Source organism: Mesoplodon bidens, assembly GCF_964165515.1.
Source record: "Mesoplodon bidens genome assembly, chromosome: 20".
In the NCBI taxonomy this organism is placed as follows: domain Eukaryota; kingdom Metazoa; phylum Chordata; class Mammalia; order Artiodactyla; family Ziphiidae; genus Mesoplodon; species Mesoplodon bidens.
The window spans coordinates 23,841,672-23,902,619 of record NC_138181.1 but is presented as its reverse complement, the minus strand read 5'-3'; the positions used below and the strand labels follow the sequence as shown (position 1 = coordinate 23,902,619).

General features: G+C 39.7%; 1 protein-coding gene and 1 pseudogene across 2 annotated transcripts; one reads left to right on the top strand and one right to left on the bottom strand.

The window, feature by feature from the left end:
* Positions 1 to 9,018: 9,018 nt before the first annotated feature.
* Positions 9,019 to 17,395, top strand: FGF20 (fibroblast growth factor 20; the record flags this gene model as incomplete). The annotated part of the gene is made up of 3 exons (XM_081220830.1): positions 9,019 to 9,324; positions 14,949 to 15,052; positions 17,150 to 17,395. The coding sequence occupies exons 1-3, from the start codon at positions 9,039 to 9,041 to the stop codon at positions 17,393 to 17,395; spliced, it is 636 nt and encodes a 211-aa protein (XP_081076956.1). The 5' UTR covers positions 9,019 to 9,038.
* Positions 17,396 to 19,055: 1,660 nt separating this feature from the next.
* On the bottom strand, positions 19,056 to 28,411 carry LOC308608197 (ubiquitin-conjugating enzyme E2 R2-like; annotated as a pseudogene). The gene is made up of 2 exons: positions 27,844 to 28,411; positions 19,056 to 19,202 (listed from the first exon to the last, which is right to left on the bottom strand). The product of its transcript is annotated as a ubiquitin-conjugating enzyme E2 R2-like (transcript).
* Between the last annotated feature and the right edge of the window lie 32,537 nt (positions 28,412 to 60,948).

Genomic DNA, 60,948 nt, shown 5'->3' with positions numbered 1-60,948 from the left:
GGAACAGATGTATATGTATGACTGATTCACTTTGTTATAAAGCAGAAACTAAAAAAAAAAAAATCATCTCAAAAAAAAGATTACTCACATTTTCACAACTTTCCCTGGATTTCTTTTCTTTGCCAAGGACCTCCTCATAATGGTGCTGTTTTTCTGTTTTCATTTTTGGAGGTGAGACTCACATGAGGAATTTACCAACAGCATGACTAGAAGTTGGAGAAGTGAAATCTGGCACAATTCCTTCCTCTCTATCAAGGTCCCTTTTGGCCTTATCGAGTGTCTGGCAGCAAATGTGCCTACATTGTCCCCTAGTGGCTGACCCCATGAGAGACCCACAGCCCCTGTACCCCTGTGGCCAACTGCCCTTTCTCTCAGAGCTTGGCTTTTATGCCCAGGGTGATTTTTCAAGATGAAAGATATTTGTACTAGTGTGCATGTGTTTACTAATAGTTAAATTAGGGAATTCCCTGGCGGTCCAGTGGTTAGAACTCTGCTTCCACTGCAGGGGGCACTGGTTCGATCCCTGGTGGGGGAAATAAGATCCTGCATGCTGCACAGAGAGGCCAAAAAAACCAAACAAACAGGTCAAATTAAATTTTACATATTTGAATAAACATTCTATGACTTAGAACCATTCTTAGGGGAAATAAAAAGATGAATTGAAACATCAAAGCAAGTACTTCAGGTTTCTGAAAAAGTTCTACCATGTCTATCAATCAACCAACAGATATTTATCAAGTATAAAAAGTATGCCAGGGCTTCCCTGGTGGCACAGTGGTTGAGAGTCCACCTGCCGATGCAGGGGACACGGGTTCGTGCCCTGGTCCGGGAGGATCCCACATGCCGCGGAGCGGCTGGGCCCGTAAGCCATGGCCGCTGAGCCTGCGTGTCCAGAGCCTGTGCTCCACAACGGGAGAGGCCACAACAGTGAGAGGCCTGCGTACCGCAAAAAAAAAAAAAAAAAAAAAAGCATGCCAGGCACTGTTGTAGGCACTTGTCATACACTCATGAACAAAACAGACAAAGATCCCTGCCGGCATGGAGCATAATGTTCTAGTATGAGGACAGCACTAATGATCGTATTTCCCCTCAGGATAACATTCAAACCAGGCTATTTGTAAACTTGATGTGTTTCAATAACGGTACTATTATGAACGGTGTTCTTAACATCCAATCACGTGGCTGGTGTCTGTCTTATCTCTCTAACCTGCCTTCAGGGCAAGCTGCAGGCGACCGCAACATGTCACTCACACAGCTGGTACCAGTTCCAGTCACACCTCGCCATACAAATGCGTTAGTCTGCTCCGTATACTATTTTCTCACTCCAGGGTGACTGTTGTGGAGAGATAGGTATGTCTTCCTAAACTGTGTGCCAAAGTGTAAGCAGTGCCTTACCAGTCTTTCCTCTGGTCCGGGGGTGAAGACGCATCCCTCTCCCTTCAGCACCACTTGGCGAAAGGCCTCCTGAGCAGGTGTTGCCTGGGGCCAAGCTCCGGTTTGCATCAACAGGCCTAGTTATCTCAGGCCTCTAATTATGGGAGAAAAATGGGTAAAGAAGGCTTTAGTTACTCTTATCACATTACGGTGCTTAAAAGACACAAAATTTCAAGGTAATTTAATAAATTACTTTTTCATTGTCTAACTTTTAAAGGAAATATAATTCATCCTTATTATTGATGTTGTGAAAGATTAAACACTTGTATCACCATTCTTGTAATGGTGTCTTTTATTTCTAACTAATTCTAAGGATAGACAATGAACAAATTCATTAAGTGTTTAAATCTATTGACTCCCTAAATTTTATAAATAGATTTTTTTATATTTGGAAGAGTGTCATTAAAAAAATCATATGGCAATTCTATGCCCTCCAAAAATGCAATTTATTTTAATATTGATGATTTAATTTTTAGTTATTGTAATAAAATATGCTTTTAGTGTTTCTGTGGCATTATGTTTCAGTAGGATGAAGCACGTTTAACTTAAATACTCTTTCTTTACTTTGAAAATGGAGAAATGAAAAACAAAGAGGTTTAGTGGCATCTGTGGATACATTCATAGTAAGGAGGCAATAAAGCAATGAAAAAATACCAACCGTAACTTTTTGCAAATCCACTATTCAGTTGCTGATTCTGGGAGTAACCAAATAAAATATTGTGTGTGAGCAATGACATCAGTTTGAACCACAGTTTTTTAAAAGGTATATACTTCAGTTTCTCTAGAGAATCAGCTTTTATTACTATTTGGGTATTGGCAGCATTATTTGGTGAGAACAGCATTGGAAATGGATGTGAAATATTTTAATTAAAATTATGATTTTTCTATCAACTAGGTGACATTTCTCTGAGAGCCATCTTCCTCATTTGTAAAATGAAGATGTTTGGTTGAGGTAACTTGGAAAATTTCTTCCAAGTGATGAAAAATATAAAGTATTCTCACATTATAATTTTATGATACATTCAGATGATGGTAGAAGACCTTATGAAAGACAAATAAATGATGTATAGTCAGCCAGATGCTGTGGCTACTTCCAAAAGAACTTGTTTTAGAAGTATATTTCTTTCAGACCCATCTCAAAGTACTGTTAGTTAAAACTTTCATTGCAGGAAGCATTTTTCTGTGCTTCAAATAAGGCCACTATTAGATTCAATGATGTGTAAATCCCATAAGCCATCTTTCTTTTCTTGCAACTTAGAGCAGAGCATGGAATTTTAAGTTGCCCCAAACAAAGGGTAAATAGATACTGATTATCGTCATTCAAATAATCACTTAGATGTTGTAGAACTAACGGATTTTCATATGCATTTATCCATATAATTCCTATAACATCAGTAGTCCTGCAAGTTACATACAACATTCTTTTTTTTTGTTGTTGTTGCGCTACACGGGCCTCTCACTGTTGTGACCTCCCCCGCTGCAGAGCACAGGCTCCGGACGCGCAGGCTCAGCGGCCATGGCTCACGGGCCCAGCCGCTCCGCGGGCATGTGGGATCTTCCCGGACCGGGGCACGAACCCGTGTCCCCTGCATCGGCAGGAGGACTCTCAACCACTGCACCACCAGGGGAGCCCACATACAACATTCTTTAACCTAATTTTATAGAGGAAAAAACTGAGTTCCAGGGAGGTAATGTAATTTTCCCAGGGTCTCATAACTATCGAGTGGAAATATCTTGCCTGTATCTAGTGAGGTGGATAGGAAAGAAAAAAAGTACGAGGCAAAAATTAAACTATGGGGCTTCCCTGGTGGTGCAGTGGTTGAGAGTCCTCCTGCCGATGCAGGGGACACGGGTTCGTGCCCCGGTCCGGGAAGATCCCACATGCCCGCGGAGCGGCTGGGCCCGTGAGCCATGGCCGCTGAGCCTGCGCGTCCGGAGCCTATGCTCAGCAACGGGAGAGGCCACAACAGTGAGAGGCCCGCGTACCGCAAAAAAAAAAAAAAAATTAAACTATGTTGTTTATTACTCCTGTTGCTCTCTGTGGGTAAGGTGAGAAGTGGGGCTGGATTACAGTAGCTGACGTTCCTGGAACTAAGGAGAAAACAACAAAGATGTTCCATTTGTGTTAACTTTTCATTCTGCCTGAATTTGGTCCCCCAAATTATGTGACTTCATGGTCAATTAATGTTCCTTTTTTCACGTGTGTTTTATACTATCCACAGAAAATATCCAACCTGTTCTGGTCAAGGTTTGAGATTTTGTGCAGACTGAGGCCCTTCTATGCAAATAGTTCAAATTCAGGAATTCTGATTTACCTCAATTACTTTACATAATAGCTGTTGAATTTAGATATTCTCTCCTATAACTGAAGTGCTTCTAATATTTAAGTTGTGAACTTTTAAAATTTACCCTAAAAACTTAAATTTTGATGTAATTTCATTCTTAAAGAAAACTTACAAGAATACTACAAAGAACTCCACATAGCCTATACTCACTTTCTTCAGTTAACATTTCACTCCCCTGTTTTATCATCTATTCCTCCTTTTTCTGTATATAGTCATATATACATTTTTCCTGAACCATTTGAGAATAATTTTGCAGACATCATGTCTCTTTATCCATAAAGTTTTATTTTGTATTTCCTAATACTTTTCTTTATATATTCACAGTAAAATTGTCAAAATTAGGAAACTTATCATAGATACAATACTATTAATTAATTCACAATCCATATTAAAATTTCCCCATTGTTTCAATAAAGTCTCTGTTTGTTTGTTTGTTTTTCTGGTTCAGGCTCCATATCAGGATCATCATCACATTTAGGTTTCATGTCTCTTTAGTTTCCTTTAATCTGGAAAAGTTCCTCAACCTTTCTTTGTCTTTCCTGATTTTGACATTTTAGAGGCATATAGGCCAGTTGTTTTGTAGACCGTCTCTTATTTGGGGTTTAGCTGGTGTCTCTTCATGACCAGATTCAGGATGCATTTTTGACAGTGACATCAAATAAGTGACATCATATCCTTCCTAGAGTGTCAAGAGGTATATGGTGTTGGTTTGTCCCATTATTGTTGTTTACTTTCATTATGTGGTTAAGATAGTATTTACTAGATTAATCCACTATGAAGTTATTATTTTCTTTTTGTGATCAAGAAACAATTTGTGAGGGGATATTTGAGACTATGTAAATAGCCTCTTCATCAAACTTATAATACACTAGTCTAACCCTACACACTGAGAAAAATAATCTTTGTAACTTAAATTCAGTATCTATGTATATTTTTTTCTTTAGATCTTGATTATACAGTAAAAGAACTGTATTTGAAAGTTATTTAGTTTTAAAAAAAATATTATCATTCCCTTCTGTGTGGTTATGTTATTCACTTGAATTTAGTTAGGTTCATTTGTTCCTGGTTTTATTCCACCCCCCTCCCCCCATTCTTATTTATTTGACTTAAAAATATCTAGAACATTAACATTTCTCTAAAAGTCCAAACTCTATAAAAAGTTCTCAAAGACATGTCATTTCCCATCTCTTCTACTCCATTCACGTCCAACTCAGGTAAACAATTAACAGCATAACCAATTTCATGTGTTTCTGATTTATCCATTCCGTGTTTATTTTTGGGGAAAAAAGCATATATAAAAGTTTCTTATTTTCTTTCTTTCTTACAGAAAAGATAGCATCCTATGTATAAAGCATGCTAAAACTTTGCTCTTTTCAACTAATAGTATTTTCTGGAAATACTCCATGCTAATTTATAGAGATCTAACTCATTCTTTTTTTCCAGCTATGTAATGCTCCATTGTGTGAGTATACATAATTTATTCATTCGGTTTCCCATGTGTGGAAATTTATGTTGCTGCCAATAATTTGTAATTACAAATAATAGATAATGTTGGGCAAATGTACTTTTATTTTATTGAATGTATAAGTCATGACTTTTAAATCAGTTTTTTTTCTTTTTCTCACGTTTTACACATGTAGAAGTAACCAAAGGCATTAACTCCTTTTTCATGTGCAAAAACAAAGATTCATAACACTATGCTTGCTGAAAATCTATATAGGAATTATATAGCCTGGAAAACTGTAGCTACATTTTGTGGAAGTAGAAATTGTACCACATATTTGTATAACAGCAAGGCAAGTGTGGTCTCTAGGAAGTATAGGTAAAGTTGATTAGATTGCAATGTATACTTAAAAGCTGAATAATGCACTCTTGTAAAACACTCTTCAAAATTATTTAACTTCCCATGATATCATCACAGCATGTGCAAAAAAAATCTTTAGTGTTATCTTTTCCTGTCACATGACTAGTGCAAACAAAAGAAATCCTTATCTTTTTGTTTCTATTCTGGCCCTTTATAAAATGGCATTAAGCACCATTCAAAACTTACATAGTAAAGGTTTGTTTTGAGGAAAAAAGATTTATTTTGTATTTCAAACAAATTATACTTGCTAAATTATAAAGTAAAATTTTTCCCACCAACTGAAGGTTTCTAGCATTTTACATGTATAGAAAGCTTTAAAGTTTTAAAACCACTTTCCTAGATATTTTTACATTGAAGTCTCATAGCAACCCTTGGCATAGAGAACTAGGCAAGAGTTATATTGTACTTAATTTACAAAAGAGGAAACAGAGGCATTTAGAGAGTTTGAGAAAATTTCCCTGGGATGTAAGACTCTGGACTAAACGTTGAACTAGAATCCAGGACATTTTTTTTTCTTTATAAAGTGGATTGTGCCTATTTCATAGCATTATTGTGGTGATCAAGTAAGGCAATGGACTTGAAAATGTTAAAGTTGTACACAGATAGTAGTTTTATTATTAAAATTTTGGGGCTTTGGTGACCTTAGGTAAAATTTCTCTGTATTTTACTATTTTGTATATATATGTATAAACACACACACATATATATATATATATACATATATATGTAACTCAAGAGACTTAGACTGAGAGATATGAATCACACAGCAGGACTTAAACTGTTCCTGTGGGGAAATATTTTATAGACTGAACTCGTGCCTCTAGGAGCAAGTGACGATGCTATATAACCATTGCGGAATAATGAACAGCATTATATATTGTACAGAAGTTAGACCTTGAAATAAAGCTCATTAAAAGGTACTTGATCTTAGTTTTAAACCTTTAAGCATCTTCTGTAAAAGTAATCAGTGTATGTACTGGCTACTTTAGTTTTCCCGCTATGAGATTCACACAACTTTGATCTAACTTTCTTTGATTTAACACTGCAATTAAGAAGATTTGGTTCAAAGTAAAAGCTCATTGGTTGATGTTTTCACTGATGTGATAATGTTTACACAGATGTGCTTTGAAATCTTGATTATGGTGGATTTGGGGGTCCTACCACAAGACAGATTGCTGTTATTTGAAAGGTGAAATAATATGACACTTACCTGGTACAACCTTTAAAACAGACTTAGCTGAGTACATTTCTAAAGTGATTTATCTGTTTATTATTTTTAGCCAGTGTTTTTGTTTTATTTCATATCTATCAACAGTAAATCACTTGCTTTAAGGACTCTTTTATAACTTGGTTGCACAAGGGTCAGTACTTAGGACCGTAGTGATGAAAAGGTGTAACTTTACCTACTTTAAAGCACCTGCCAATTAATTAGCAAAAGTCCCTTCAGAGCAAATAAAATAAAGCAGTCCCATCCATCTGCACTCCCAAGTTTAGGCCTTTGCTAAACAGACCATGAAACAGGACTGAAAAAGTAATCTTTAGTGATTCCCTAAAACTTTTTGCCCAGGGGAAGCACAAAAATCTGCCAAATGATTCTCAACTCTTCTGCCACTGAAAAATTTAACTAGTGGTACAAAACCAAAGTTTTAAGTTTTAAATGGTTGTGTATGCAGCTCCTTCACCTCAATGACATTTGATTTCACAAATATGCACGGGCAGTCCCACGTTTTACTAGCGACTTTTTGTGTCTCAAAAACACATCAAGAATCAACACTGTTCTCCATTTAGTTGGTTTTATAATTCAAATATGAACAATCCCCAAAATCTAGTCTTAAAGAAAACGCAACTAAGAACAGGGAAGTGCTCTTAGACTGGATAATGGTCCCAGAGCCCACTCATCATTTATGACACTATTACAGATATTCATTTTCTATTCGTGGCAAATATAAGAATGTAACCCATCTCTTTTCAGCCTACTTGGATTTACTCTTAATCCCTAGATTCATAATTATATTACGTTACTATATTAAGTTGATTAGGCATGGACATATATACACTACCAAACGTAAAATAGCTAGCTAGTGGGAAGCAGCCGCATAGCACATGGAGATCAGCTCAGTGCTTTGTGACCACCTAGAGGGGTGGGATAGGGAGGGTGGGAGGGAGGGAGATGCAAGAGGGAAGAGATATGGGAACATAAGTATATGTATAACTGATTCACTTTGTTATAAAGCAGAAACTAACATACCATTATAAAAGAATTATATTCCAATAAAGATGTAAAAAAAAGTTGATTAAAAGTTCACAAACTTAGCACACAACTTTAAATTTCCATATAGATATAAGGCAATCTTGGTTGTATCTTGTGCTGAGTAAAGATAAACATTAAAGAGAACCTGGGAAGGGGGAGGGGGTGTCCCCATCTAAATGATAAAAGAAAAGAGTAATGCTTGTACATTTTATTAGTGTTTTAAAATTAGTGAGTTAACCTGTCAAAGCTTTGATTTTCCTTTCATGTGTGTCTGGGCAGGTCTAAGCCTCAGGTAACGCCCTTTTTCCTTCTCCCTCTCTTACCTTTCTTTGCACCTGTCCACTGTAGGCTCCCAGCAGCTCCCAAGGAGTCCAATTACCCTCTTCTCTCCTTTTCCTCCTCCTACACATCCCCTCCTCCCCGCCCCCGCTCCCAGTTCCCTCCCTTTCCCCCCCTTCCCTTCTTCAATATACCTGCCAAGCTGGGCTCCTTTTAGCAGCGATCTATCACTGCAAAGGAGCTCACATCAAAGGCAATCGCACGGCCGCAGCAGAACAGCATCACGGTTGTTCCAAAGACAACCCCAAAGAGCGGCCTTGACTGCGCCTCCCCGAAGTTGCTGGCCAGCTTTGGCCAAGTGCGGGAATGATTTTTGCGACTGCATGGATAGAGAGCCGTCAAGGGCCCCTTCTGGTCACTTCCGAAGAGCAAAAACGTGAGAGGAGGCCGGTTTAAGATTTCAAACAGAACCTCCCCAGCGAGCATGAAAGGACTTGATTAGCATATGTCAAGAGGACCCGCATATATACTGTGTGTATGTACACAGGACTCTGATCCGTTTGCGGAGTTGGAGCCCCAGGCCCAGCCCCAGTATTGGCAGCGGCGGCTATAGATGTTTCTGCAAAGCCAGCAACCGGCTCCCACCTACCCCAGGAGAGAAGATCGCTCCAAGACAGTGAAAGCCTCCCTGCTCTCAGCGCAAAGTTCATCCAGCGACCTCACGGGACTAACCGGGCCTTAGCTTTTTTGCGCTTGTTTGGCTGTAATTTTTCTCCATTCACCTCCCCATCCCTGCTCCATTTTTTTTTTTTTTATTGGGGGTCTTTTGTTTTCCGGATCCGCCGCCTCTCCCTCCGGCCGCCCCATGGCTCCTTTAGCCGAGGTCGGGGGCTTCCTGGGCGGCCTGGAGGGCTTGGGCCAGCAGGTGGGCTCGCACTTCCTGCTGCCTCCTGCCGGGGAGCGGCCGCCTCTGCTGGGCGAGCGCCGGGGCGCGGCGGAGCTGGGCGCCCGCGGCGGGCCCGGGGCTGCGGAGCTGGCGCACCTGCACGGCATCCTGCGCCGCCGGCAGCTCTACTGCCGCACCGGCTTCCACCTGCAGATCCTGCCCGACGGCAGCGTGCAGGGCACCAGGCAGGACCACAGCCTCTTCGGTACGTACCGGCACCCCGCCTCCCGCGCTCCTCTATTCCCCCTCTTGCGTCTCCCTCCCCGTCCGCGGACGGAGTCGGGGCTGCGCGGGGCCGGGAGCCCCCGGAACCCTTCCAGTGCGAGGTGCTGGCCGGGGCTGCTGGGCGGCCAGCGCAGGCACCGGGCCCGCCGCGGTTGCCGGCAGGCCTGCTGCTCCAGACGCTGAGGGCAGGAGGAGAAAGGGGGGTGCTCCGCCCGCACCTGGTTGCCCTGCCCTTGCTGCTGCCTGGGACACCGAGCCCTGGACTCGGAGCCACATCTTTCCCGCACTCCTTACCTCGCAGGCAGTTTTTTTGTTTTTGTTTTCAAACTCCCTATTATTTTCTCCTACTTCCTCTCCTATTTCCCCTTAACAAAAGTTAACAACCGGAAGCCTTCCGCTTCTTTAAACCTGCCCTGCAGCTGTGCAGTTGATGAGCCTTCCATGGCTACTGCTCAAAGGACAGCTCTAACATAGGAGGCGAGCTTTTACGTGTCTACCTAGAGAAACATAAATGTTCACCTGAAAAGGTAACAGATTAACTTGCCGTGGGCGCACCATCGCTACTGTCAGGCTCACCTGCCTGCAGTTCTCAGCGCTCTTAAAGTTTGGTGAGGGGGAAAAAAAAAAAAAAAGCTTATCCGGCTACTGAGCATGCCCAGTCCTTCAGCCAAGATCCTCTTTAGAAATTGTGAAATCTGAAAGCAAAGATCTTGGTATTGACCTTAGGTAAGAGGAAATGGGGAAGTGAAAGAAGATATGGGTGGGAACACAAAGGGACGTATTTCAGAATACCTCCAACAGTGCCTGGGAGCAGAAGGGGTTAAAAGAAAGAAACAAAAACAAAAAACCCCCAATGATTGTTAAGGCAGATTGTTTAGACACTAGCTTGGGAAACCATAAGGCCTCGATTGTTAATTACCCCCAAACTAGCTGTGTGACTAGCACGTGCCCTCACCGGACTGAGCCTTAGTTTTCTTGTCTGTACAATGATGAGGTTAAATCAGGTGATTCTCTCAAGATGCTCTCCTGTTTTAACAGCCCAGAATCTTTCCTCCACTGTGGAAGTTTTCATCATATTAGAGTTAACTGGCTAGCACTCTCAAAGGATTTTGATCATCAAACTTGGGACTTCATTAGAGAGAATCAGTGTATTTCATTTGAAAGACACCATTTACCTGTCAGCAGCAATGTGAAAGGGCCTAACATAGTGTCAGTTTTCCTTTTCTTTCCTAAGCACTGGAATTCTTTGAGAATCTCTTCTCTGAAGGACCCTTTCTTATCCTCGCCCATGTTCTTATTTGACTTTCTTTTTTTTGACTTGTAGTCCTCATTAAAACTTTGGGGAAGTGTAAATCTCAGTTTGAGGGGCATTTGTAACTCTAGATGTAGAAAAGAGCATGTGGTGGTCATTTGGTAGCACTTAAAGGCTTAGAAAATTAACTTTTTAAAACCCACATGTTTGCAGCTTCCACTGATCTCTTCCAAATTCCCGTTGACTATGAGTCCAGAGTGTCATGACCTAGTGGCCCACCTTGGGGTCACTTTCAGAAAGTAGTTTCTAAATTGAGGAGGCTGAGATTCTAAGTCTAAAGAACTTTGTGACACCAGGTGGCTCAGTTCCCTTGCCTATAAGAATTACTGCATTACAGAAAAACCCTCCAGCTACCAGAAAGATTTAGAAATGAACGCAAATGTGATAATGCCTATAAGTAGAGCAGGTAGAAGTTAAGCTTAGGTAATATTCAGACATCTCCCCACCCCCCCCACCGGGATACATAGTATAAGCTTGGAAATTCTACTTTTAAGACCCTTATAATTCAGCCATAATCTCTCCAATGTCAAGAGTTGCTTCTTCCACTTTGTGTCTCTTTATAAGACTGACTCTATGGGAAGAGATTAGTAAATATTTATAAACTTGATAACATTCATTAAACTGGTATTTTATTTCATTTCTTAATAAATGTTGCGTATCAGAATGACCATCTTAGTAGAATATTTTTTTTGGCTAAAATTTTGTATGCTTATTTAGTAATTGGAAAAATATGACTTGGACTGATGTTTGTGCTGGTTTAAGCCACTCTATGGTGCAAGGGTACCTATCAGAACAAAATATTTACTGTTACACAAAGGAAAGATAACCCAGATTAGCATGGTAGCTTAAAGGAGTAACAACCTCTAGGATGCATTAGAGTGCATCCTAGTGGCCTGTGATAGCTAAAACATCATAATTTATAACAAGAGAGTGCAGGTGAGAAGAAAGTATATACACAACATGTGTAATATTATAAGCTTCTCTCTATATTTGCCTTCCCTTTTTAGTGCTTCAATTATTAACTATGAAATTAGTTTTCTCTCTAAAAATTCATTTCTGTGTCATCAAAGTAAGAATTTTGAAAATGCTTAAGATGTGCTATTTGAGATGTTAAAGTAAGTAACATTTTTGATAATTTATACTAATTTGGCTATGATTAAGTAAAAAATTCAGAATACTGTGTTTTAAAATTTCAAAACCACATCAATAGAATATAAACAAAAAGGTCCCAGTAAGGTTTAAAAAATTTCCTATCTGAGTTAGCTCTGTATTTATAATACAGTCTTCCTGCACAGTAGTACAGTAGGAAGATTTTACCTAATACATAAACCTGGAATCATTACTTAAAAAAAAAAGTTTAGCCTGAGATCAAACATATTCCTTTAAAGACCTTTCTTTTATTCTCCCCTATTCTCCATAGATTTGTCTGATGTGGTTGCATTGTGGGTTGACTCACCTGTTTATTATGATTTTAAAAAAGGCTGGCTTTGAAAATGATACCAAAAAGACAAAGTACCTCCAAGTCTTTTTATGGGACACTAGGCATTAGAAAATCTATCTAAAATCTGTGATTACCTCTTAAGGAAAGCTTTTCATGTGTACTCTTTGTTAAAGAATTAGTTTAGTTGCCACCTCATATTATAAATAAGAAAGACTTGTCAAATCTCATTTAAGAATCAAATGATTACAAATTACTGTGTGGTATACTATTTCCTGTGGAGAAAAAAGGATCAGAATTTAAAAGTGTGGCTAAAATCTTTAAGAGGAACATGAAAAGCACATAACCTTTTCCCCATCAGTCCCTATGAGCCATTGCAAAATTATTTCGACCTTGTTATATGTATATGAGGCTTTGGATGTCGTTTAATGAAGTTGAAGCTATTGAATATAATTATTCTAAGAATATATGTAATTTCTTGTCTTTCTACAATTACATATTTTTTGACAACATAACGGCATTATTTTAAGATGAGAATTAAAGTGTAAGTGGTTTACAATTTAGTTTTGCAAGAAAAATGGATACTTTATAAGATCTGTTTTATAATTGATTTATATGGAAATGAATCTTGTATTGTACTTGAAAACTACTTCTATTATACAGTCTAATCAGTTAATCAGTTCCTGTTCTTTGAAAGACAAGAGCATCTTAACGTAAATCAGATACTTAAAAAGAATTAAGTTACAAGTGAACTGCAGTCCACTTCTCAGTTTGAATGTAACATTCATTACAACTTCAAGTAATTATACATTTGTAAGTATATCTGGATGAAATTCCATTAATGTATCTTCTTCTACCAATTATGTTTTGGGCCTATATTTTTGTTTCTAACAGGAATCACTCACTAATGAGCTTGGCAGTACATTTAATTTTCCTTTACTTCCCACCTCTGTATCAGGCATTCTAATGGCCATCCTATGAGGTCTGTGTCTTCCTACTATACCTTACCTCCTCTCTGCCTTAGGCTCTCATACAGGGACAGTGACTCTTTCAAGCCACTTAACAGGCAATTTAGCAGTACGATATTGTTGCTGTAAGATCCTTGTTAGCTCTACTGCTCTACATGATCTCCTAATAGTTTGCAAGAGCTCATTTGAGCTCTTCAGAATCTCTGTTTAGAGCTTAAGCATCCATGTTTCTGCCAAAGAGTGAATTAGGATCTGGGTAGAACAGAGACCTCCATATATGCAAATAGCCAGATTCTGTACTTTCCTTCGGCCTTGGGAACGTCACGTGTCCAAACAAAAACTTGTATGATAAATCAAGAAATGACTTAAGATCAAGAGTCAGGCTAAATGGTACACATTTATACTGTTTGTAGAGCTTAAGAGGGAGTGAAGGGGTGAAGGTAGAAAGCTATTGAGGAAGGCAGTTCCAAGCATAGAAAGTATGTCTATATACTTTTTCACCAAAGAGTCTAAAGAGAAGAACAAGATAAAGACATTAGTCTAAAGGTTAGTGTGTGCAGAGGAAAAGAGTGATGCAGAGGGAAGCATTAAGGTTTTTTGTTGTTGTTGTTTTTGTTTAACTATGGTGTATTAAGAGTATTGAGTGGAGAGTTTTCGGTACTCATTTACCTATAGATAAATGAAAATAATTCTGGAAACTTATTGAAAGCAAAATCTACTTGCATGCTAAATTCTTGGTATTTGGCTATTACATTTCATGAATTATAAAGTCCTTTCACTTCTTTGAACCATAAAATTTATTTTTAAGGATCGTGGGACAGGAAATAGCATATTATATAATCTGTAAATTTTGAAACTACTGTCTTGTCCTCAAGAAGCACTGTTTTGAAGTACAGACATTGGATTAGGGCTCAGAAGATGTGAGTTCAAGTATCTGTCCTATTAATTACAAATATCACGTCTTTAAGCAAGTCTCAGTTTCTTTATATGTAAAATGGGATAATAATATCTTCTATGTTTATCTTAGGAGGTTGTTTTTGAGGACCAGATAGAAAGTACTGATAAAAGTAGAAGCCCTTTCTAAACTACAAAATACTAATACACCCATATAAGGTATACTGGCTGCTGCTAGAAAAAAATTTACTAGGGGCCTCCCTGGTGGCGCAGTGGTTGAGAGTCCGCCTGCCGATGCAGGGGATACGGGTTCGTGCCCCGGTCTGGGAGGATCCCATATGCCGCGGAGCGGCTGGGCCCGTGAGCCATGGCCGCTGGGCCTGCGCATCCGGAGCCTGTGCTCTGCAACGGGAGAGGCCACAACAGTGAGAGGCCCGCATACCACAAAAAAAAGAAAAAAAAAAAAATTTACTTGATTCATAGTAAGCAAAAACAAAGCAAAACAATTAACAGAACATGGTTATAGTTAATAGAATCAAGGAGGAGAATTATGAACACCTCTATTATGTACTAATTTTATGGTAATAATAGCTTCCATTTATTGGATGCCTAAATGTGTTAGTCTTTACCACTCTCCTGTAAGAAAGCATTTCACCCATTTTGCGTATGAGGAGATTGAAGCTCAAAGAAGACAAATTACTTACATAGACTAATCAGTAAGTTACTGAACTGGATTCAAACCCAGGTCAGTCTGGTTTAAGGTTTTACACCCTTAACATTTTATCATGATGAACAATTTTTGGTTTTTTAGTTTTATTCATCTGTAAAATAGGAGGCTCATCATAATGACAACTGTACATCCCTTTTCAATTTACAAAGGACTTCCACATACATCATTATATTTAGCAATTTGATCTACTGCTCGTTGGAAGATTTTCATTAGTCGTATGTTCTTTAATAAATGCAAATCATTATTTTGTTTATAAATTCAGGTATCCTGGAATTCATCAGTGTGGCAGTGGGACTGGTCAGTATTAGAGGTGTGGACAGTGGTCTTTACCTTGGAATGAATGACAAAGGAGAACTCTATGGATCAGTACGTATTTTTAAAAAAAATTATTGTAATTCATTAAATAATGACTATCCATTTTATAAGTAAAATAGCTACCGATTATGCATATCAGAAGAAATACATAAATAACATACTTAAGTAGAAATTAAAAATCTAGATCCTCATAAATTTCCATATGTCTAGACAGTAGTATAGCAACTCACTTTCATTTCTTTTGGCTGCGTTGGGTCTTTGTTGCTGCGTTGTTGCTGCGTGCAGGCTTTCTCTAGTTGCTGTAAGCAGGGGCTACTCTTCCTTGCGGTGCGTGGGCTCGTGGGCTCAATAGTTATGGCTCGCCGGCTCTAGAGCACAGGCTCAGTAGCTGTGGCACATGGGCTTAGTTGCTCCGCGGCATGTGGGATCTTCCTGGACCAGGGATCGAACTAATGTCCTCTGCATTAGCAGGCGGATTCTTAACTGCTGCACCACCAGAGAAGTCCCCTCACTTTCATTTCTTAAACCCTAAACCTTTATTGCTTTTAGCTCACTAGTTTTTTTCTGCCCATTATCCTGGGGCCAGAGACAGGAAAATGAGAGCATTTTCTTCTTGCCATGTTAGATTCTTTTCATCTTTACATTCATTTAATATAAATTTTCTCTACCTATTATTACCTTCATAGATAAGTATACATCACTGACTTGCTGACCTTTGCAATATAGGAAATGAATGAATGAAATCTTAGGATACCTTAAACAATAACAGAAAATGGCAACCACACTAGTTGGACCATATCTGCAGACTTGATAATTACAGTAGCCATGCTCTTACTCAGAGTTGCATTGGGCAGTTTTTAACTTATCACTGGGGATAAGTGCATACATCTGTAGGTCTACTATAAATGTTTTAAATATGGAACTTATAGTAAACTTTTCAAGTTAATATTTCATCAGTGTAAGTTTTTTTTAATTTTCTTTTTTCTTTTCTTTTCTTTCCTTTTTTTTAAAATGACAAAGCAGCAAAAACAACACAAGAATTAGAGCAACAAGATAATATAAAACTCAACCTGCAGTACTATGTAGATCTTTCTCTTTCACTGTATCATTTTTTATTTGTTCGCAGTTGCTATATAATTGTAAGAAAATTGTTAAAGTGTAAATGTGGGCCACTCCCACCCATTCTCTCATGTGAAATCCCTTCTTAAAGTCGAAGCCTCTGTAGCTATCTCCAAAGAGAATTTACTTTTATGATTTAGCAGATGACACTATCTGGTACCTTCTTTTTTCTTAAAATCTCAATTGAGACCACAATATACAGTTAGAATCTCAATATACACTGAGGAAAATCAGTTATCATATTTCAGTAAGTGGTACTCCACTTAATATCTGTCCTTTTAAGGGCAACACTTGCCCTTTCTGGGCTTTCTGTCAGCTCAGAAGAAAGAGAAATAATGCATTGTGTAATCTCCTAAGAGTAGTATTACAATTGAAAGAGAAAAACATGCACATAATCTTCCTTCTTCACGTATGTGTCAGACTGAAAAAGCAACTGTAGTCTACCCCTTGGGATAATATACAGTCCATCTTGAAAAGACAAGAAATCACTGGGCTTTTACTACATTTACCTAATAGTAATATCCAGATATAAGTTAACTATGGGGATTATATCGTCAAACAATAAATTCATAAAGGGAAGATATATGACTTGGAGTGATGATCTTGAGTTAGGAATTTGAATGTTAGCAAGGTCTTGAAACATTTCAATATGGTAGTGGAGATTTGCTGTGTAGAACTTTGGCATCTAATGATGGAACAAGATAAACTACAGGCCTCTTTGGCAGTGATGGTGATGGAAGGGAGGTCAAATGGAGCATGGGCAAGTTTAGAATATTTATTGTTTGAAAATAAAATTGAGAATTGACATTTAGCTTAGAGTTCTGTAAACTAAACTGCTGGATGGAGTCACCTGGGAGAAAGAATTCCAGATAACATGAGAACTAAAACAAAACAAAGCAAAAACAATTTACCCTTTCTCCTTCTTTGACAAGGATATAGTTATAGGCAAAGAAATAGAGAGTTGAGACTTTTCTAAGGAAATTCTCTTAAAGATATCTTTTTCAATGGCAGTTATCTTCTCTCTTTTAGGAAAAACTGACTTCTGAATGCATCTTTAGGGAGCAATTTGAAGAGAACTGGTATAATACCTATTCATCCAACATATATAAACATGGAGACACTGGCCGTAGGTATTTTGTGGCACTTAACAAAGATGGAACTCCAAGAGATGGTGCCAGATCCAAAAGACATCAGAAATTTACACATTTCCTGCCTAGACCAGTGGATCCAGAAAGAGTTCCTGAACTGTACAAGGACCTACTAATGTACAGTTGAAGGGTGATAGTGTCTTTACTGAAGAACCAAACTACAACTATTCTTTCTTATTACAGTTTGCATCATGAAATAATAACACAGGAAGACATTCAGAATGTTATGGAGTCTATTTTCCACTGGGAGACTGAATTTGGAAAGAATATTGAGAACAAACAAACAAAAAATATCTTGACTTGAAGTAGATCAAGATCTCTCTTTACAAGTGGATTAAGTTCCCTCGGGTACACTGTCTCTGTCCTCACTTGTAGATTGAAGCTGAAAATCTGTTAAACTGTGGGTAATGGGAACCCCACCTAGTTTGCTGCTGGTGCCTCGCCTCTCTGGAGTATGTTTACTTTAAAAGTTACATTAAAAATAGATACTTCATGTTGAAGAGATGTATTGACATAGTTGGCCAAGATCATTGCTACATAAATTTTGAGAACCTTGTAGGATTTTGCAGGTTACGGCATTTTATGTAAAAAATTTGGGTGAAACATGGACTATGAAACATGCCACACCAAGACGGAACATTTTTTTAAAAAGGATGGACCTATTTATACACTTTCAGTTTGCAAATATTTATTATATATATTTATTTATTAAAGAGTTTATTTTTTACTAGTATATGAAGATAATACAAGAGAAAAAAACAACAAACATTTCTTTATCGTGCCATTACTTTGTTGTGATGTCTTGGGATGTAAAGAAGACATCATTATTGCTACACATTAAACATAGGATAAGATCTTGAATTTCTTTTTAAAAATAAAGTATAGCATAGATTATATTTTTTTGCAGTCAATTGCCTTCTAAATGTAACATTGGTTTCTTTGGCTTAGAAAAATGCTGTATCAATTTGTATTGAATTCAATACACATTCAAAAAGGGAATTAAACATTTTAATTTTTATGTTTTGGTTTCATTCTTTTTCAGGTGGAGTTATTCTACTTATAAAACATATTTTTAAAGTGACAAAATTCTGAGTTCCTAGAGAAAACTTGATATTTAGAGAACTTCTAATGGTGAAAATTATTGGATATTATAAGCCATTTATACTTACTAATTTTCTTGACTTAGTCTGGCAAAGCCCATTTCTTTTCACCCACTATGATCACAGAAAGAATGCGTCTTTGTGGTACCACCATTAATAATAGAAAGGCTTCATCTACCTATCTGAGTGTGCTATCTTTTCCGTTATAGCTGCTATTTTGTTATTATTTCAATAAATAGTCATTAAGCCTACTCTACAGAAGATACTGTTAGGCACCAAGGAAAATATGGTGATCAAGCCAGAGGTGGGTCCTGCTTCATGGAGCTTAATGTCTAGTAAGGGAAACTAACGAACACCGTAACTGTGAATTGTGACGTGCTCTACGAGAAAATCAAGGTTCAGACACAGAAAAAAAGAGAGAATAAATTTAGATAGGGGGAGTCAGAGGCTTCCCTAAAGAGCTGACATTTCTTAAAGGATAAGGCTAAGCGGAGAATAAGAGCCTTAAAGGAAGAGGAAACAGTGAGTCTGGAGTCCCTAAGGTGAGAAAGAGCTTTGTGGCTGGAGCTGAGTGACCAGTTGGGAGAGTGGCACATATAAGTTTACAGAGCCACACAGATACAAATCCTGTAGGTTCTTAAAGACATTTCTGAGGTTTTATTTGCTCCTACCCAGCAGTTGTCAGTGTCACCACCCGCACATGTAGCAGTCATCGTTGGGAATGTGGTTACAATCATGGAAGCAGCTGTCACCAGTTAGAACCTGGAAGTCTTGGTGAAACACATTGCTGGGCTCCAGCCCCACAGTTTCTGATGCGTGGGTCTGGGGTGAGGCCTAAAAATTTACATTTTTAACAGGTTCCCAGGTAATATTGATGCAGTTGGTCTGGAGACCATACTTTAAGAACCACTAGTCTAGAGTGGTGTTTCTCACACTTTAATGTACATGCAAAATCACCTGGGGATCTTGTTAAAGGACAGATCTGTTAAACTAGGTCTTGGTTAGGAGGTGAAGAGCTGAACTTTTGCATTTCTAACAATATCCCAGGTGATGCTTGAGATGGCCAGACCATGCACCACACTTTGAATGAAAGACTAACTGTTTCTTTAATGTTCTCGAGTTATTCCTGTTAATTTATCCTCTCATTACTTGAATGAATTAATGGCAATGTGGAGGGTGAGGGTAGGGAGTTCAACAGATACCTTTAATAAAGCTACATGGGAATGTGTGCGTGGCTAGAGGGGTAGTGTGTGTACTTGCGTGTATACAGGGTAAGAGGCAGATAAATGGTTTAGCTCAAAACCTATTGGTTTAAATATAGAATAGATAGCTAGTGGGAAGCAGCCGCATAGCACAGGGAGATCAGCTCAGTGCTTTGTGACCACCTAGGGGGTGGGATAGAGAGGGTGGGAGGGAGATGCAAGAGAGAAGAGATATGGGGACATATGTATATGTATAACTGATTCACTTTGTTGTAAAGCAGAAACTAACACACCATTGTGAAGCAATTATACTCCAATAAAGATGTTAAAAAACAAAACCTATTCCTTTTATAAATGTAAAAAAAATACTAAAAATGGTTTAGCAGTAATACTTTAATAATCTTCAGAATAAAATAATTCCCATTTATTTTTATTTGTCAATAAAAGTGAAAACCTAGTTTTGGTTCAGTGTTTGACACCTATATTTAAAGCATGTGTCCCAAAGCCAGCATTATGCAAGTATTTCAAATCTTTTGCAAAATGTTGCTGGTGTCTAAATTGGTAACTGTGGAGGAAGTCATATAAATTTAAACAGATAATACACTGATCAAAGATGGCCCACAACGAATATTGTTACTCAATCAAAATTTCTTCTTTTTTTTTAGATATAATAAGAATATAAATTTAACTTTTTTTAAAAAATTGGGGTATAGTTGCTTTACAATGTTGTGTTAGTTTCTGCTGTACAATGAAGTGCATCAGCTATATGTGTACATATATGCCCTCCCTCCTGGATCTCCCTCCTCCGCCCCCATCCCACCCATCTAGGTCACCACAGAGCACCAAGCTGAGCTCCCTGTGCTATACTGCAGGTTCCCACTAGCTATCTATTTTACACATGGTAGTGTATATATGTCAATCTCAATCTCCCAGTTCATCCCACACCCCATTCCCCACCCCGTGTCCACATGTCCATTCCCTATGTCTGCATCTCTATTCCTGCCCTGCAAATAGGTTCATCTGTACCATTTTTCTAGATTGCACGTATATGCGTTAATATACGTATTTGTTTTTTTCTTTCTGACTTACTTCACTCTGTATGACAGACTCTAGGTCCATCCACGTCTCTACAAATGACCCAATTTCATTTCTTTTTATGGCTGAGTAATATTCCATTTTATATATGTACCACATCTTCCTTATCCATTCATCTGTTGATGGACATTTAGGTTACTTCCATGCAAAGAAAACCATAAATTAGACGAAAAGACAACCCTCAAAATGGGAGAAAATATTTGCAAATGAAGCAACTGACAAGGGATTAATCTCCAAAATATATAAACAGCTCATGTAGCTCAATATCAAAAAACAAACAGCCCAATCAAAAAAATGGGCAGAAGATCTAAGTAGACATTTCTCCAAAGAAGACATACAGATGGCCAAGAGGCACATGAAAACATGCTCAATATCACTAGTCATTAGAGAAATACAGATCAAAAGTACAATGAGTTATCATCCCCTGACACAGGTCAGAATGGCCATCATAAAAATATCTACAAACAATAAATGCTGGAGAGGGTGTGGAGAAAAGGGAACCCTCTTGCACTGTTGGTGGGAATGTGAATTGATACAGCCACTACAGAGAACGTATGGAGGTTCATTAAAAGACTAAAATAGAACTACCATATGACCCAGAAATCCCACTACTGGGCATATACCCTGAGAAAACCATAATTCAAAAAGTTTAACTTTTTTATGGTGTTAGCTACCTGTAGAAATTTGAGATATGAAATATGATTGAAGCAGTGGCTTTACAAACTTACAGAAAACTAGAAAGTCACTATATCTTGCATTCTAATTCTGTTTATATATTGGCATGTCTTCCTATGTCAGAAAAACAATTTATATCTACTGAATTTATACTAATTGAAGAAATGATCTATTCCATATCTGAATAGATTTCACTTGATACTCCTAAATGGAAGTAGTGTGTGAACATATTAATTAATTCATACATGGAAGGATAAGAATAATTTGGTTTATTATCAAATCAATATTTTGAAAATAATTTATTTTATCCTCAGGATGCTTGGGGAAAATCTCACCCATTAGTCATCTTCTTTCTTCTCTATTTTAAATGTTCTATTAGAAATCATTTATTAACTGACATTTTCCATTCTTTCTTGCTTGGAATGTTAACTATCATTTGCAAAACTTCCCTACAGTTTCTGCAATGATAAGAGAATGTATATAAATAAACTTTCATTAGCAACAATTAGCTTTTCTACTTGCTAAAATAGAACAGATTGATCTCTTTCCTGGTTGAGTGTTCTCCACAGGCTCCAGCCATTGCCATGTATAACTGGATATAATTAACACTTTGAGACCAAGGTTCTTCTCTCTATAGAGACCACTCCGGCATGGGAGGCTGCAATGTGTCAAATGGCCCATGACAGTTGGTTAAATGGTTCCATAAATGCTGAAAATAGCCTTGCTTCTCATCAGACTAAGCAACTCCACATTCAGGCCCCAAAAGTGCAGTTGATTGGGACAAGCTGGTACAGTGAAGTTGTACCCTAGTCTCGCATAGGATACTATGTCCATCAACAGAAAAGAAGGATTAGAGAACTAGACTAGAAAAGAAAAAACTAATCAAAGGCCTTTTAGTTTTAAAAGATTTCTGGATTTCAAATTAAAGTTCCCCTGGCCCTGTTTGAAAAAATATTCAGTGTTTCCTGGTTCCTCAGCCACTAAAGCTTCCTGTATGATTTGGCTTCTAGGTGGTTCACATGTATCTTGCCACCCATTGGGTCAAAGGGAGTTTGAATATTTATTTTAGCATTTCTGGCAACCAGAAACGAATATCTGTCCTCATTTCATCTACAAGTTCCCCCTGCCATGGTTAAAATATAAGAAAATATAACTTCAGATACAAGTGTTTACTTATATTTTTTTGACCAACCCATGTTTTTTCCCCAATGAACCGTATACTGTTCACCCCAATTCAGTAAATAAGTCAGCTCTACTTCTATTTTCTCTCTAGTTTTTTAACGAAGAAGCATTCGGGACCTGTCACTTTTATTGCTCCAGATCTCTTCATGGTGGTGGAGTGGCCAGTCGTGTGTGTGGTTTGAGCATATTTATTGACCAGACTGTTACCTCACCCTTTGCCATGGGGCTTGAGTTGTGTGGAGGGTGGGACTGTGAAGGGGGCAATTATTGTGAAGGGAGAAATTATTGAGAAGATAAATTGTTAAGGTGAAGAAGACTCTACCTCCAATCACACTGAGATTTGGATGGCTACCACATCTTGTGGTATTTGAAAATAATCGTCTTGGAGGTATCAGAGTGAAGAGTGCAGTGGTCAAGCACAGTGTTTCTTAGAAGAAGCAGAGTACCTTGGGCATCAGTCAGGGTGCTCTTGCCGAGGGCTGGCTCCTAGTAATGCAGCATGCTTCTGTGGAGGGCAGTCCTCTATCCTGATTTTACTGCTTCCATTTAACAACAGAGCTCTCATCTGCCTGTCATCCCTTGAGAGTACTGTGTATCAAATATAATCAAATTTGTGGTGGTGGCCAAAGGACTTGATGTTCTGTCTTTGGGTTGCTCTGTTTTAACGATGGACCAATAAGTGGCTGGCAACTGATTTGTACTCAAAAATGAGTACACCATTTGACAGACATGACAACATTTTCATTTCCTTAGGGACATGCCAATGATTCCACGTCAAGGGATCACTGGAGAGTCCACTGGGGAGTCATTCTGGGTTATATGGGCTGAGAGGTTAGAAAGTTGCCTGTGTAATCTTTAAGAAACCTGCCTGTCAGGAGGCCACATGATCTAATGATGGTACTGCAGCAGAATACCCCATTGTGTCGGTATCTGTACCCGGCACTTACTTTCTTTGCATCCTGTTTAGTGATGTGAGTTTCAAGGACAAACATTTTGTTCCATTCAGTGCATAATTTATATGTTCGAAATAACAACACTCCCATAAAAGTTATTGTTTGGTGAAGGGCCCTTGAATTTAGTTTTTCTGTTAAATTGTTCTATCATTTTTAGTTGTCAAAATAATAAGGGAAGGCAGAGCCTCAAGTACAATTATTTCCAACTGCTACCCCAATGTGCCAGCTCTAAAATGAATACATCTTCTATCTGAATCAGATCAAGGACACCTGTTTAAATGTTACCTTATTAGATTATAATGCAGTGCTAAAGAATTTATCCTATAGTAGGGCCACTCTGGCCAGAAAAAGGCACACTATATTGATGAGCAAAATTAACAGGTCATAATTAGCATCTAAAAGGATGCATTTGCTACATCAGTGACTACAGATTACCAAAATGTTGATTCAATATCCATCTCTATTTTGGACCAGTCAAACCAGGGTTCAAGGGGTAAGTGGTTTGTGAGGTTAGTCCCAGTTTCTTCAACATCCCTGCTATGAAATTTATTATAGTCCTATTGTACCGTGGTACTATTCCACATTTGCAGCAGTGTGGTTCTAGAGCTTCCCTTTTGGCAGGTCCAGTTGTTGGGGGTTCTACTCTGACATTTGAAGGCTCTTTCCATCCCTAGAATTGCAATAAATCCCTTGCAATTACACACTCAGGGAAAGGAAATACCACCCCAGGAAAACTTCTTTGGTCCTCTGTGTCCAGCCACTATCCTAACCCAGGAACCTCAGCTACTTCTCCATATCTTTCAATAGTCAAAAAAATTTCTCTCCTTATGTTCAAGTTTCCCAGAATTAATGTTATCTTTGATCCTGTATCTAAAAGTTCCTGAGATTCTTGAAAATTATCCTTTGTTCAAAACAAGTCTCGGGCTTTAGAGTCTCTCCAGGCCAATCTAATGTTTTACTGGACCCGATGTTAAGGACTTTGGAGCAGATTGTCCTTCCCTTTGAGAGACTGGGTCTGATCTCCAGACTTTAGTGCAGGGTTCTTAAATTAAGAAAGATCAGAAGAAAGCAAAGGAAATGTTTTGGAAGTTGTCCTTTGTTTTCCATGCGCAGGGAGTTTATCCTTAGGATTTACGAAGCCCTTGTCTCAGTGTTCCCTCTCTTGGCTCAGCTCCCAGTGATTTTGAAGTGGCTTGTTGCTATCTCTGTGGAGGGTTTGCCAAGGTTGTTGCCATAGCTGCCGTGCCTGCAAGTTTAGCTGATTCTTCTGTCCTATTGATCTCCTCTGAATCTTAGTAAGTTGTCAGTGTTTCTCTTGTGAATGGAGGATGTGATTCCAAATCTAATGACCCTTTGTCTTAGCCCATAGGGAAATTGTTGTGCAGACAGTGGGCCCAATCGAAATTCATATCTTTCCATTAGCCTATTCTCCAGCTATTTCCCATGAAATTCATGCTTCCATAGAAAGCTTTTGGGAGTTAGAAACATAACCCTTTGGGAGAGACTCAAGATGATCATTTCTTTGCATTTCGGCATAAAGATAATCATCTGAATTGTTAGATTCACCTATCCTGTTGGTCAGGATGGTCCCTATTTGAAGTTCTTTCTTTCTAGTCTCCTTGATCCCTTGCTTATCAGTTTTCTATGATGGGGTTGCTCATCTTGGTTTCCAAACTTTCCCTACCCACAGAATCAAAGCATTAATTTCAAAGGGGTGTCCACTTCTTCCTCTCACATATTATATTCATTACCTCTCCTTTTTCTAAATTGTGGTAAAATATACATAAATTTACCTTTTTGAAACAATTAAAAATGTACGGTTCTATGGTATTAGGTACATTCACGTTGTTGTGTAACCATCCCCACCATTCATCTCCAGAATGTTTTCTTCTTCCCCACCTGCAACTCTGATCCATTGAACACTAACTTCTCATTCTCCTCTCCTCTCACCCTTTGGCAACTACCATTCTACTTTCTGCTTCTGTGAATTCAACTGCTTTAAGAACCTCATATAATTGGAATCACACATTATTTGTCCTTTTGTAACTGGCTTCTTTCACTCAGTATAATGTTTTCAAGGCTCATCTATGTTGTAGCACGTGTCAGATTTTTAAGGCTGAATAATATTTAATTGTACATGTATACCATATTTAGTTTACACATTTTTCTGTTCATGGACACATGGGTTGTTTCCACCCTTTGTCTATTTTGCAAAACTGCTATGAACATCGGTGTACAAATATTTATTCAAATCCCTACTTTCATTTCTTTTGGTCATACTTTAAACAGGTTTTAAAAATATTCTTTAAAAATTTTTATTGTGGTATAATTTACATAGAATAATTCAAAGATTTTAAGTGTAGCATTTTATGGCTTTTGACAAATATTGATATATACACCTGTGTAACTCCCACTACACTCACAATATGGAATATTTCCATCAGGCCAGAGTGTTTCTCCTTGCCCATTTGTGGTCATTACTTCCTTCACCCACAACTCAAGGAAACCACTGATCTGCTTACTGTCTCTATAGATTAGCTTTTATTTTCTAGAATTTAACATCGATGGAAACATTCAGTATGAACTTGACGTTTTTGAGGTTTACCCATATTGCATGTATCAGAGGTATCTTTCTCTTTATTGCTGAGTAGTAGTTCATTGCAAGGCTATAACACAATTTGCTTATCTATTCAACAGTTGATGGACATCTGGTTGTTTCCATGGCTATTGTGAATAAAACTGCTATGAACATATATTTTTCATTCTCTGGGATAAATATCTAGAGTGGAATTGCTGAGTTGTATTTATAATACAGAGCCAACCAGTGTCCCAAAGTGGTTGTACCATATTACTTTTAAAAGAGCATCATAAGGACTTTTCTGGTGGTGCAGTGGTTAAGAATCCGCCTGCCAATGCAGGGGACATGGGTGGGAAGATCCCACATGCCGTGGAGCAACTAAGCCCATGCACCGCAACTACTGAGCCTGCGCTCTAGAGCCTACGAGCCAAAGCTACTGAGCCTGCGAACCACAACTACTGAAGCCCCTGTGCCTAGAGCCCGTGCCCGGTAACAAGAGAAGCCACTGCAATGAGAAGCCCACGTACCACAACGAAGAGTAGCCCCTGCTCGCTGCAACTAGAGAAAGCCCGCGTGCAGCAACGAAGACACAATGCAGCCAAAATAAACAAATAAGTAAAATTTAAAATAATAAAAATTAAAAAAAATAAAAGAGCATCATATAAGAGTTCCAGTTGTTCTACATGCTCGTCAACACTTGGTATGAATAGTCTTTCTAGTTTTAGAAATTCTAGTGATATCTCATGTAGTTCTAATTTGCATATAATTTACATCTAAATGCATTTTATTTAATTAATTAAATTCCATAGTGACTAATGATGTGGAACATATTTTCATGAGGTTATTTGTCATCTGTATATCTTCTTCAGTAAAGCATTAGTTAAGATTTTTGCCCATATTTATTGGGTTATTTATCATATTATTATTGAGTTGTAAGAGTTCTATATATATTCTGGGTATAAGTCCTTTTTGAATATATATTTTGCAAATATTTTCTCTCAGTCTGTGGTTTATCTTTTCTTTCATTAACAGGGTCTTTTGAAGAGCAAAGTTTTAAATTTTGATAAAGTCCAATTTATGAAATTGTTTTCGTTCATGCTGTTTGTTTTGTATCTAGAATTTTTTTGCCAAACCCAAAGTTGCTAGAGATTTCTCCTGTGTGTTCTTCTTGAAATTTTTATAGTTGTAACTCTTACATTTAGATCTATGATCCATTTTGAGATTATTTTTGCCTGTGAAATTTTTAGAATTTTATTTATCTTTTTTTTTTGACGAAAGACTATTTAATTCTTCAAGAATCTGAAAACAGACCAAATGTGTTTCACTGTGAACACTTTGTAGAGGCGAACTGAGGCTGCAGTACTTTAGTGGTTTTTTATTTTTATTTTTAATATTTATTTGGCTTTTCCGGGTCTTCGTTACATGCATGCGGGATCTTCAACGCCCCTTGTGGGATCTTTAGCTGGGGCACACATGCGGGATCTAGTTCCCTGACCAGGGATCAAACCCAAGCCCCCTGCCTTGGGAGCGCTGAGCCCTAGCCACCGCACCACCAGGGAAGTCCCAGCACTTTAGTTTTTTTTTTTTTTTTTGCGGTACGCGGGCCTCTCACTGTTGTGGCCCCTCCCATTGCAGAGCACAGGCTCCGGACGCGCAGGCTCAGCGGCCATGGCTCACGGGCCCAGCCGCTCCGCGGGCATGTGGGATCTTCCCGGACCGGGGCACGAACCCGTGTCCCCTGCATCGGCAGGCAGACTCTCAACCACTGCGCCACCAGGGAAGCCCAGCACTTTAGTTTTGATGCAGTATTCCACCAGGGTCGTGGGGACCTTCGCTCCATCCTTTTCTGCTTTGGCTTTAGTGGCTGAAACCTGTTTCCTAATGATTTCAGCATATTATTTGTCTTTTCCTGTACTGTCCCTCCCTTCCCTGAACATAACAGAGATATCCACCTCGGCTGGGGAGGAGGTGTTGGGCTCATTAAGCAACGAGATTACACTTAACAGGATAGTCCTGGAATTTTGAGTAGCATTCCGCCTTTCAGAGGGCGGTTCTCCACTCTGTCGGTCGTCTACAGGCGGAGGAAGAACGGACTGCATACGTCTCCATGCTCTGAAATGTTGGGGAGCCACATTTGGGTCGAGAATCTCAAGGTAGGTGGTGAATCCGTGTAATCAATAGGGAATTTAATATGAATCTTGAAGTAGCCGCCTTCGTAGAGGGTGTTAGGAGGTCTGAAGAGGGCAACCTTCCCGTTGTAGAGGGCGGATTCATCCACCAGTGTGATGCAGCACCCTCCACCGCTTCCTACTGCAGGGATTTCAGCTCGAGCAGCAGGGCCTTCTGCGAACTGGTCATCTGCTACTGGACCATCGCATTGGTGGCGGCGTGGGATGGGGGCCCCAGTCCTCACAAGTGAGCGGGGGAGGGGGGAGGGGGACCAGGCCCTTCCCCGCCGCTTTGCCCTGGGCGGGGCTGGACCCCGGCGTCTTCACACACCTTGCGGCGGTACCAGGCCCCTGAGGCCAGTGGGCCGGCCTGGTTCTGCTTACGTTCAGGCCGGGTCGGGGGAGGGCTGGAGAGAGTTAAAGAAATTCTGGGTTGTTCCCCGCCCCACCTTAACTGGGGGGGCGGGGCGGTGAGAGGAGGTGGAAGTGGAGGAAGGCGTCAGAGGGCCCGGGATGGTGAGGGGATAGTGCCTAGCTTCCTGGCCCTCTCCTAGAATTTTATTTTAATTTAAATTTTTATTTTTATTTTTATTTTTTGCGGTACGCGGGCCTCTCACTGTTGTGGCCTCTCCCGTTGCGGAGCACAGGCTCCGGACGCGCAGGCTCAGCGGCCATGGCTCACGGGCCCAGCCGCTCCGCGGCATGTGGGATCTTCCCGGACCGGGGCACGAACCCGTGTCCCCTGCATCTGCATCGGCAGGCGGACTCTCAACCACTGCCCCACCAGGGAAGCCCTATTTTTTCTTTTTTAAAATTAATTTTTATTGGAGTATAGTTGATTTACAATCTTGTGTTCGTTTCTGCTGAACAGCAAAGTGAATCAGTTATACATATACATATATCTACCTTTTTATAGATTATTTTCCCATATAGGTCATTACAGAGTATTGAGTAGAGTTCCCTGTGCTATACAAAGGTTCTTATGAGTTATCTATTTTGTATATAGTAGTGTGTGTATATGTCAATCCCAATCTCCCAGTTTATCCCTCCCTCTCCCCCTTGGTAACTGTTAGTTTGTTTTCTACATCTGTGACTCTATTTCTGTTTTGTAAATAGGTTCATTTGTACCATTTTTTTTAGATTCCATATATAAGCAATATCATATGATATTTGTCTATCTCTGTCTGACTTACTTCACTCAGTATGACAATCTCTAGGTCCCATCCATGCAGCTGCAAATGGCACTATTTCGTCCTTTTTTTATGGCTGAGTAATATCCCATTGTATATATATACCACATCTTCTTAATCCAGTCCTCTGTTGATGGGCATTTAGGTTGCTTCCATGTCTTGGCTAGTGTAAATAGTGCTGCAGTGAATGTTGGGGTGCATGTATCTTTTTGAATTATGGTTTTCTCCAGATACATGCCCAGGAGTGTGATTGCTGGATCATATGGTAGCTATATTTTTAGCTTTTTAAGCAACCTCCATACTGTTCTGCATAGTGGCTGTACCAATTTATATTCCCATCAACAGTGTAGGAGGGTTTCCTAAAATAGATACGATGTACATTTTCTGTACATATTGGCTAAAGGTATTTGAGAATTTATTTGCATGCTACTTCAATTATAATAAGGCTGCAAGTATAAACCCAGGAGTAATTTAAAAATATATGCTTATGAAAGTGCATTGTATAGATTCATAAAAATGTCCTGAGATATTAATATGCCCTGGGGCCTCCCACGGCTCACTCTGTGCCCTGAGATTTGTTCAGAAAATGTAATCCAGGTGGGTTCTGTTAGACTCTGAGCTAGAGTTTAGAGAATAGAATATTTATTAGGCATTGCCCTTGGGATAAACAAATGTGGAAAGAAAGGCAAGGAAATAAGATTGGGCAGGAAAAGTTGAGCTGTGATGCAGACGTCATGTCAGACTTAGCCATTTTGATTGAGCTAAAATGACCCTAGCTCACTGGGGTGAGTTGGCTGGAACTTCTCACTCATAGATCAGCTGCTAGATGTGGGTCCCCACAGGTAGTGGGACTCTGCAGCTGAGCCAATTTCTGAAAGGGCTGACAACACCTAGGCAGCTGGGACTATAAATCCTTCCTTGCAGAGGCATGTAGATGATGAATCTCCATGTCCATCACAGTCTACCCGTTGCTCAAATCCACGTTTTCATGGAGGTGGTATGACTGGGGTACCTCCTTGTCACGGGCCTACTCTAATACCTGCTCTGCTGTGTGTGGGATCCTGGGCAGGTTGAAGAAACCCTTGGGTAGTGATGCTGGCTGAGACTCTGTGTGCAGGAAAGGCAATCCATGCCAAAAAAGATCTCTTCCTATATGAATCAATCACAGGTCTTTTAAAGGTAGAAGGGACTCAGTGTAGACAAATTGCCATCAAATGGGCAGATTGTCTCCTGAAGGAATGGTGCCATGATATGGACTCAACATTGGTCTCCGTTGCTGACAGGTTGGACATTTAGAGGCAGCAGTAGCTCGATTCATTATGGAAAGTGGGAGCCTATGCTGCTGGGTTGATGTCTAACCTCTACCTCTTTCACCAGCGCCGCTTTTTAATATGTCCATTGTTCCACCATTGGACCGGCCAGTGACAGCTTGCTGTCATCAACTAGCTAAGTCATTCTACCTACTTGGTGGTTTAATGCCACTTCCATAGTGGGAACTCTTGGATTGATGTTAACTTTTAATACAGAGATTTTCACACTTTATATTCACTCCCATTTCTTTCTTTTTTTTCTTTTTTACCATCTTTATTGGAGTATAATTGCTTTACAATAGTGTGTTTGTTTCTGCTGTATAACAAAATGAATCAGCTATACATATACCTATATCCCCATATCTCCTCCCTCTTGCGTCTCCCTCCCTCCTCCACTCCCATTTCCCATACACTATATTCCTTTCTGCCAGACCTCTTTGTCTCTGATTTTCCAATCTGTTTTCTTCTATGATTTTGATCAGCTAGCCAGACTACCCATGAGCCCTTATATGTCCTAATCTCAGGCCACTTCTTTTATCACTTGAAGCAGATGGCCAGATGCACTGTCCCGGTCTCTGCCTGTATTAGACTGTAGTGGCTTGCGTCCACACACTGAGCTGACCCATCTGTAAACCAAGCGTGGGCATTTTCATCCTCCATCAGCTAGTCCTCAGAGATCCCCCTTGTGGGCCATGGGACTATGCGGAGGAAGAGGTGCTGGTGCAACCATGGTGTATGACAGGAGTCTGGGCTATCTGAGTTGATGGGTCAGGGAAGGTTTGGCTCATGAATTCATATGGTGTCCCATAGTCCGGCTTTCAGTTTGTACCATGCCAAGAGTTGCATTTCAAAAAACATATTCTCTTCTGCAGACTGTGTGACCTTGCTCCAGTACCCCAGGGGGCAGTGTTATGATTTTCCCACTGGGACTTCCCCTAAATTGCACATGGTGTTTTTCCCCACCACTGATACCTCTAATGCAAGAGGGTCTGTTGGCTCAAGTGGCAGGGTACAGCTTGGACCTAACCATAGGCATCCCTGGTTACTTGCTCAGGGGCATCTTTGATTTGCTTTTATTTTGACTCTTACTTTTTAACAGTATTTCGAAGGGCTATGAACAAGGATCAGAATGAAATGCCTTCATAGTGCAGCATCTCTATCTGAGCCATCAGTGAGGACACCTGAAATGGATTCTAAACAGGGTTGTTTCTACTCTGTAGTTCCTGAGGATGCTCTCTGTTGCCCTCAGCAGACTAGAATGGTTATATCCATAATGGGCCTCCTGATGGGGTGTGTGTTATTGTGTGTTTAAGAGGATTGGCGCAGAGATGGGGGATATAAAAGGCGAGAGTGGAGGGGTGGCAGGAAGTCCTCCAAATTAGCTGTTTGTTCAAGCTAAGGAGTGATGATGTTACTCTTTTGTATTTTCACTTCTTAGAGACGTAAGACTGAGTCCACATCTTCTGGTATATTAACCTGCTCGATACACATTAATAAATATAAAGTAAAACTATAGAAATGGTGAAACATAGATGCCTTTCCTTGTAAGAAGAGGAAAATATGTACTAAGTGTAGTATAGAGTACTTTATGTTCTATTTATTTAATCTAAGAGAAAAAACATTAGAATTTTTAGAGCTTGAAGATATCTTAGCTTTCATCTAGTTCAACCTTTCCATGTTATAAATGAGGAAAATCTTTTATCATATTGACTCTTTTCAATAAAGTCATGAAACATTTTGTTGTTCATAAGTTGGTAAGTGTATCCATATACTTTTATAAGTTTCTCTTGTGATTTTGGCCAGCAATGATGAAATTAGTATGTTTTGATCTTTGTGCAAGTTGTTCAGAAGGAACTTAAAAGAAGTATTTAGGAAAATCCAAGTGCTGAAACATTTAAGATATGCTTTATGGTCTCAGTTTTGTGTGATTGTCAGCCAGGAAGTTTTCTGATTAAGACAGCTTGCCAATTTCCTGCCAAATACATTATTTATTACACTAATGGGGATTTCCTATTTGAGATTTTAAAGACAAAATGTTACTGGTATTATTTCCCTTAAAACAATTGACATAGCTCAATTGATGCAGTCTAATCAGTTAAAATCAAGAACAAGTCAGAGGTCAATAAAAACATATAGTATTTTACTAGTACATACTTATTGGAATAAACTAGATTTCATTGGATTAGAGATTTTTCATTCATTATTGATAGTGAACTTGAAGCTGGATGTTAATGAATTTGTATTTCCTTTTTTGATCTAATGCTTTGTAAGAATGAGATAACTTTTAGAAAGGACTAAATTCTGTTGGGTTAAAATGGCATTAGGATCCCATAGTTATGTGCACAAATTTTAGAATTTCATGCGTTTCTCCCAAAGCTATAAAGAAACTTCTGCATACTTGCGTGTGTGTGTGTGTGTGTGTGTGTGTGTGTGTTCTTGTAGTAGTAGCTACAAAGTGAGATGGGTTCCAAGAATCTAAAGAATAAATATATGTAGGGAAATTAACAGACTAAAGTACACCTAATTTTAACCAGACAGCAAAAGCATGAAATTTTGATAATGACATATTTTTAATTTGTTTTTAAAATTAAACTACATTTAAAAATTATAGATTGTAACAACCAGTATAGAGGAAAAGAACAAGGTGCTCTAAGAAAGACCACGGGGCATTTTCTTTAGCTGAGACAATCATAAAAAGCCTTTCTGAAGGACAAATAGTTAGGCAGACAAAGAGTCTGTGTGTGGGAGGAAGGATGTGTGTGGATAGCAATCCAGACCATCCATGAAAAAGGCCTTGTGGCTGCGAGTGTGAGATGTTCAAGAAAGAAGGCCAAGATGGCCAGAGTGCAGTGACGACAAGTTAGCATGAGATGAGACTAAGAGGATGGCATGACTGTGGGCCATGCTGACTTGTTTGAATCTTATTTTAGTGCAGTAGGGTGGGGGGGAGTGTCATAAGAGGATTTTAAGTAGGTGAGTGACACCATTTCATCTATATCTTTAAAAGACCCCATTGGTTGCAATACGGGTATTGCATTGGTTTTGGATTGGGGTAAGAGTGGAAGAAGATTGACATTTTTAGGAGACAATTGCATTAGTCCAGGTGTGAGTTGGAATAGCTTGGACTGGGGTATTGGCAGTGCAAATGGAGAGTAATGGATGGATTCAGAGTGTTTTGAGGGTAGTAGAATCACTGAGCCTCAGTCATATATTGAACATGGAGGTAAGAGAGAGATATGGCAAGATGTGCCCAGATTTGGGGCTTAAGCAAATGGGTGTGGGGAGGTGATAGTGTCATTTATTGAAATCACGTAAGTCTGGAGGATAACAATTTTGGGAGAAAATAAAAAACTCAAGTCTGGAATGTCAATTTTGTGATGCTATGGAGACGATCAATTGACTGGGTCAAGTAAGCAATTAAACATATAGGTCTCGGGCTTCCCTGGTGGCGTAGTGGTTGAGAGTCTGCCTGCCGATGCAGGGGACACGGGGTCGTGCCCCGGTCCGGGAAGATCCCATGTGCCGCAGAGCAGCTGGGCCCGTGAGCCATGGCCACTGAGCCTGTGCGTCCGGAGCCTGTGCTCCTCAACGGGAGAGGTCACAGCAGTGATAGGCCCGTGTACCGCAAAAAAAAAAAAAAAAAAAAAAAAAAAAAAAAAAATATATATATATATATATATATATATATATATATATATATATATATATGTCTCGAAGTGTAGGCTAGAGATTATGATTTGGGAGTTACTGGCAAATAGATGGTAGGGAGAAAAAAAAAAGTTCTGAGTCATATTAAGTCGAGTGGAAGAGGAAGAGTTATCTAAGGAGAGGGAGGGAGATGCTGGGTAAGAAAATCAGCAGAGTTTTGTATCACATAGACCAAGAAAAAAGCATTTCTAGAAGGAGGAAACAACTGACTGTGTTATGTGTTACTGAGCAGTCAAATAAGACCAGAGCTAAAAAAATATTGATTAAATTTGAGGGCATGTGAGTCCATGACCTTCAGGAGGTGACTTCAAGGACAAGAGGGACAAGTATCAGACTGGAGTGGATTGAAGAGTGAAAGATGAGGAAGCAGAGAAAAGATGTGAAGACAACTGTGGTAGACACCATTGGTTGACTACCCAACAGCTATTTCCCCAGTGCTAATAGAATCCCAGTTTTTCCAGTGATATCTGAGGGGTCACATCCCTTAAGAGTGTGAACTGATATTGTCCAAATTAATCATAGTGTCTCATTCACCTTGCCATGTGATTGCCTATTCTATACATTCTGGCCAATATCTTCCTCCTAGTCTTTACTTAGGATAACACTAACATTGTAAATAAAATATCACAGGTAACAAAATAGCTTTGATTTGGGAGTATTTCAACACTCTAGTATTGATCATGAGCAATTATTCTATTTAACCTAAAAAAATTTACTGTCTAACATAACAGCAATTATAATTATTACAATTTATTGCTAGCTTGCTATATGCCAGACATTGTTCAATGTGCTGTATGTATAATATTTCAGCTAAACTCCCAACAAACTTGTCAGGCATCATTACTTTTATTTTTCAGACAAGTTAATCAAGACTCAGAAATGAAGTAAAATATCCAAGGTCACAATCAGGTAAGTGGGAGAAGCAATCAGTGACTTATTCAACCCATCAGAATTGTTCATTCCCTACAGAATACAGTACATTTTCTCCTGCATCTATTAAAGGGGTGTTTTACCCTTGTGCTCGTCTACACTTGCCTGTTTTCTTCCTTGCTCACACCTGCCTTTTTGATTCCATTGGCTTTCAGCCAACTATTACACATGAAGATTAAACATGTTGATTTTACTAAGCTGACCCTACTGGAATGATAAGCTTTCTCTGAAGATACTGGAAAAAGAGGTTGGGTTATTTAAAGGCTGACCATAATGAAAAACATTAATTAAAGATTTTCTTACCATACAACTTTACATTCAACCAAAGGAAAGGAATTCACTGTACATTTATAACATGGAATCAAAGAATATTATATGGAATTATAAAGCACTGACAGCCTGATTTTGGTAGAGTATTTAAATTTTCATTTTCAAAATATGCAAAGACGTAGTGTTTTTGAAGATACAGAGTAGTTAATTAGGGCAAAGCATACTCTGCAAGGAATCAGATAACAACACTTTTATTAAAGGCTCTAGTACTCTGTGACCTGAGCAGGGCTCCTAACTTTTATGAATCTGTTTCCTCATCAGTAAAATGGACATAAAGCTGCATTGTTTTCAACTGAAATTCAAATAAAAGAAAGTAAAACCAAGTTTTATGATCATGGTAAAGTATTCATTCAATAAGTGATAATTTAATGTCTATTGTGTTTGAGGTACTGTGGTCACCTATAGTTGCTACGGATGGTGGAACAAATGCTTAAATACATAACTATTACGTAGAAAGATGGTAAAAGCTGTAATAAAAATGTGCAAAATCCTATAGGAGTACAGGAAGGTAGATGTGGTGAGAAGTAAGTTTGGAAGCATAAGTTGGGTAGAAAATATAAAGGGCATTAAAGATATACTAAAGAGTTTAGCTGTTATTCATAGCAATGTGGTTATTGAAAGTTTCTACGTATAGTATAAGAATGATATGATTATATGTGAATATACTAAAGATGATGGTTTTGGATAAATTGGAAGAGGAAATATATAGGAGTTAGGGAGATTGGTTATCTTGCTACTTGCAAAATCCAGAAGAGACTTGATGAGCCTCAGGCAGGGCCATCAACACAGAGAGAAAGGGATGATGTTTCTGTTAACTATTGTTGCCTAAGAAGCCACCTCAAACTGAGTGGCTACAACAAAGAACAATGTATTATTTCTTATCAATATATGAGTTGGCTGGATCCTTCTACTGCTTATCTTGCTGGGGCACATTCCTGTGTTTGCAATCAGATTATGGCTGGAAATCCTGCATGGCTCAAGATGAACTCACACATACATCTGGCTGTTAGTGCTGTTGCTTGGTTAAAAGAATCGCTCCTGTCCTCCACGTTGCTCCTCTCTTCCTTCTTGAGGTAAGACTGACTTCTTAACATCATGGTGGTCTCAGGACAGAGTTCCAAGAAGACAAGCCAAAAGATACAAATGCTCATGAAGCCTCTCTTTGTGTCACATTTACTAATGTCCCATAGGCCAAATCAAATCACATGGCCAAATCCAGTGATGATAAGAGGAGTGGTAAATAATTTGTGTCCATTTTTAATCCATCACAAATGGTTTGAGGGATTTTGGAGGCAAAGTTGATGGTATTTGAGGGGAAATGAGATGCGGGAAATAGGAAGAGGGAAGATCAAGGATGATTCAGCTGAGGAGTAAATAGTGGTGCATTAATTGAAGCAATGAATAGTACAGGAAGATTTGCTGGGAAGTGATCAGGGAGATTGGATTTGACTATTTTGGGGAGATCTTGAAATTGATGCCTGTGGGATATGCCAAGGGACTACGTACTAAGAATGTGGAAATAAAGACTGGAACATAGAAGAACTTTCTAGGAAAGGGATAGAGATTTGGGAATAATTGGCTAATAGATCTGTAATACTGTAAGAGAGGGTTAGATTTCCTAATGATAAAAGGTAAAATAAAGAGAAAAGTGAGCCAAGGATGGAATTTAGGGAAGTACTAATATCGAGGGAAGCAACAGAAAACAGCTAGCAAAAGAAACGGAGGAATTGAGTTCAGAGAATAAGAAACATATTCAGTGAGAGAGAATCATGACAAAGGAATAGAAATATAAAGTAAATTATAAAAAATGCTGCATAAGTGTAATGCTTATCTATTAATAAAGGGATTTACAGTAACAACTAACTCCTCAAAATTTCCTTTGTATAAGGAATTTATATTAGCCTGAAGCTTTTTTTTTAGTTCAAAGAAAAAACTTAAAGTGGTGGATAAATTTTCAGATATAAATTTATTACTGAGCATTTCATATAGAAATAGAAAGATAAAAGTGGTTGGGACACCAGGAAAACTCATTAAAAGCTAACAGTGACCAGCCTGAGAAGATACAGTGTGTGAATCACAATCAGTCTGTAAATTGCATAAAAGCCACAGTATAGAACTGCTCCTGAATTTGATTGAACAATGTTAACAGAAAATTCAAAGGGACAGTGGATATCATTGAATAGCTGTTGGGTGGCGAGTGAAAAGCTGCTTACATTAAAAAAAATGCATTTGTTTCTAAATGCCTATCATTTAAATTTTCAATCTTCAAAATTTATCCTTTAAAAAGTATAGATGTTAATGATGTGAGTGAGGTAATGGAACCCACCATATGAAGTCCAAGAGTACACTGTGGACTTAAACATGGGGACAACCTTGGCACAAAAGGCTCAGGAAGCTGATTCAGACCTGACTTGAGACAACTAGTTTCTTGAGCCATATTATGTTGTCTACATGAGGGAGGGATTATGGGGTCTGAGGGTTGGTTTAAGCCTCCAAGTACTATTATAGTTGAATTGTCTCTTTCTCCCTTCAATTTTGTTGGTTTTTGCTTCATGTATTTTGGGGCTATGTTATTAGGTGCACGCATATATGTTTATAATTATTACGTCTTGATGAATTGATCATTTTGTCGTTATGAAATGTCCTTTTTTGGTCTCTAATAATAATTGTTGTCTTGAAATCTATTATGTCTGATATTGGTATAGCTACTGCAGCTCTCTTTTAGTTACTATTTGAATGGTATTCCTTTTTCCATCTTTTAATTTCAATCCATTTGTGTCAAAATCTAAGGTGTGTCTCTAATAGACAGCATGTTGTTGGATAATTTAAAAAAATCCACTTTTAAGTCTCCAAGTATTATTCTGCCAATATATCCCTTTTGATTGGAGTGTTTTATTCATTTACACTTACTGTAATTACTGATAAGATAATATTCATGCCTGCCATTTTGCTATTTTCTAGATATCTTAGGTTTTTTTCACTCCTCTATTCCTCCATTATTGCCTTCTTCTGTTCTAAGTATTTTCTAGTGTAGCATGTTAATTCTCTTGTTGCTTCCTTTATTATATTTTCTGAGTTATATATCACATTTTAGACTAATATTTAAAAAGTATGATACTACATGAGAATCACCTAAATTGCTTGGCATAAATGAAAAATTTGGGGCCTCGTACTAGATGTACTGCATCAGAATCTTATGGAACAGGAAGACCTTCAAGATGGCGGAGGAGTGAGACGTGGAGAAAACCTTCCTCCCCACAAATACATCGGAAATACATCCACAGGTGGAACAACTCCTACAGGACACCTACTAAACGCTGGCAGAAGACCTCAGACCTCCCAAAAGGCAAGAAACTCCCCCACGTACCTGGGTAGGGCAAAAGAAAAAAGAAAAAAACAGAGACAAAAGGATAGGGACGGGACCGCACCGGTGGGAGGGAGCCGTGAAGGAGGAAAGGTTTCCACACACTAGAAGCCTCTTCGCGGGCGGAGACTGCAGGGGGCGGAGGGGGAAAGCTTCGGAGCCGCGGAAGAGAGCACAGCCACAGGGGTGCGCAGGGCAAAGCGGAGAGATTACCACACAGAGGATCGGTGCCGACCGGCACTCACCAGCCTGAGAGGCTCGTCTGCTCGGCCCCCGGGGTGGGCGGGGCTGGGAGCTGAAGCTCGGGTTTCGGGTTTCGGTCGGAGTGCAGGGAGAGGACTGGGGTTGGCGGCGTGAACACAGCCTGAAGGGGTTAGTGCGCCACGGCTAGCCGGCTAGCCGGGAGGGAGTCCGGGAAAAAGTCTGGAGCTGCCGAAGAGGTAAGAGACTTTTTCTTGCCTCTTTGTTTCCTGTGGCGCGAGGAGAGGGGATTCGGAGCGCCGCTTAAAGGAGCTCCAGAGACGGGCGCGCGCCGCGGCTATCAGCGCAGACCCCAGAGCCGGGCATGAGACGTTAAGGCCGCTGCTGCCGCCACCAAGAAGCCAGTGAGCGAGCACAGGTCACTCTCCACACCTCCCCTCACGGGAGCCTGTGCAGCCCGCCACTGCCAGGGTCCCGGGATCCAGGGACAGCTTCCCCGGGAGAAGGCACGGCGCGCCTCGGGCTGATGCAATGTCATGGCGGCCTCTGCCGCCGCAGGCTTGCCGCGCACTCCCTGCCCCTCCCCCCCCGGTCTGAGTGAGCCAGAGCCCCCGAATCAGCTGCTCCTTTAACCCCGTCCTGTCTGAGCGAAGAACAGACGCCCTCAGGCGACCTACAAGCAGAGGCAGGTCCAAATCCAAAACTGAACCCCAGGAGCTGTGCGAAAGAGAAAGGGAAATGTCTCCCGGCAACCTCAGGAGCAGCGGATTAAATCTCTACAGTCAACTTCATGTACCCTGCATCTGTGGAATACCTGAATAGACAACAAATCATCCCAAATTGAGGAGGTGGACTTTGGGAGCAATGATATATATATATATATATATATATATATACATATATATTTTTTCCTTTTTCTCTTTTTGTGAGTGTGTATGTGTATGCTTCTTTGTGTGGCTTTGTCTGTATAGCTTTGCTTTTATCATGTGTCCTAAGGTTCTGTCTGTCCGTTTTTTTTTTTTGTTTTGTTTTTTTAGTATAGTTTTAATGCTTGTTAAAATTGGTGGATTTGGGGGCTTCCCTGGTGGCACATTGGTTGAGAATCTGCCTGCTAATGCAGGGGACACGGGTTCGAGCCCTGGTCTGGGAGGATCCCACATGCCACGGAGCAACTAGGCCCGTGAGCCACGACTACGGAGCATGCGCGTCTGGAGCCTGTGCTCCACAACAAAAGAGGCCATGACAGTGAGAGGCCCGCGCACCGCGATGAAGAGTGGCCCACACTTGCCACAACTAGAGAAAGCCCTCGCACAGAAAAGACGCAACACAGCAAAAATAAATAAATAAATTAATAAAAACTCCTACCCCCAACATCTTCTTAAAAAAAAAAAATTGGTGGATTTGTTTTTTGGTTTGGTCGCTCTCTTCTTTCTTCTTTTTTAATAATTATTTTTTATTTTAATAACTTTATTTTATTTTTTTCCTTCTTTCTTTCTTTTTTTCTCCCTTTTCTTCTGAGCTGTGTGGCTGACAGTGTCTTGGTGTTCTGGCTGGGTGTCCGGCCTGTGCCTCTGAGGTGGGAGAGCCGAGTTCAGGACATTGGTCCACAAGAGACCTCCCGGCTCCATGTAGTATTAAACGGCGAAAGCTCTCCCAGAGATCTCCATCTCAACGCTAAGACCCAGCTCAACTAAACAACCTACAGTGCAGGACACCCTATGCCAAACAACTAGCAAGACAGGAACACAACCTCACCCAATAGCAGAGAGGCTGCCTAAAATCATAATAAGGTCACAGATACCCCAAAATACACCACCAGACGTGGTCCTGCCCACCAGAAAGAGAAGATCCAGCCTCATCCTCCAGAACACAGGCACTAGTCCCCTCCACCAGGAGGCCTGCACAACCCACTGAACCAATCTTAGCCACTGGGGGCAGACACCAAAAACAACAGGAACTACGAACCTGCAGCCTGTGAAAAGGAGATTCCAAACACAGTAAGTTAAGCAAAATGAGAAGACAGAGAAACACACAGCAGATGAAGGAGCAAGATAAAAACCCACCAGACCAAACAAATGAAGAGGAAATAGGCAGTCTACCTGAAAAAGAATTCAGAGTAATGTAAAGATGATTCAAAATCTTGGAAATAGAATGGAGAAAATACAAGAAACGTTTAACAAGGGCCTAGCAGAACTAAAGAGCAAACAAACAATGATGAACAACGCAATAAATGAAATTTAAAATTCTCTAGAAGGAATCAATAGCAGAATAACTGAGGCAGAAGAATGGATAAGTGACCTGGAAGATAAAATAGTGGAAATAATTATTGCAGAGCAGAATAAAGAAAAAAGAATGAAAAGAACTGAGGACAGTCTCAGAGACCTCTGGGACAACATTAAACGCACCAACATTCGAATTATAGGGGTCCCAGAAGAAGAAGAGAAAAAGAAAGGGACTGAGAAAATATTTGAAGGGATTATAGTTGAAAACTTCCCTAATATGGGAAATGAAATAGTTAATCAAGTCCAGGAAGGGTAGAAAGTCCCATACAGGATAAATCTAAGGAGAAACATGCCAAGACACATATTAATCAAACTATCAAAAAATAATAATAAAAAAAAAATTAAAAGCAGCAAGGGAAAAGCAACAAATACCGTACAAGGAAATCCCCATAAGGTTAACAGCTGACCTTTCAGCAGAAACTCTGCAAGCCAGAAGGGAGTGGCAGGACATATTTAAAGTGGTGAAAGGGAAGAACCTACAACCAAGATTACTCAGCAAGGATCTCATTCAGGTTCGATGGAGAGATTAAAACTTTTACAGACAAGCAAAAGGTAAGGGAATTCAGCACCACCAAACCAGCTTTACAACAAATGCTAAAGGAAATTCTCTAGGCAGGAAACACAAGAGAAGGAAAAGATCTACAATAACAAACCCAAAACAATTAAGAAAATGGTAATAGGAACATACATATTGATAATTACCTTAAATATAAATGGATTAAATGCTCCAACCAGAAGACATAGACTGGCTGAATGGATACAAAAACAAGACCCATATATATGCTGTCTACAAGAGACCCACTTCAGACCTCGGGACACATACAGACTGAAAGTGAGGGTATGGAAAAAGATATTCCATGCAAATGGAAATCAAAAGAAAGCTGGAGTAGCAATTCTCATATCAGACAAAATAGACTTTAAAATAAAGACTATTAGAAGAGACAAAGAAGGACACTACCTAATGATCAAGGGATCGATCCAAGAAGAAGATATAACAATTGTAAATATTTATGCACTCAGCATAGGAGCACCTCAATACATAAGGCAAATGCTAACAGCCATAAAAGGGGAAATTGACAGTAGCACAATCATAGTAGGGGATTTTAACACCCCACATTCACCAATGGACAGATCATCCAAAATGAAAATAAATAAATAAACACAAGCTTTAAATGATACATTAAACAAGATGGACTTAATTGATATTTATAGGACATTCCATCCCAAAACAACAGATTACCCTTTCTTTTCAAGTGCTTATGGAACATTCTCCAGGATAGATCATATCTTGGGTCACAAATCAAGCCTTGGTAAATTTAAGAAAATTGAAATCATATCAAGTATCTTTTCCAACCACAATGCTATGAGACTAGATATCAATTACAGGAAAAAAAATCTGTAAAAAATACAAATGCATGGAGGCTAAACAATACACTACTTAATAACCAAGAGATCATTGAAGAAATCAAAGAGGAAATCAAAAAATACTTAGAAACAAATGACAATGAAAACACGACCCAAACCCTATGGGACGTAGCAAAAGTAGTTCTAAGAGGGAAGTTTATAGCAATAGAATCCTACCTCAAGAAACAAAAAAAAATCTCAAACAACCTAACCTTACAGCTAAAGCAATTAGAGAAAGAAGAACAAAAACCCCCCCAAAGTTAGCAGAAGAAAGGAAATCATAAAGATCAGATCAGAAATAAATGAAAAAGAAATGAAGGAAACAATAGCAAAGATTAATAAAACTAAAAGCTGTTTCTTTGAGAAGATAAACAGAATTGATAAACCATTAGCCAGACTCATCAAGAAAAAAAGGGAGAAGACTCAAATAAGTAGAATTAGAAATAAAAAAGAAGTAACAACTGACACTGGAGAAATACAAAGGATCATGAGAGATTACTACAAGCAACTATATGTCAAAAAAATGGACAACCTGGAAGAAATGGACACATTCTTAGAAAAGCACAACCTTCTGAGACTGAACCAGGAAGAAATAGAAAATATGAACAGACCAATCACAAGCACTGAAATTGAGACTGTGATGAAAAATCTTCCAACAAACAAAAGCCCAGGACCAGATGGCTTCATAGGCGAATTCTATCAAACATTAAAGAAGAGCTAGCACCTGTCCTTCTCAAACTCTTCCAAAACATAGCAGAGGGAGGAACCCTCCCAAACACATTCTACGAGGCCACCATCACCCTGGTACCAAACCCAAAGATGTCACAAAGAAAACTACAGGCCAATATCACTGATGAACATAGATGCAAAAATCCTCAACAAAATACTAGTAACCAGAATCCAACAGCACATTAAAAGGATCATACACCATGATCAAGTGCAGTTTATCCCAGGAATGCAAGGATTTTTCAATATATGCAAATCAATCAATGTGATATACCATATTAACAGATTGAAGGATAAAAACCATATGATCATCTCAATAGATGCAGAGAAAGCTTTTGACACAATTCAACACCCATTTGTGATAAAAACCATGCAGAAAGTAGGCATAGAGGGAACTTACCTCAACATAATAAAGGCCCTATATGACAAACCCACAGCCAACATCATCCTCAATGGTGAAAAACTGAAACCATTTCCACTAAGACCAAGAACAAGAGAAGGTTGCCCACTCTCACCACTCTTATTCAACTTAGTTTTGGAAGTTTTAGCCACAGCAATCAGAGAAGAAAAAGAAATAAGAGGAATCTAGGCTTCCCTGGTGGCGCAGTGGTTGAGAGTCTGCCTGCCGCTGCAGGGGACACGAGTTCATGCCCCGGTCTGGGAAGATCCCAGATGCTGCAGAGCGGCTAGGCCCGTGAGCCATGGCTGCTGAGCCTGTGCATCCGGAGCCTGTGCTCCGCAGCGGGAGAGGCCACAACAGTGAGAGGCCTGCATACCGCAAAAAAAAAAAAAAGGAATCCAAATTGGAAAAGAAGAAGTAAAGCTGTCACTGTTTGCAGATGACATGATACTATACGTAAAGAATCCTAAACATTTCTTTTAAAAGTTGTCTATGAGATGTCTCAGTTTGATTGTGGACAATTAGGGGTACAGTTGGGTAACCCAGAAGTCATTGCCTGGTTGTGCTCCAGCCATACAGGCATTCATAAACTCAAGGAGAACGATACCCACCTCATACAAAGGTAATTCCTGTCAGGACACAAACCATTCCTGCTAAAGAGGCACTGTTAATGAATTCACTCACAGGGACTGTTGTATTTGCGCACTCAAGCCAGGGGTCAGTTGGGTTTTCAGTGTGTTTGTGAAGTAAATCTCCTATCCTGAAATAAAAAGTTGTTCTAAATTCTTTGCAAAGATGGGTGCTGCTGGTGAGATCTTTTTGTGTTTGGGGGCAGACCTGATATAGATAATCATAAGAATGTGGGGTGCAAATGAATTGTGATTTGCATAGGGATTTGTGTGTAATTGGCAAGTACAGTTACAATGAGAGAAAGGTAAAAACAAGGCACTGGATGTTCTGGCTGTAAAAGTTGGACTCTGACTTCTAAGGGGAGTTGACTGTAGTTTATAGTGACGTTGGGAATAGAAGAAAAATTTGTCCTGGGATTTTTAATATCATAGACTGTTCAGAATTTTTGATGACAAGTCCAGCAGTCTAAGAGGTTACCCCCCTTAGCAATGGCCTGGGAGATATGGATGATGGTGTTATCTTTCAAGGTCAATGCCAAGTTCAAGGAAAGAAAGAGAAGAAGAAAGGTTATGAAGTCGATTCAGCATCTTGCGTGGAAGCAGTCTACCTCTGTGTCAGCTGTTTCTCTTGCTTGTCAGTTTGATTTGGAGATCTCCAGAATTTGAGCCAAACCAGATGTCAAGGTGGAGCTTTCTTTAGCTGTGAGACGTGTATCCAAGATACAATGCCTTCTAGTTTTGCAGCAGTGTCAGGGGTCAGGAACACTTGATAAGATCTTTTGCAACAAGATTCAAGGGCTGTCTTCCTCTTGTGACGTTTCCAGAATACCCAGTCAGTAGGTGACCAATAGGATCCTTTGAACTGGGATCTGGGAAAGCTTCTTTAACCTATTGATAGGCTTTAGCAAGACATTAAAGACTTAAACAGTAGCTGGTCATATTAGTGTGAGATAATAAGGGATCAACAGAAAGTTGTATACTGATAGACATTGGTCTACCAGTGACTATCTCATGTGGAGTGGGTTTATGTTTCCTGAAGTGGGTACTGTGAACAGTCAGCAAGACCAGAGGCAAAACCTTAAGCCAAGGGTGTCCAGTAATTTCAGCAAGTTGAGAGATCGTGCGTGTGAGGACCCCATTAGTTCTTTCAGCCTTGCCTAATGAGTGAGGGTGATAGGGACAGTGATAATGCCAAGAAGTTTGTGAGGCTTTTATTAAGGCTTGTATGATTTGCCTGGTGAATTGGGTGCCCCAATCACTGGTGATTGTGGAAGGTATACCCCAAGTGGAAAACATGTTTCTAACAGTTTCTTTGCCACTGTAAAGGCATCAGTCTTGCGGCAAGGGAAGGCTTCAACCCACCCAGAAAACATACATACAATAACAAGAACATATTGATAACCCATGTAAGGTGGCAGCTGAATAAAATCCCGTTGCAGGTGCTCAAAAGTTCCAGAGAGAGGAGGCTTGAGGTTTCTGGAAACAAAAACTATTTTCCCGGGATTATGGACTTGAGAGGTCAGACATTAATGATAAACTGTTTTCACAATGTTGTAGAGTCTCTACAGGTATTTATTCATAATGTGAGTTATCTTAACTGCACCATGGTGGGTAAAGGAATGCAAAAACTGAAAGAAGGGTTTTGCCAGGGAGACAGGAAGAATCAAGCAGCCATCTTGGGTTTGCTGTAGCCCCTACTGTTCATTGAATTTACAGTCTTTTTTTGCCCATTGTGATTTCTCTCAGGAACAGAATGGTGCCATGTCCCAAGGACATCAGGATGGCAAAAGTCTGGCAACAGGGGGTCATTTTTTGCAGATGCAGACTGGACTTTATCTTCATATGTCACATCCTTTATAGATTCTGATGCTGCAGCCTTTGCATGAAAGTCAGCCAGGGCGTTTCCCTGAGGCCAGGTTTAATGTTTTAAGTGTGAGCCTCAATTTCGGTGGTAGCAATTTCAGAAGGTAAGAGAATAGCAGCAAGAAGATCATTTACTTGCTGTCCATTTTTGATTGGGGTTCCAGTGGACAAAAGAAGACCCTTTGTTTCCAAAACAACCCCAAATCGTGGATGACCCCAAGGGCATACCAGCTGTCAGTACAAATATTAAAAATTTGTCCTTCTGATAACTGGCTTGCTCTGGTAAGGGCACGGAGCTCTGCTCATTGGGCTGATTTAGCTTGTGGTAGGTTTCCCCTCTCAAGTACTTGTTATTGGGTAGTAAGAGCATAGCCAGCTTGGAAATTCCCTTTTTCATTTTGACAGTATGATGCACTAATAAACAAAATTAGATTAAGATTAGTCAAAGGGGTGTCTCGTTAATAAGGATGCAATGTCAGAAAATGGGATGTTATTACCTTGCAGTCATGGGGTTCACCCTGGTCAGGCAGGGATAACAGTGTAGCATCATTAAGAAGGTTGCAACTTTTTTTTTTTTTTTTTTTTTTTTTTTTGCGGTACGCAGGCCTCTCATTGTTGTGGCCTCTCCCGTTGCGAAGAACAGGCTCCGGACGTGCAGGCTCAGCGGCCGTGGCTCACAGGCCCAGCTGCCCCGCGGCATGTGGGATCCTCCCGGACCGGGACACGAACCCATGTCCCCTGCATCGGCAGGCGGAATCTCAACCACTGTGCCACCAGGGAAGCCCAAGGTTGCGACTTTTAAGATGCAAATTAGATGATGAAAGCAGATGGATTTCAGAGGAGATTAGTCAGATTGCAGAGAAATGCTGAGTCAATTCAGAGTTAAGACTTTGCACAGCGAGCTTGTGGAGTTTGTAAATAAATATCATTTCCTAGGGTTCAATCTGCTGAGGCCTCTACTAACTTTGCAGTTACAGCCATAGCCTTAAGGCAGTGGGATGGAAGAACAACTGAATCAAGTTGTATGCTGTAGTAGGCAGTGGGCTTCTGTCTATTGCCATGTTCTTGTGTGAGCCTCCCCAGAGCTTGGTTATCTCTTTTGTGCACAAATCAGGGTTTGAAAGGCTTTGAACAGTTGGGCAGCTGTAGGGCAGGTGGTTCTTTCAGTCTTATAAAGACCTGCTCATGTTTATCTTCCCAAGGAAGGGGTTCAGGGACTGAAATTTTAATAAGTTCATAGAGTAGGGAAGCCGATGGAGAAAATTAGGAACACAAACTCTACAGTAACCAGCTGGGCCTAGGAATCCACAAAGCTGTTGCTTAGTTGTGGGCCTAGGGAATTCTTGGATTAGTTTAATTATTTTTGGAGATAGCTAGGTTCCTTCAGCATTCAGGTTATACTCTAGGTCATGTCTAAAAATAATTGTAATTTTTTCTTAGAGACTTTATGTCCTTTTCCAGCTAACTGTTGCAACATGGAATAGATGGAATCCAATAGATGGAATCCTTTATGGATGCCTCTTTGGTAACTGAAGTCGTCTACCTACTGTAGAAGGGTCAATTTCCTGGGGAACTGGAGGGTACTTACATCTTAGTGGAGCACTTGGGATAAATAAGAAGGGCCCTTGGTGAACCTTTGAGGCATGACTGTCCAGGGATATTGTTGACTGTGCCAAGTAAAGGCAAATAGATATTGGCTGTTGGGGGCTATGGGGATGCTGAAGACGACTGAACAAAGGTCCACAACTGTGAACTATTTTGAGTCTGGTGGAACTTGTGACAAAAGGGTGTTGGGTTTTGAATAACTAGGAGATGGTGAATAACCACTGTAAGTCCCCTACACACGAACTTTCGCATTGCAGACTTTCACAGATGTGAATGAATTACAAACCTATAACAGTACAGTACTATATAGCCGATTGTGGAAGTTGGGTACATAGGCTAACTTTGTTGGACTTACGAACAAATTGGACTTACAAATGTGCTCTCTGAACAGAACTCATTCGTATGTAGGGGACTTACTGTATCTTCTTAATAGTTAAGTCCTGCACAATTCCTCATTCCCATTAGGTTTCTGGACTGGCAAGATCATTGTGTTGCAGGGGCTGGTACTGGCAATAATTAGCCCCGGGGCAATAGGTCTTCTAATATTGGTGTGAGGCCTTCCATGGCCTCAGGCTTTAATGGATATTGAGGAAACTTGGGAAGAGTTATGTTATTCCGATAGTTAGGTCTCTCAGAATTTTTACAGGTTCTGCATGCTTTACTCTTCCAGTGTCAGCATTCAAGGTAGCCCACAGAGTTTTGGGCACCTCAATTAAATTAAGAATCTTTTGACAGAATTCTTCCTCTTCTACATCAAGGACAGATTGTAAGAAACATAAAAGATCAGGTTCGGGTTGCTTAGAAAATTCTAAGGTGAAATCTCTACTGAAGGCAAAACATATTAGCCCTTTTAATTTAGAAGGAAGCTCTCTACCTAATAGATTGACTGCAGCTGTATCACAAAGCAAAAAGGAATGTTTTTCAGTTTAGGTCCCAGAGTTATTTGCACTGGTTGAGGTAGAAACTCTCTCTGAATTTTATTAGATACTCCACTACAGAAACTTCATTTTTACTCTGAGGGATATGTTGTCCTATGCGAGTGGGGTTTAAAGTAGAGAGTGTAGCTCTGATATCTACTAGAATTTGGCAAGGTTTTCCATTAATTTTAATTTTAGTTCATCCTTGGCTGTTTAAGGGAATAACTGGTAACAGTTTACCAAAGAATCTCTTGGCGTCCCATCAACTCTGGGAGGGGCCCATATGGAGGGCACCCTTTGGGGTGGATATGGGATTATTCAAGTTGATGTGGAGGGGTCTTTTTTCCAGCGTCCAAGTTGACTACAAATAAGACACTGATCGCTGGGCCAGCATTTTGATGATGAACCCTAGGAGGGTGCAATGCGGGAGGCCCAGGTATAGCTTTACGTTTCTGGCCTTGGAGCTGTTTCAGCTCTTAGGCTAATAACGCGGTGGACTTTTGTTTATGGTCCTGTTCCAAGGTTCTTTAAAAATGCTCAGGTATGGTCATGAGCTCAGTCAGACTGGTGGTTTCCCATCCTGTTTTCTGCCTCTTAATCAACCCACTAATCTCAGGAGACAATCCATTTATAAATAGGGCAGCTAGAGTAGGTTGGGTGACATCATTTATTGCATGGAAGCTAGAATGCCACAGGAACAGAGCTTCCAGATCAACTTTAAAGTCTGCCACAGATTCATATTTCTTTTGTTTGCAGGTTTGAATAATAAGACCAATCAGTGTGGGCAGGGAAGACTCTGGGGATGGCTTTTAAAATATCAGTTGCTATTTTGTGAGCTTTTTCTGGTCCCTGGGGAGGCCATGTTGAAGACTAGCATCTCAAATGCTATCGTAGGCTTACACCATTCTACCTTCTGCATCCACTTTTGGGTCTCACCAGATCCTACCAGCATGTGCACAAGCTGATAAAGACCTGGCAGTCCAGGATCACAGGACTCTAAATTCTTCAGGAACCTTTTGATGATCCTCCTTGGGTTTAGAAAATTTCTTAACTATGGCCCTTAGTTTAGTCTTTGACCAGTGTATGAAAAATACCTGAAGAGGATCACCTGCAGCCTCAGCTGGTCATCCTTTAAAAGTTAGCTGTTTAATTGTCTCTTCAGAGTAGAAAGGCAATTCAGATAGAGAAGTAGGAGAATGTGAGTGAGTACTCGGCTAAAGAGGATACAGTGGAGCAGTAGAGGAGTCACGTCAGTCTTATTGTCTTTTGTTTCAGGTACATTTTGCGTCTAATTTTTCACTAGCCTTTTGCCATGAATCTTCCAATGATGCTATTTTGGAATCTTGAAGCCTGTTGGAAGCTTCTGCACACCACGTGGAACAGGTATCCCATTCTGTCTGTTTGATTTGGGAACCCTCCCCCACTTTTTAAAAAAATACCTTTATTTATTTATTTTTAATAAATTTTTTTATTTTATTTTATTATTTTTGGCTGTGTTGGGTCTTCGTTGCTGTGCGTGGGTTTTTCTCTAGTTGCGGGGATCAGGGGCTACTCTTCATTGCAGTGCGTGGGCCTCTCATTGCGGTGGCTTCTCGTTGCGGAGCACGGGCTCTAGGTGCATGGGCTTCAGTAGTTGTGGGTCACGGGCTCTAGAGTGCAGGCTTAGTAGTTGTGGTGCTCGGGCTTAGTTGCTCCGGGGCATGTGGGATCTTCCCGGACCAGGGCTCGAACCCATGTCCGCTGCATTGGCAGGCAGATTCTTTTTTTTTTTTTTTTTTTTTTTTGCGGTCCGCGGGCCTCTCACTGCTGTGGCCTCTCCCGTCGCGGAGCACAGGCTCCGGACGCACAGGCCCAGCGGCCATGGCCCACGGGCCCAGCCGCTCCGCGGCATGTGGGATCCTCCCGGACCGGGGCACGAACCCGTGTCCTCTGCATCGGCAGGCAGACTCTCAACCACTGCGCCACCAGGGAAGCCCGGCAGACAGATTCTTAATCACTGCACCACCAGGGAAACCCAAACCCTCCCTTTTACGTGGACTTCTTAAGTGCACATCTTGTCTATTTGGAAATTCCCCATAATGGTCGCTGTAATTCTAGGTTGTCTTAGTAAGATTTTGGCATTTTTTTAGGTATCTGTAGCTTCCAGTACCACAGTTATTAGACATAAAGTAAGCAGGCATGCTGGAAGGTGATGCACTCAACTCTTTGGACCTTAAGAATCCCATTTCTTTAGCTAAGCCTTGGGTCTCTCAGAGCCAAATTAATACCTAAGAGAGATGTGCTTTTTTGTTGGAGATTGTGTAGTGTTTTACAGTGCACCTCATTGCATGGAAATTTTCTTGAGGTTGGTGGTGATCTAGTGTCAGTCTAACCTGTTCCATGACCAACTTATGCTAACACAGGAGTCTTAGAGTTAGGTGGCAAGAGCTCTAACAGCTTTTAAGTGCTCGATCGGTGCCCACCAGTTCTATGGCTTTGGCTTCCAAGATTTCCATTAGCAATAGCCTTTACCTCATGTGCATATGAACTCCTGAGTGACTGGTTTAAGATTCCCTTCCATTTCTGAAACTGTAATTAAATTAAGTAGTAAGTCTCAGTTTGTTGTCTTGTTTTTAACAGGTGCTATCTATCACTTTTTAGATGTTTGAGATTTATGCTTTAGAATCATCTCTAAAATAGGATTAATTATAATGACCTCTTAAGTAGTAAAAAGTCTAGAATTAATGATGCTCAAATCCATATACCCCTACAAATCTGCAAATAATAATTTCAGTCTTGGTACTGACAATATTCATTTCTAAGAGTAGTGATAAATTTTCTCAAAATTAAAAAATTCTATTCCATGCTTTAGTTTGTTCAAATGGGAATAAATTTGCTTGGTTCATTTATTGTGAAGATTAAGTTAAATAAGGCATGTACATGTATTTTATGTACTGGGAGGAGCTATACAAGTGCTATTAACAATTATCCATGATTTTCATTGCTGCGCATGGGCTTTCTCTAGTTGCAGTGAGCAGGGGCTACTCTTCGTTGTGAAGCATGGGCTCTAGGCGTGCGGGCTTCAGTAGCTGTAGCACAAGGGCTCACTAGTTGTGGCACGCGGGCCCTAGAGTGCATGGGCTTCGGTAGTTGTGGCGCACGGGCTTGGTTGCTCTGTGGCATGTGGAATCTTCCTAGATAAGGGATCAAACCCGTGTCCCCTGCGTTGGCAGGCGGATTCTTAACCACTGTGCCACCAGGCAAGTCCCTCATCTTCTTTATTAAATAAAAAACTTAAGTTTTTAAAGAGCAGTCTTAGGTTCACAGCAAAATTGAGCAGAAGACACACAGATTTCCCATATGTTCTCATCCCCACATATGTACACCCTCCCCTGCTATTGACATCCTGAACCACAGCGGTACAGTTGTTATGGTCGATGAAGCTGCACAGAACATTGTTAGCACCCAAAGTCTATAGTTCACATCAGGGTCTACTCTTGGTGTTGTGCCTTCTATGGATTCTGACAAATGTACAGTGACCTGTATCCACCATTGTACATTGTACTATCAGCCAAAATAGTTTCACTGCCCTAAAAATATCCTCTGTGATCTGCTTGTTTCTCCTTACCCTCTGAAAATCACTGTCTTCATAGTTTTCCTTTTCCAGGATGTCATACAATTGAAATCATACAGTACAGAGCCTTTTCAGATTGCCTTCTTTTACTTAGTAATATGCATTTAAGTTTCCACCATGTCTTTTCATTTCTCTTTAGTGTTGAATAATAGTCCATTGTCTGAATGTATCAGTCTATTTATCCATTCACCTACTGAAGGACATCTTGGTTGTTTCAAGTTTTGGTAATTATGAATAAAGCTGCTATAAATAATCATTTCAGGTTTTTGTGTGAATTTAAGTGTTCATCTCCTTTGGGAGAATACCAATAAGTGCAATTGTTGGATGATATGATCAGAGTATGTTTACTTTTGTAGGAAGCCAGCATACTGTCTTCCACAGTGGCTGTGCCACTTTGCATTCCCACCAGCAGTGAGTGAGAGTTCCTGGTGCTCCATGTACTCACCAGTGTTGAGTGTTGTCAGTGTTCTGGGTTTTGGCCATTCTAATAGGTGTGTAGTGGTATCTCATTGTTTTAGTTTGCAATTCCCTAATGACATATGATGTGGAGCATCTTTTCATATGTTTATCTGCCATCTTTATATTCTTTGGTGAGGAATTGAAGGAATGCCAAGGATTGATGATCACCAGCAGAGGCTTGCAAGAGGCAAGGAAGGACAATCCCTTACAGGTTTCAGAGGGAGTTGGGCCCTGCTGACACCTTGTGTTTGGACTTCTAGCCTTCAGATCTGTAAGAAAATTAACTTCTGTTGTTCTAAGCCACCTAGTTTGGGGTACTTTGTTATGGAGGCCCTTGGAAACTAGTACACCATCTCATGCATTGTTTTGAGGATTAAATGATCTCATGTCTGTAAATTATCTAGCCCAGAGTCTGGTACATGGTAAGCCTTTAATATAGTGATTGCAATTATTTTAATTGTCATTATACTGAATTATGATTGTCTTTTTACTTCTTTGTCTACTGTGAAAGAGACTCTAAGTTGTCTATTAATATTTATTCTCCTCTTCTCCCTTATTAAAAGATCCTAAATTTTAGCCAAGAATATTACTCTACTTCCAAATGAACAGCAGTGATGAGTTAGAACTAAACGACAATATTATCGTCTTATCCTTCATTTTGTTTTACTCTGTTTTCCATATTTTCCTTAAGGAATAGGATTATTATAATTGCTTAAATGTTAAATAACAAAAATAAAGAAAAATTCAAAGCTTCTGCAATAAAATAAATCTTCGAAGAGCTGATAGACAGCAAATGTTCAGTTGTATTTTTAGACATATATCTAAATTGATATTACCACTAAAATATGCTATTCCATTCTCAAAACACATCAGTGATATTCTTCATACATTCTGGTTCTTGAATCTAAAATTAATGTGGGTGACATAAAAATTTCATTGTTCTTCATATGACAAAAGTTTTTGAAGAGTCATTTTATACATAAGATTCCAACTTCTTCATATACTTTTCATCAAAAACTCAGGAAACAAAGGAATTCATCTTGAGAAACCTTGAAACTCAAAACAAGAACATTTTATGTGCATAGTGCCAGACCCCACAAGCTGTTTTGCTATTTAAGATACACACTGGAAAAAGAAATTCACCTGAGCACTGCTTTCAAGGAATGTTTTTGAGTAGCGATGAAATCGGGTGATTACAGGTTGAATTATTGCCTGGTCAATTAGGAAACCATTGAAGCACAGAACTGTATTGACCAGCATCTTCCATCACAACATTCTAACAGAGCTCTAAGTCACACTAACAACTTTTGGGTAGACCACCTTCATTGTGTTCAAACACGCACTTCTCACAGAGTAACTTCTTGCAGGGAGGCCGAGAGAGCACACAGAGAAAACAAAACTGAAAGATGAGAAATTGAAACTAGGGCAGGGGAAGGTAATAAAAGAGAGATGTGTTAACCTTCTAAAGAACCGCTATTGTTCTAACCCTAGAAAGTCATAAATTCAGAGACTCAGCCTGTCGTAGATCCAAAGGGTCATGGAAATCCAAGTCTTCTTTGGGATACCAGATCCTGTGAGGCAACCTAAAATTACCAAGTAACACATAAGTAACTGAAATATTCAGCCAGCCATCCTTCAGCGTTAATAGGATACTTAACGTATCTTGTTGCAGCAATGCAATTGAAAATAGTGGTTCACTCCCTGGAAGAAACATGAAGTTGGTGAGGGGAGGAATCAGCTGGGTACAAACAGCTTCATTCGCATCAAAGGCAAGTTCTCATTCTCATGTGTGTTCCAAGTAATTCATAGCACGATCCATCTTATACTAAAATATGGCTGAAAACTTTAACAAATAATTCACATCCATGGTGTTATTTACTTTCAAAAAAGTAAACTTTTGAAGTTTTAAAATATAGCAATCATAAGAAATTATGCACTGAATATTAATGACCTTGTGCTATTAACCAGGGGAAATACTTAAGTAAAAACCTCTGAGATCTCTAAAAAGGGACTAATGTTATATAAGAAAAATAGGCATGAAGGAACAAAAATCCTCCTTTTTAGGTCTGTGTTTTAACAGAAAGGCTATGGATCACCAGTGAAGATACATGTAAAATAACAGGCCTAAATATGGTTTAGATATAACTCAAGGAGGGAAAATTTTATTAAAAAATCAAGTAGGCCTTTGATTAGTAGGAAGACACTTTTGGTCTATAGGAGATGCCGCATTATCGTTATATAAGTTTGCAAACATTATAATATCATTTATCTATGAGGCTGCTATTTAAAATGATTGCTAATGGTAAAGGGTACAAACGTAGCAAATTGCTTCTTCAATATTTCCTCTTTCAACATAAGGACTCTTTCCACGCAGTATCAAGGTACTTAACTGTCATGAAAGCTTTGCCTGACTGTAAACATTAGTGCATCCTAGTAGTCATGGCTATGGATGTTTTCCCTCAAGACCACTGTTGGCTTTTGTCTCATAACAAGACCATCCACCTCTTACATGTAACAATTCACTGGTCTTCCTATCTTCAATCTCCATTTACTTTCCAGATCATTTCTAGACTGACATTTCTAAGAACAGGTGTAATTATGGCATCATCCAGATGATGCTGATGTGTTGACACAGAGTTATCAAACCCTGCCTCAGTCACTCATTCCCTCAGCAACCTGTCTTGATAGCTGTGATTTCTCTATAATCTTAATTCCATGCATCCCGTGTGGTGAGCACAATTCCCTTTCTCTCCAGTCCTGTCTCCTGTCCCCAGTGGTCTTTCAACCGCACTGGTACCTCCAATCCATTCATCCTACCATCCTTTTAATATCCCCCACATTCCTTGTGTCCTCGCTCCTCTTTCTCCTGGACTTAAGTTTCATGGTCAGTGATCATGATGACTTCTTTGCCTCCCTCTGGCTTTGTGGATCTTGTACTTACTTGCCAAAATCACAAGCTTGGTTAAATCCAACTCTGCCTCCTCTCCACCTACACCTGTGAAGCTGAATGAAGCTAGAGGAAGACACATGATCACTCTTTCATTCATTTATTTTATTTTTTAAAATTGAAGTATAGTTGATTTACAATATTATATTAGTTTCAGGTGTACAACATAGCGACTCAATATTTTTATAGATTATATTCCATTTACAGTTATCATAAAATGCTGGCTATATTCCCTGTGCTGTACAATATATTCTTGCAGCTTATTTATTTCATATATAGTAGTTTATACCTCTTATTTCCTACCCCTGGCTTGCCCTTCCCCCTTACCTCTCCCCACTGGTAACCACTAGTTTGTCCTCTGTATCTATGAGTCTGTTTCTGTTTTTTTTTTTTTTTTTTTTTTTTGCGGTACGTGGGCCTCTCACTGTTGTGGCCTCTCCTGCTGCGGAGCACAGGCTCCAGACGTGCAGGCTCAGCGGCCATGGCTCACGGGCCCAGCCGCTCCGTGGCATGTGGGATCTTCCCGGACCGGGGCACGAACCCGTGTCCCCCGCATTGGCAGGCGGACTCTCAACCACTGTGCCACCAGGGAAGCCCTGTTTCTGTTTTGTTCTATTCATTCATCTGTTTTATTTTTTGGATTCCACATATAAGTGATAACGTTTAGTATTTATCTCTATCTGACATTTCACTAAGCATAATACCCTCCAGGTCCATCCTTGTTGTTGCAAGTGGCAAAATTTCCTTCTTTTTTATGGCTGAGTCATATTCCATTGTATATATGTACCACATCTTCTTCATCCATTCATGTGACAGTCTCACTGTTAGAAGCATGTAACAGTGGTCTCCTAATGCCAGGCAATCACACTATACTTTCCTAGCATGGTTACTCCCAAGCTCTCTCTTAGAAGCCTTCTTCACCTATTAGCACCCTCACCCATGTAGTTTGCTTTCCTGCCCTTTGAACTTTTCACATAACTATCTGAGGCCCATCCCTTGACTCCTGCACTAGATACCATTTCCTCTCATTTGCTCAAGGACATTGCTCCAGCAATTTTCCACTTTTTCTCCTGCCTCATCATTTTTTCTCTTTACTGGCTCATCCCAGCTGGCACACGAGTACGCTGTGATTTCCTCATCATAAAAACCAAAACGACAAAGTTCCTTTTGATCCCACTTCTCCCCCCGGTTAGCAGCACGTTTTCTTTCTTGCATTGACATCCAGGTACCACACCCTCTTGGGTTTCGTCCGCTTACTTCTCCTTCCTCCTCGGCCTCCTTTGCTTGCAGCTCCTCCCTGTTTAATTTTAGTGTATGCCAGTGCTCAGACCTTGATTCTCTTTCTTTCTCTATGCTCTTTCTACGCTTGATGATGTCAGCCAGTGTTATGGCTTTAAAAATCATGTATGTGCTGGTGACTCCCAATTATATCTCTCCAATTCGGATATTCTGCTGAACTCCAGACTAGTAATATATCCAAATGCTGTACTGACATTCCTTTTTGATGTCTAATATTAAATTCAACGTGTTCGGAACCATTTTTTTCTTCCAAAATATATGTTACCCACGGCCTTTGTCATCTCATTTAATGGCAACTCCTTTCTTCCAGCTGCTGAGGTTAAAAACCTTGGATTCATTTTTGACTCCCCTTGTTTTCTCACATCTTCTCACCAGTCTTCCAGAATCCTGTTGGGTCTATATTCAAACTACACCTAGAATCTGACCGCTTCTCCCCTCCTCCACTGCTATAGTCCTGGTCTGAGCTACAGTCATCTTCATATGGACAATGCAGTAGCCTCCTAACTGGTCTTCCTGCTTTTACCCTTGCCCCACCTCCTGGCTGCTGGATTCTTAATCCAGCAGCCAGAGCAATGCTTTGAAATTCTAATTCAGGTTGGGTCACTTCTCTGTTCAAAACCTTGCAACTTGTCCCCACTTTACTCAGTAAAAGCCAAGGTTTTTACAGGCCCTGTGTTATCTGCTCCCTCTCTCTACATGTTCACTTCTTCGATTTAATTTCTTATTCATCTACTCATTTTTGCTCTATCTCAGCAACATCCTAGCCCTTTGTGTCAGCTGTTTCCTCTGCTTGGAACCGTCTTCTTCCAATTGTCAGCATGACAAATTCCCTCCCCTGCCCCTGGTCTTTCCTGAACGTCATTTTCTCAAGGAGACCTACCCTGAACTCCCTATTTAACATTACGTTCTCTCCTGCTACTCGAACGCTATGGATTCCCTCCTTACCCTACTCTACGTTATGTTTTGTATAGGCATTCGTTATTTTTTAACACACTAGATAACTTACTAATGTATCATTTCCATTAAATATCTCCCTTTGTCCTTTGGGATGTAAGCTCCAGGCAGACATAGATCTTTGTTTTGTTCACACGTGTAACTGAAATATCTAGACCAGTCCCTGTCATTTAGTTGGTGATCAATACATTTTTTTTTGAATGAACAAATGTGAATGTAATTTTGTATGATGTTAAGTCTGTTTTCAAAAATTATATTTGACTTTAGATGGATGCATTCAAGATATGCTAGAGAAAGTTCATGTAAATACTTATTTTCAGCACATTTAATTCCCTTCTACAACTTCTAAGCTATATCCTACTCCTCACCAAAATATTAGACTTTGGTTTGGGGTGTTGTGCTGCCATCTAATGAGGTAAACATAAATTACATAAATTTCCTTTTATTCTGCTGTTGCAGTGCCTTTTTCTTCAGGAGCGCCCCCTTACCTTCCTAGAGTTGCAAAGACTTGAGGGGAATATTAACTAGTAGATTTTGATCCATATCCTTGTATGCATGCAAGTAGAAGCATGCAAGCAGCTCTCTCGAAGTCTGAAAGTGCCCAGTGTACAAAGCTGATGCAGAGTACAAGATTATATCAATTACAAAGGTATTATCTTTACCTCAGACAACATTCGCACTGGAAAATGAAACAATTTTATGGGTCACACTTTTATTTACAAAATAAACCTCAGGTTTGACCTTGTACTGACCTGGAACATGGGAGATTTCTTTACCATAAAATGGAGCCCAGAGGGAAAATTTGCAAGAGACTTAGGAAAGTGAAAGAGAAGGTCTTTCCTAAGGACTTTCCTACTTTTTTCTCTATGCCTGGGACTCAAAAACAGCTTACTGGGGCTGGAATTTTAGAGGTAGTGGACCACAATAGATTTGATTCAGAAGCCAACTTTGTAGGAAATATCTCACAGGACTATAGACATGGTTCAGCTTTAAGGAACTTGTAACAAAGGGAAATACTGAGGCACAGAAGCCTATCTGATGATCTTGATTAATTATGGAGCAACATTCTGAGAGAACTAAATGAAGACCCCTCACAACTTAAAATATCATAGAAAATTTATTGCAGTGGCTCCAATGTCTATCATTTTATGCATGCTTGCATGTGTTTCCCAAGGACTAGAAAATTATCCACATTATATTGGCAATCTAATCCACAGTCTGCCTTCATCTCATATATTTTTCCTCTCCCAGGAAGTTATCTACCCTGTTCTTTTTTGGTCAATATTTAGTTTTGAAGTATAGTTGATTTATAATATGTTAGTTTCAGGTGTACAGCACAGTGATCAGTAGTTTTGCAGATTATACTCCATTATAGGTTATTACAAAATAATGGCTATAATTCCCTGTGCTCATCTGTTTTATACACAGTAGTTTCTATTTGTTAATCCCATACCCCTAATTTGTCCCTCCTCCCTTCCCTCTCACCTTTGGTAACCACAAGTTGTTTTCTATATCTGTGACTCTGTTTCTGTTTTGTGCATACATTTGTTTGTATTATTTTTTAGATTCTACATATAAGTGATATAATACAGTATTTGTCTTTCTCTGTCTGACTTACTTCACTAGGCATGATATTCATCCACATTGCTGCATGTGGCAGTACTTCATTCTTTTTAATGAATGAGTAATATCCCATCATATATATATACCACAGCTTCTTAATCCAGTCCTCTGTTGATGGACATTTAGGTTGCTTCCATGTCTTGGCTGTTGTAAATTATGCTGCTATGAACATTGGGATGCGTGAATCTTTTCAAATTAGTGTTTTCGTTTTTCCAGATATATACCCAAGAGTGGGATTGCTGGATCGTATGGCAGTTCTATTTTTAGCCTTTGAGGAACCTCCACACTGTTTTGCATAGCGGCTGCAACAATTTACATTCCTACAAACTATGAAGGGTTCCCTTTTCTCTACATCCTCTCCAGCACTTGTTATTTGTAGACTTTAAATGATAGCCATTCTGACAAATGTGAGGTGATATCTCACTGTTGCTTTGATTTGCATTTCTGTAACAATTAGTGATGTTGAGCATCTTTTCATATGCCTGTTAGCCATCTGTATGTCTTTCTACCTTGTTCTTTATGATTGCTAAGAGTTTCTTCTATTTAGTTTTTTATTTTTATTTTTTACTTTTTTTTACTTGAACTGTGTATGTATGGAACATACATCTTGAATTTTCCCCTTTTTAAGACTCGAGGTCTTAAAAAGTCACCTTTATTTTATAGACCACAAGGCCATGTTATTATTTTTTATTATGATAATCTGCAATGTTAATGCAGTCTCTTGGCTTGTTTATTGTTAAAAATTAATTTAACAGAAATATCTCTAACCTCAAGTGCTTGACAGTTAGAATGGCATCAGATACAAAGTAGAAAATTGACATCCTGGCTAAAATTCTATGCAAAATTTATACTAGAATGAGTCCTTAAATGAATTTCAATAAATCCATTCTCTTCCAAATATTTTTTATCAAGTATCTACAAATGAACTTACTAAGAAAAAATCTGTATATGATTCCAAATATTTTGAGATTTT